At 34.1% G+C, this 62,318-nt stretch overlaps 2 protein-coding genes and 4 pseudogenes across 2 annotated transcripts; 5 read left to right on the top strand and 1 right to left on the bottom strand.

Annotated features, from left to right (window-relative positions):
• Positions 1 to 2,366: 2,366 nt before the first annotated feature.
• Positions 2,367 to 3,517, bottom strand: LOC116144036. Its single transcript, XM_031429524.1, has one exon. It carries the CDS (start codon positions 3,468 to 3,470, stop codon positions 2,481 to 2,483), a length of 990 nt encoding a protein of 329 aa, XP_031285384.1. The 5' UTR covers positions 3,471 to 3,517; the 3' UTR covers positions 2,367 to 2,480.
• A 5,410-nt stretch (positions 3,518 to 8,927) lies between these two features.
• Positions 8,928 to 46,690, top strand: LOC116143953 (SNF1-related protein kinase catalytic subunit alpha KIN10-like). Its single transcript, XM_031429435.1, is given in 12 exon segments — positions 8,928 to 8,989; positions 38,888 to 39,228; positions 42,971 to 43,161; positions 43,518 to 43,702; positions 43,796 to 43,978; positions 44,106 to 44,237; positions 44,369 to 44,554; positions 44,811 to 44,900; positions 44,970 to 45,053; positions 45,567 to 45,704; positions 45,804 to 46,043; positions 46,290 to 46,690. Coding segments are annotated over 11 exon segments (1,692 nt in total). The 5' UTR covers positions 8,928 to 8,989; positions 38,888 to 39,079; the 3' UTR covers positions 46,404 to 46,690.
• LOC116143225 lies at positions 13,018 to 31,508 on the top strand (annotated as a pseudogene).
• Positions 14,029 to 17,296, top strand: LOC116143317 (annotated as a pseudogene).
• Positions 46,691 to 51,087: 4,397 nt separating the features above from the next.
• LOC116142594 lies at positions 51,088 to 52,949 on the top strand (annotated as a pseudogene).
• Positions 52,950 to 54,886: 1,937 nt separating this feature from the next.
• LOC116143581 lies at positions 54,887 to 59,541 on the top strand (annotated as a pseudogene).
• Positions 59,542 to 62,318: the final 2,777 nt, after the last annotated feature.

The raw sequence follows: 62,318 nt of genomic DNA, 5'->3' as shown, positions 1-62,318 counted from the left end.
AGTTTTTTTCAATCTGTTCGACCTCCTTCACAACCACCCATATGGTCAAAATCCGTTTAGATTTCAGGAGGCAACAGTTTGAAGTTTGAACTCTAAGGTGTTTGAATTATCCATTATTAAACTCCAGTATCTGTCTAGAATTTTGCCACTATAAAGTAAGAGATGAATATAAAATTGCAAGACAGAATCATTAGAATCACCTGCACATGATAACTCATATTATATTGACTAGTGTCAAAACTACAAAAACAGCATTAAACCCAGATGCCCATTGAGGAGAAGATTAATTTAATAAACTGGAAAGCTTGGGTTCCAGGTTCAATGTGATTGCATTGATTTTATATATCAAACTTTGGTGTTTGAGAAAGGCAAGGCATTTGCACATGGGAGATTAAACTTTTTAGTTCACTGATTCTAAGTTGATTTTATATAGAATTAAAAAATGGTTCTCACTTTGCTTAAGTGATCACTAAGAACCTTCAATGGTGGATTAAAATACTGATTCATAATTTTTCTTGTAAAGGTTGTTGAGGTCTCCAAATGATTTGTTTACTTTTTTATAAGTGTTGGGTTATTTCAGTTCTAAGAACTTGACCACCAACATAGAAACAAAAAAGCTCAACCCAACATGATCGTGAATCCTGACAGAAATAAAGTAATTGTTTCCAGTATTATCAAATTCATTCATGTACCTTGTTGATGCTTTATTTTGATACCAACGACTCACACGTGCAAAATGCTAAGTGAGTTTAAAAGTTACACGTGATATGGAAATGTGTAGCAAGAGAGTAAATAAAAGACGGTTTTTAAAGTGGTTCGGATGCTCAAAAGCGATTCCTACGTCCACTATTGTTTTATTAATAGATAGTTACAATCAGGTCATAGATAGCGAGTTGAGTTACAATCTAGAGATAATAGAGAGAGAGAGAGAGAGAGAGAGAGAGAGAGAGAGTATGTTGTTTAGACTAAGATAAGCCAATCCTATAAATGAGAGAGGAGCCCTCTATTTATAGTGGGAGGATTCAATGAAATAATCATGAGTCTGCAGTCCGGTAGGTGGGGAACAATTCCTAAGCCACCTCTCATTGGTTGTCTACACGAGAGATATCCTTAAATTGTGTAGGGCTTGGGCTGGTGGATGACTCCTAGCTACTAGCAAACCTGACATTCACCTACTACACTGACGAGAACCATACCTCTTCTGTCATTGCACGACGTGGCACCGTTTGGACGGCACAAATCCTCCTTAAATTCTGATTGACTCTTGCTGACAATAGTCCACATCAGCCCTGACTTTTTAGGTATAACATACCTTATCTTGAGTTTCTTGAAAATCGAAAGATATAACTGATAATATGACGTAATAAATTTAGAAAAACAGATAATTATATTTTGTTTCGATATTGAGATTGACTAAATTTTTAGGCATTGCAAAACAGAAGGATCACTGACTCACTTAATGAAAATTGATCTATTGTGCTGAGAATTGTTAGGTGCATTTGTTCTTGTTTCTGTTGATTGGAAGTAAAGAATATTTATTTCTTGTGAAACAAAAGAAACTTGATAAAAGGACTAGAGATGAAGGACCGAAGTTGGGCCTAGACTAGAGGCAATAAGGGCTTTCAAGTGACCCCAAAGAACCCACTGCTAGTCATTTTTTCTTCAACAAGAAAGCCTAGCACAGCAGATGGCTGCAGGTGATTGCAGAGGAACATCAGACGGCATGCTCTGATTGGTTTGGCCTGCTCTGAATATGAGCTTTCATTCAGATCAAACTTTGATGAAGTAGGCAGTGATACATTTAAACATTCTATTATCCTAGGAATTTTGAGTTGGTAGGAAGTAACAAATGTCATTCTACTCACAAGCGGTTAGTTGAACGATAAAAACCTGTAATTTATTCCAAATTCTGGGGTTAAAGTTTCCTTGCGAGTATTTATATGGCCATAAGGTCATTGTTTTCTGATTTTCAAAGATTGTAGGCTTCGACTGAGACTTTAGTTTTGAATTCAATAAAGTTTGAGATTCGAGTTTTCTCGTGGGTACCTACATGACCAAAGATCATTGTTTCTTGTTTCTTAAAGATTGTATGATTCGACGGAAACTTTATTTTCAAACTTGGGTTCGCAAACTGTTAACCTTAATAAAATTTCTATTGAGATAACAAAATCCAATCTTTAAAAAGTAGTATTAAATCGTTTGGGTCATTGGCTCGTGCCACATGACCTTATTGTTGGAGTTGCTCTAGGGGGATCACAATCACATCATGTTGAACCTAAAGGACTGTAGAGGTTGTTTCTCCTTCCCATTTTATCACAAGAGAAATAATTCTGAACTCATTAGAAATAAAAAAGAACCATCAAAGCATTTCCAAATTCCATTTTGTTTGATACAAATTATGTAAAATTGGGAATCTATACCAGTTTTGTATTACAAATTTAGTTGCTTTTACACCAAAAATATAAGTTCTCTAATACAATTTATAAAAGCTCAACTATACCCAAATCATACAGGCAATCTTCATTTACAGTAAAAGCGCTTTCTTCATTTCTATGTACACCTCCAAGATTGATCTCCAACTGTAGGTTCTCCAAAAAGCCATTCATGGAAGCACTTCTAGAGTACTCTTTCTTTTGAACAAACACAACATCATCATCACTTTGATCATCATCCTCCGAACAACTCTTGTAAAAGAGGCAACAAGCAATTGTGTCAAGAACAAGAAGAAGAGAATACAAATAAGCAATCAAAATCACCTCAAAAGCAATAAAAGCACTTATTTTTCCTAGAGAATTATGGTAAACCCTTATCACCCTGTATTCAAACAAGGCCTCCATGGCTCCAAGCCCTAAATTTGCAGGCAGAGCAAGCACTAAAACCATTAATTTTTTCCCCTTTCTGAGCAGCATACAATAAGCCTTGTAAATTGCTAAATACCCCTTTGAATTATTCTCCATCGCTGCCACCACTAAAGCTAAATTTCCAATCACCACCATGTTTGTTAGTAAGCCACTGAAAAAAACGCTTCCCAGCGACAAAAAGATAATGCTATCATATGACAAAGCAAGGGAAAATATCAAGAAAGCCACCATTTTTATGGTGGAGATGAGCGCTAAATTGCAAAGTTCAGTTAAGATTAGAGGCCAACAAAGAGATGTGAATGGTTTGTGGGGATTACTTAGAGCTTGAATTGTTGAGGCTTTGGAGATTAGAAGTGAAGCGATTGTGAAAGGGAGAGTGAAAAGGTGGATTAAAATGGTTTGATGAGAAAGATTTTGAAAGCATGAGGCATGGATATTGATGAAGAGAGAAGTGCTTATGGGAGAAGGAGATTTGAGAAGGGATTGTGAGAGAAGGGCTGAGGCTGAGAAAGGAAGCAAAACAAGAAGTGGGGTTGTGGTGAAGAATTGGAAGTGTTTGAGGAAGGTGAAGATTGAGGCTCTGATGATTTTACTTGCAATATTATCCATAACACAAAATGGAATGCAGTTTCATCAAATTTTGGTGGAGGTCACAATATATTGTATGTGAATGGTTAAATCATCATGATTAATTAATTAATTAATTTTGAAGTTATTATAGTCTAAAAAGAATAGTACGGTGCATGTACAACCGTCCAATAAGAGAGTATGTGTCACGCATCCACACTGATATAACACATCCTTATTGAATAGTTGTATGTGTATCGAATGCACGAAATAACTATTAGAAAAAAAACTACCTTTGGGCGGTCGAGTGGTTGGACAAAGATTTTTGGATGTATTATTTAAGAGAGGTTCTAAGTTTGAGTTACATCGACTGCTAATAGGGATGATCACTGAAGAGTTTATTCAATCATTACATTTAAGACCCCAAAAGATTAGTCGAGTTGCATACAAACTGGTTCGGACATCCGTGATCACAACAGGAAAACAAAAAAAAAAAAAAAAAAAGGTAACTATTAGATTTATGACACAATAAGTTAAAAGTTGAGCATAAGAGATAAGGAGAGAGAGGTTGATATTTTCTTGAAGATTATTTTAATGAGATGGGTTTACTTTTTTTCTTTCATCAACCACCAAGAACTAACATTTAACTACCAAGATAAGGGACCAGTCTATTTTCTTACTTGGAATATTGATTATTTCTTCAAATGGTCTCCTCCAAGATGATGCTACTTGGAAAGGTCTAAACATCAAATTTGGAAGTATTTTAAGCCCCTTGAAATTTATTCATTAAGAAATAAGATTGTGATTGAAAATTCATAATTATTTGAACAATATAAAACGCTTACTATTATTTATGCACTGGTTTTGACTGGTTTAAAAACCCTCTCAAAACCAATATAGTGTATTTTTTAGAGGTTTATAAAACACTCCAAATCAAGGTGTTTTGGCTGGTTTAAAAATTTTATCGAAAAAAAATCATTTTCCACTATTATTCCGTGATATACAATAATCCCGTTGTTGTTAAAAAAAAAGTCACAAAATAGAGGACCAAAGGAAAAGACTAACCTCTCTTCATTTTATTCTTCCTTTGCCAGCTTCTTCAATTCTCTCAACAAGGTTTGTTTCTCTCTTTCTCTCTCATTTTTTGTTTGGGTTTACCATGCCATGCTTAAATGAGAGAAAGATCCTTTGTTCTTCTTAATTAATTTGTCCTAGATTTACAAAAGGTTAATCACGTTTGAGATATTGTGACTTTTTTAAGATTGATCTGCCCTAAAATTTGACGTACAATTATTCATAATGTACATAGTAATTTTACAACAGGATTAGAAGGAATACATTGAATAAAAAGGAAAGGAAGAATATGTATGTCACGAAACCACTTGTTTGAAAAGAAATGAATTGATAGCGGTGAACATTGTGAGAATAGAGTCAATGAATTTGAAGAAATATGGTTTACAATATAGATGTACCCAATTACTTTGTTTCATTGCTAGAAATGAATTTGAAGAAAACAAGCCACTGCCGTAGCAGACAAGAGAACTTGCTTGACTTCATAACATACAAATAAATTAAATAATATACAATGAAAGAACTTAGAAATAAATTAAACTTTGAAGGAACTTTGATACTAAATACTAGTAATTGAAAAAAAAAAAAAAAACTTCAAAGTACTGGTTGAAGTTGAGGTATTTTTATGGGTATATATGTAAATTTATCATTTTAAAAAACTGTCAGAACCACTGGAAAATAAACTCTCAAACACAGGTTAGGTATTTTAAAAACTGCTACTAAAAACCCCTCAAAACCGCTACGGTGGTTTACCCTCAAAACCGCTACGATGGTTTACTCTCATAACCGTTATCATAAAACTTTCAAACAGACCCTTAGTAAAAAATATCTTATCACTGTTGGATCTATACAAATTAACAGTTCACAAAAAGTATTAAAAGAATTAAAAATTTAAGTCACAAGATCTTAACCTCCATATGATATAGATATATAATATATAATATATAACCTCTCATTGGTGATGCCAAGCCAAGAGCTTAATTTGGATCATCAATGATCTAATCCCACCAGCTTGTGTTGTGCAAATCTTGTTGTGGACATCACGTAGCATGCACGATGATGATTAAATCATCTAATTAATTAATTAATTTTCAATTGATTAGGGCGAGATATTATAAACTAACCTAAGGTTTTCGTATTTATCGGTCGGATAATAATTTTCACACTTTTAAATTTTTATCACATGTACCCCTTACGTTAACACTTTTTTACAAGACTAAAGTTACTATTTTACCCTAACAATTTCTAAAAGACTAAAGTTATATTTCATCCATCTATAACAAACGACAATATAATGGAGTTAAGGCAAAGGGGTATATATGATATAGTTTCAAACTTTGAGGGTAGAAAAGTGTACAAATTGTCATCCAATTGATAAATTTGGAAAACCGTAAGGGTCTCTTGTTCATCCGAAATTTTGAATGCTAATGACTTGGAATGAGAATGATTTTACAAACGTGACGTACAGTACCAAATTTGTCCGAAACGGAAACATGTCATTCCGTTATTTGTCTGTCCATTGACAAGTCGTTTCTTTTCTAACCAATAACTGACATGTCATTTGTAGAATTTTCTACAAAACAACATTTGCTTTTAACAACCAAACCGGCAAACCCTCCGCCACCGTTGATTTTCTAGCAGACAAACAACCATAGCCGTTGAAAAGCCAAACTCCCTGTGATCAATAATTGCCAACAAGGGACGCATTTGACAGTAACCTCAAAGAAGGCATGACGATGATCACAGAATTCAATTTCGTAGAATCAGCCAAAATGACCCACCCCCTCTTAAAGGACGTCAACTTTGACAGTTTCCAAGTCAGTCAACTTCATCGACGGTGAGAGCCTGAGACACGCCTTTGAAGAGAAAACTCTACGGCCTATAATGCCGCCACTTCACCGTCAAGTACAACTCAAACTTTTAAAAACAGCCCAGGCTAATTCTACCGTTAAAAACGACGGAGAATTTTAGAATCTAGGGAAAAAAAAAAAAAAAAAAATTTGCCACTGCGATTTGTTTCATTTTTTTTCAAAATACTCTTCCTATCCTGAAAAAACATGCATGTTTGTTTTCCCATTCAGAAAATCATATCTTTAATATTCAACTGTTTTAAACTCCATAGATTTGTTAATTTAACTAAACACCCCTAACAAAAAGTTTTATAAACTAACAAAAACACTTCCATCTACCCACATTCATCAGATTCTAGAAACCACCGTCGGAAGATGGCCAGAATCTGGCGTAATGGCGCACTACCACCTGGATCTACCTGATAGTGCGCCGATATGACTTTTTCTGGTAGATCTGGCCAAAAAATGCCAAATTTGGTTGTCAATGACGGCTAATATATGGTCATCATTGACTGTCAACGATTATCATATCTTTGATCGCCATTAATGGGTAAATGTGGCCAGATCTGACCATCAACGGCCAGATATGTGATGGATCTGACTGAAAAAGGTCATAGCGACGCATAACCGACCAGATTTGGCCAATCATGTGCAATAAAACAAGATTCTGGCCAGATTCCGATGGTGGTGGCCGAAATCTAGCAATTGTGGATGGGTGGAAGTGTTTTTATCAATTTATACATTTTTTATTATTAGGGGTGTTTAGCTAAATTTAAAAACCCAGGGTTTTTTTTGTTAATTTTCAAATCCTACCTCGTAATAATAATTCAACTCAGCTTAATAATAATATTTCAAAATACTACTAAAAACAATAAAACAAACACACAAAATATTCTAATTCTACTATTAAAAGGAAAATTGATAAAATGGTTTATACTTTTTTTTTTTTTTTAATAATTATATTGGATGTTTTGAAAATAGAACTTATAAAAATATCATATTTATATTTATGTTTGATTAATACGATAATTCTTAATTTAAATTAGAGAAATATGTTATGTTAATATATCTTGTTGAGAGTCAATCACAGTGTAGATATAATGATGGGTTATTAAATATATCTCTTCTTATCGTCTATAAAACAAATGAATGAATTTCGATTACGATTGTATTATGTGGTTATGATTCTCCATAAATATTTTTTTATTCTGTCGAAAACCAATTTTACGATAGAGACACTTATAACCAATGTTTTAATAACCAATTTGGGGTGAAACATGACAAAGTGGCCAGATCCCGGGTCGAATCGATGACATCAGCATATCTTGAGATTTGAAATCCAACAAACACACCCCTATGATCTGGCCAAATGCAAATCGATGGTAGACTAGTTGGCAGTGGCAACACACTAAATGCAAATCTCACTCATCATTGGAGCCATTCTCTAGCAAATATGCCTAAGATCTGGCTGAAATTGAACAATTTTTCGCAAGAAAAAAAACACCACCATGCATGATTGCCAACCTAGGCCAAATAGGCCTGTTTTCGACATCGACAACCGCTCCCATCACCACTAAAATACTCTCCCTCAACCTCCTGACCAAAACCCATCTTACCCCCTCCCCCCTATTTGCCCTACTAATCACTAGCAACAACCTACTGTTATGGCTACTTAACTTTTGCCTTATTCTATGTTTCACTCACCGAAAATCACCTCCGTCGTCACCTTTCAACTCACTGACACTTCCTCTCTACAAGCCCCCAACTCACTGACACTTGCTCGCGAATTATGGTCGTCTTCTTTAGGGTTTGCTTCTTCGTGAATATTGGGGTTTTAAAATAGTGGACAAGGGTGACTTGGCTCGGAGAAGGCCCCAAGTCTCGATTTGACTAGGTCGAGTAGGGTCAAGTTTTAAAATAGTGCTTATAATCTCCCCCTCTATGCCTTGCGTAATAATTCATTTTAGCATTACCACCTTTACCACAACAATATTGTCCATTGCGATTTAATTAACTATATATAAGAGATTTATGAATATTACTAAGTGAAAAATTATTTATATTATTTAAAACACCAGTTACATTATTTACCCAATAACTCACGGAATCATTTGTTTGAAGCCAACTGTTAGAACATCTCCAATGGTGTTCTTTATTTCAAAGAGTATACTTCACATAAATAAAGAACACATTTATTAATTTCTAAATTAAATAACAAAATTTGTATTTAAATCCAATGAACTTTTTAAATTAGACTTAATAAATAAGAGATGCTTATTAAAAGAGAGAATTAATAATAAATGTATAAAAACTTAAATTTATTAAATACAATAGGGATAGAGAGTGAAATTTGACTTTCAGATGTAGAGAGTCAAACTCTTTTAATTTATATTAAAGAATAAAGAGTCTATTGAACTTTAGTGAGTATATAAAAAGTCATTTGGAGATGTTTTAGGTTATTTTATTCTTTTATAATGAAGGGCATTATAGTCATTCAAAATATGGGTTATTTTTTTAAAATCATCCTACAAACAGCCCGCCTTTGACTCATAAAATTCTTACTTCAAACTTCGGCTATCTCTCCGTCCGTCGTCGTCTCCGCAAGCCAAAGCCACACCCTCCACCGACCACGACGTTCCGGTGAGTCTCGCCATTCCTCGATTAATCTTTCATTATACTTTTTCATCCTAATTTTATTTTTAATCTGTTTCTTCGTGTTATGGCTATATGTTCTTCATTTATAATTTTCATCAAATCTTAGCTTATGGCGTGTTTGACAACTATAGAAAAGCAGTTTTCTGTAAAATTATAAAATTTTACTTACTTATAAGCTGAGTGCCACTGTGCCAGCAACTCCTATTGGCAAAATTTATAATTTAATATATTAATTTGTTTTTAATTGCATAATTGATTGTTCATAGCAAAAAAAAATTCTTGTTTAGTGGAAACTCAAACTGGTAAATATATTTGAATACTCTCATTGTAGATTACGTTAAAAAGAGGATGAGAATATGGAAATGCTTTGATTTGAAATACTTTGAAATGGATGCCAAGCAACTTGAATTATTGTAATATAAAGCGAATGAATTTATTTGAAGAATAACTAATCAGTCTATGATCTTAACATCTTTCATACCTTACGCGTATAGATATACTTTGACACCATTACGCCTGAGATGAATCTTTTTCTCCCCCAAATTCTGGTCGTTACATTGTGGCCGCTTCTCTTCTTGAGAGCAAAGGCAGATAGACAGACATAGATATTCAAATATAGATATTCGAATTGATATCTTCCATTGCTCACTAACTCTTATCTACTCTCATCTCGATTCCTTCTGTGGGGATGTTCAATCATAAGTAAAAAAGGATCCTATTTTCCGTGATGCTAGTCCACTTGTATAACATATAAAGTGAAAGAAAAAGATCTAGATCAAGCTATTAACTAGTCTTAAGAGATTGTATCCCATTGATTGAAGTCAGTCAGTAACAAGAATACCCTGTTGTTTAGATTTCAGAAACAATAGGAGATAATTGGGGTTCCCTTCTTCCTTCTTAGGTCTTTCTTTGTTGTTTGCTTTATATGTTTATATTTTTATTTGACTTACTATGTTTGTTTGTATTTTGCTTTTGTGAATTTTCGAATTTGATTTGAGTTCTGAACAATTTGTTTGTTTGTTTGATTTGGATTGAAGGCTTCAGGATTTGGTGTGTGATTCCCTGGGGATAATTATTAAGAGTTGGTTTTAGGTTGATGTGGCATCTAAGCGCAATGGTCGTTTGAAAACTTGCTACCGATGATTATGATGATGTTTATGATGGTGATAGGAGGCAGTGATATGATCCTAGATTTGATTATTCGCCAAAAGCCTTTGAAGGATCCTATGGAAGCAATTGCACTCGCATTTTTCTTGCTTTGTCTAGGATCAGTGTTCTTTTTTCTTCTGTGTTCATTTTCACTGGTCACCATGGGGGGGAGACGGCCCAAGCTTATGGCCTTTTAGTCCTTGGAATTCTTACATTCCTCCCAGGTAAATGTGCCTAATTTTTAATTTTTGCTATATTTGCCTCTGGACTTGATGTCTAATTTTCTTTTTGTGTATGTCGAACATGTTTAGCTGCGAATGGAATCAGACATATGATTAAAGAAGCAAAGAATCTTAAAGGGCCTGAATATATAGATAGTTTTATTATTATATTAGTTGTAAACCTGTAGGCTGAAGATCAATTGGCCTGTCTTCAGTTGCAGCTCATGGATGTCAGACCATTTATATGAAATTGTATTTAATGCTCTCTTGATATGTGTCTGTTAATTGATGTGGAAGGCTAGATAGCTTTTATGCATCTATATGATTGATTTGTGCCCATTTGGAATAGTTTGGTTTCTGGTATAGGCCCTCATTCGGCATTCTTGTAATGTTTAGCAAAAACAGTTTAGTGAAACAATAATGCTTACTACTCACGAGTTTACTAACTGTTTACTATCTTTGTTAAAATTACATATAGTATCCGTACTATGCGTTATATTTACAAAGAATAGTAAGATGGTTAGTAAGAGAGTGAGTAAGCATAGCATTACTCTTACTGAAAGGGTGTGTATAGATGTAGAGAGGTGTATAGTGAAAAAGGTTTACATTTTTTTTTCAACCATCTAGTGTTCTGGTGAAATAGGAAACTCTAAAAATTTGCCCAAAAAAAAAAAGTCAGAGGCTATTTATGGATAGAGTATAGTTCTTTGAAGAATTAAACCAACAAAATTGCCAGTTCTGGATTCCTAATTATGTTTCAGTGTCTTTTCCAACATGCACTGTTGTATGATGCACTTGTCTTTTTGGAAGAAAAGCGCTTTGCGAGAAATTACTTCCCAATCCAATACACTTATTCAAGGTTACCGAGCCATAAAAGCATTATAATTGAAGCGTTGGAACTCTTCAAATTGTACTCTGACTTTTCTTAGTTACAACTCTTTTTGCGTGCTTTGCCTCGATTATGTCTTGAACGAGAATGTTAAGTCTACAAATGTAATAAATAGGAATGACAACACATTTCTGACCTCAAACATCATCGCATCACGCCGATTCAAAATAAAAAACACTACAATCACTAACGAATTTTACTAACCAGCATACTAACCTAAAGTATGTGCGGGTATATACGCATAGTACGGGTACCATATGAATTTTAACAAGGTTAATAAGATGGTTAGTGAGAAGTGTTAGTGAGTGTAGTGTTACTCATTCAAAATTGTCCTATTATTCTTTGTTCATCCATCCATTCTCTGATTTTCTATTCATCCATCCATTCTCTGATTTTTCTCATTCATCAACATTTAACTATCATACTTGTACTCTAGGGCGAAAGTGTAGTCTAGTTCGAGCTTTAATATTAATTATGTCATAATTGTTGGATTGATTTGATCATACATATAATCATCATATTAGGAATAATATTAAGTCCACAATCCTCGACGTGACAATTTGTTATGATTAATTTATAAATGAGTTTCGCTTGCTTGTATGGTTCTTGTTTGTCTATATGCGAGCTAATGAATGACGAGTTACCATGTGGAGGTTGTGAAATTGAGTTAGGATCTAACAAAACTCAATACTAGTCTTTTGGTTGAAAGTCTAGTCTAGTATGTCACAACATCTTAATATTATTATGTCATAATTATATTTAAATATTATCGGATGATCTAATCATACATAAACCATTATATTAAGAGTAATGTTAGGTCTACGATCCAAGCTTACTACCCTCAACGTGTCAGTTTCTCATTGGTCAACTCATAAAATGGGTCTTGCTGCTTATATAGGTTCTACCTGTCCATTTGGAACTAATCAATGACGAGTTGCTATGTCGGAAGTTATGAGAGAAGGTTGTGAAATTAGGTTGTGATCTAGCATTACTTATCATTTAGTCATTCAGGTCGAAAGTCTAGACTGTGTGATCACAACGTCTTAATGTTAATTATGTCATAATTATATTAAATAGTGATCTCATCATACTATAACAATCGTACTAGTCCTTAGGTTAGAAGTCTAGTTAGTCACAACATCCTAATATTAATTATGTCATAATTATACTTAAATATTATCTTATTGATTGGAATATAGTATTTCAGTATAATTCCATCCGAGTAATACTTTTAAAAAATGGATTTTATTAATGCAAATCTTATACCCAGTATTTGACAACCAATTTTGTATCTACTAATCTTGTAAAAAATCTCAAGTCTCAGCGAACATAAATTAAAGCACTTTTATCATTACAAATTTGAGCTCTCACAAATCCGAATCCTGATAATCAAACAAAACTGGAAATCCAAGCAGGATGGTTGTCAATACATCAAAATGAAAGGGCAAAAAAGTTATTTTGTCATATGTTTTAAACACATAAATAAAAACGATAAATTTTCGTTCGTTTTAAGCGTCCTCTCTCTCTCTCTCTCTGTAACTCCCACAGACAAAAAGGAGGATATATTTTTATGTATTCAGTTGAAAACTAAACAAAAATATTTTTTTCCCTTAAATCTTGTTGCGATTATATTGCTATTATCTCATGGCAGTAATTAACAATTGCATAATTTAATTCACTCTAAAATCCCCAAAAGAAAAAAAAAAAAAAATCTTCGACTGCAGTGTTTTGTAATTGAATCGTTTTAATTATTTTCTATTTTTCAAGCTTTAATTTGAAGTTTAGAAGCTCGATTTCGCTCGGATTCCCGCTCTGTAAGTTCTTCTCTGTTGATTTGATGTGAATGTGAAGTTTGTGTGTTTGTCATTTTGTAGGTTTGATTCGATGTCGCTTGGGTTGGCTTGAGATCTGTTGTTTAAGCTAGGGTTTTGTTGAATTTTTTTTTGTGGGGGGGGTTTGATGAAATTGAGTTGGTATGCTGTAATTGAAGCTCGTTGACTAGATTGTGGCGAAAGATGTTTACTTTTGTGGTCTTTGTGGGATTGATGAATCTGGGGTTAGTTGTTTATTAGGGTTTATTATAGTTGTACGGGAAATTTTATGGTTTAAAATTTCGTTTTCTGAAAAAGCACTGTGGTACTGACCTGGTAATGTTATCAAACTAGTTACAGAGCAAAAAGGAGTTTATGTTTTGGTTAGTGAATTTGTTGATATTGTTCATGTTTTTATACTGAGGCGTTGACCGATGTAATGGGTTAAAGAAATGTGTTGATCCGATGTAATGGGTTAGTGATCTGATAGTTCAGTTTAGTGGACTTTGTTGATTCTTAATGGTATTGGGGTTTTACTTAATAAGTTTAGCTTTTGGTGGTAGAACACGTGGTTGAAATTTAGCTGCACCCATCTGGTTATAAGAGGTGAATTGGGTGTTTTCTGGGGAAATATGAAGTTTTTCTACCGAAGATTGGAGTACATCAGCTTAGAAATAATATTTCTGTGACTGAAAATTGAATCAGGTTTTGAAAAATGTGTTGGTTTCTTGGGTTGCTCAACATGAATGTTTGTGAGGAACTTTATTATTGGATGTGTACAATGGAAGATTGGGAGTAGATCAGGTCAGATGTATTAAGTTCAGTGTGACTGAAATGAATGGGTTTTGAAAGATGTGTTTGATTCTTTGCTTTTGTTAACATGAATGTTGTGAGGAACTCTAATGATTTCATGTTGTGTATCTCATCTCTCAATCTTGTTTTCTGAGTAGGAACATGGATGGATCTAGTCGGGTGGCAGTGGTGTGGATATGTTTTTACCAAATTATAAGCTTGGTAGAACTCTAGGAATTGGATCCTTTGGTAAGGTGAAAATTGCGGAGCATGCGTTGACGGCATAAGTTGCTATCAAGATACTTAACGTTGCAAGATCAAAAATATGGAAATGGAAGAGAAAGGTATGGTTTGTCCTTGGATTATGATCTTGTCTGGTATAAAAAGATACTTCTATACTTCTATACTTTGTTAATTGTTTATTTTCCATGATCAGAATTATTTCTTTTTTCTTTTTTGTGATGTATGCAGCTTAATTTGAATCATGTAATAAGGCTTAGAGGAATTATAAGCTCTTGTAATATGTACTTTTCGGGTTATTTTCCATACTAAATAAGAGGAGAAAGTTCTATTGTTTTCTTCATGGGTAATAATTCTTGTAATTTGCATGAACGGCATAGTTGGATATGGTGTTATATAGAAGTGTGTACACATTGTCTCTTACCTTTTTTTTTTTCTTTTGGTAGTGAGAGAGAAATAAAATTTGAGGTGTTTATGCATCCTCACATCAGTCGACTTTATGAAGTCATAGAGACCCAAGTCATATTTACGTCGTGAGGAGTATGCGGAGTCTGAGGAGTTATTTGATTATCTTGTTGAGAAGCGCAGGCTACAGGAGGATGAAGCCCGAGTTTTTTTCAGCAGGTGGGGATTGGCAACTATTGTATATTGGATTCTACTGTTTATTATTATCCTCCAATTGGGTTACATTTAATCAAATCTTTGTCTGTGAGTAAGTAATTTCTGGGTGGAGTACTGCCACCAAAACATGGTGGTTCATAGAGATCTTAAGCCGAAATTTGCTTTGGATTCCAAGTGGAATGTAAAAATTGCTGATTTTGGCTTGAGCAATATAATGCGAGATGGTCATTTTCTGAAGACAAGTGTGTGAAGCCCAAATTATGCTGCCCGAGGATGAAAGTCCAATTTAGCGTTTATTGCTAAAAGTCTTGAGATCATTTGTTCTCTTTTGTGGAATAACAATCTCAAGCTAACATTATGAGTCCCATTACATTAATAGGTTATTTCTGGAAACCTGTATGCTGGTCCTGAAGTAGATGTGTGGAGCTGCGGTGTTATATTGTACGCTCTCTCTGTGGGGCCCTTCCTTTTGATGATGAAAATATTCCCATTCTTTTTAAGAAAATAAAGGTATTACTGGATTTATGAAATCAAGTTTGTCATTTTTGAAGTCAGCTAAACCTGCACAGTAGATAGGGCGTGGATTGCCAATCATTCATTTATATTTTTGAAATCACTGATGGTTTCATGGAACCATAGGGTGGGATATACACACTTCCTAGTCATTTGTCTCTGGGGCAAGAGATTGATCCCAAGGATGCTTATAGTTGATCCAATGAAGCGAATTTCCATTCCAGATATTCGTCAACATCCATGGTTTCAAGCCCATCTTCCACGTTATTTAGCGTTCCCCACCTGACACAATGCAACAAGCCAAAAAGGTGGTTGACTTTTTCAGTGCATTTATCAATTTGGTCGTAAATATAAAATGAGTATAGTGCTTTCATTATTAAGCAAATTTTCCTGTGTCAGCTTTATAATTATGGTATTGGTGTAATTTTTAATTAATTAAATAGGAAGGACGTATCTATCTGGAACAATACTTCTTGAATGCTTAAATTGTATTTATTGGTAATTGTACTTATATTTATTGTGATGGTTAAATGAAATATAATTGTGGTTCTAGCAGATGATGAGGAGTCTTAAGGAAGTGGTTAAGATGGGATTTGATCAAACTCAAGTGGTTGAGGCTCTTCGCAACAGAATACAAAAGAGGTTGGTAACTTTCCAATTCTCCTGCGTTAGGTTTTTTAATTTGGTCTAATTAGTTGCTGCATATTTCAGGTACGGTTGCGTACTATCTGTGCGGAACCGGTTCCGTGTTTCCAGTGGTTATCTTGGGCTGAGTTTCAAGAAACTATGGTGCGGGTGTTTCCCTAAGCCATTTTGTGTTGGTTATCATTTTGCATGCCAATTTTTTTGATCTAATGTGCCATTTCTACTCTTTACTTTTCAATATAAAATTTTTTATCATAGTTGCTTATAACAGAAATTATAGTCGTTTGTAGTCTACCAGGTTCTGAGAAGGCATGATGCTAAACTACCTAATTTGTTCTTCCCTTGTGGAGTTGTTCCTGTGTAAAAGATTCCTATTTAAATTTGCTGGAGCACTATAATCAATTTTTTGCATGTGAAAGAGATGATATTTTGTCCTGGACCCACGTTATTTACTATTGTCGTTTTATGTAGAATTATTTCGTAATCTGGTTAGTTAGTAGTTATATTCTGTGGACTATACATATTTCATCTAGGTTCTGAATTTTACAACCTCTTTGGTTACTTTTCTTTTTTCATATATTTTCCAGGATTCTGGTTTCACCATATGCATCCCGGTGAAGTTGCTTATCTGTTGGGAATCGCCTTCCAGCATTCATGGATTATCAAGGAATGGGATTAAGAGCCAAGATGCCATTTGAAAGAAAATGGTCTCTTGGACTGACGGTGGTGTGGTTGTGAACTATTTAGAAGGCTGAGTAGACTTTACAAATTGACATGTTATGACTTTAAATGATTTTGTTGCCTTTATTTGACAGTCCATGCCCAGCCACGTGAAATAATGACGGAAGTGCTCAAAGCTTTTCAAGAACTGCATGTATGCTGGAAGAAGATGGGCACTACAACATGAAGTGAGGTGGATTCCTGCGTCCTGGTCATCATGAAGGCATGATTAATATCATGTACACAATAAACACTACTTTGGGGAGGAATCTACCATTATTGAGAACGAGTTATCAAGTCACCAAATGAATCAAGGTCGAAGTGCAGGAACTCAAATATGGTCAATTTTATTATTCAATATAATGGTGTGTACAACTTTTTTAATACTGAGATGGAGTGTCAACATCGATCACTCCCCAAGCACAGTGAAAGACCTAGTTGGGCCTCCTTTTGCAGTGATAATTTAAGTGTCAACCATTTTGCTATTTGAAGACAAAAATAGATCTGATATGAAAATGTCTTAAATGTTTTCTGCTGATAATGCCTTTCCTACCAATGGGCTTGAACAGCTTTACAAAACTCGCGAGGAGAAATACATGCTTGATCTTCAGAGGTGCAAGGTCCGCAGTGCTCTTCCTGGATCTTTGTGCGCCTTCTTGCACAACTTCGGGCTTTAAATCAAGAACGTTAGGGTATTATATTGAATCTATTGATGCATGTGAAAAAACATAAGATGTACATAAACTAGTTTTGGTTGGGATCTTGTTAACTTTCCCCTGCAGTTTTTATGGGGGATTGTTGTTTGAAGCTAGTCATTAACAGTGAAACTAGGCACTGCTGGCTTAGTCACTGACTCACTGGTATTGCTAGTCCCAGTCGAGTCGGTGTTATGTATGAACCCTAACGCTTAATATAAATGAATTCGATTAAAGAATTATGCTCTTTCATCATCATATTATTCTCTGGTGATGTTCGATTTTTTTGTTTTAGGGAAGTATGAAGCAACGGAAGTTTATAATAGAATGAATGTTGGGAGGATGGATTATTTGTATTGTGTTCTCTTGCAAACTCTCATTTTATTCTAAACAATGGTTTATTTTTCTAATAAATTTTAAGTTTGTGAGATCACAGGAAAATGGAGTTCCTATGCGCTTATTTTAAGCTAGAAATATGAGCGTTCCGAAAACATATTTAAAAAGGTGAAAATCAATTCACAAATTAAACGGAGCAATATTCCAAAACTTCTATGAAAACATTGACTATTTAAAGTTGAATCGAAGGTGATAAAAAGAAATGAACTAAATCCATATCCTTTACTATATAATGTATATTCGTTAGTATTCATCTAAGTTTCAGCATCACAAATTGGATAATAAAGTATTATTATTTCCAGCAAGGGTGTCGTACAGGACCACCGCAAAGCTAGACAGCCGTTTTCAATTTCTCTTCGAATATTAAGGATTGACGTTTTAAAACTAGACAGCAAGGGTTTTTTTTGTGGTATTAACAAATTGATCAATCTCAAGCATTTTAGAAATTAATATCAAAAGTCATGAGAAAACATATCCATTCAAAACTAAAAATGACTGAGAGTCGCCTGGGAGGCTTCGAGAGCTTTGATATGGCCATTTCTAATCATATTGATGGCTGAAAACAGCCAATTGGAGCCGCGCGGTCATGGTGGGTTACTCACAATGACCTTTGGTAACTTCGACGGTGGTTTGTATGCGGTAGGGGTGGAGGTGATTTTGTCATAAATTAGAGTTTAATAAGCGGGGGTGTTTTAGCTAAATTTGAATATTTGGAGTTAAAAAATTATAAAAATTAATATTATATAATATTTAAAAAGAGGGTATTTAGTAATTTAAATAAAATACCACCAATTTATTCCCCTTAACCAAACAATAATATAATATACCCACCCACAGCTAACTACATTTTTTAAAGATTCCAGTAATCTTTAAGGTAATATGAGATTTAGTAATCTAACATTTTAATAATCCAATATTCTTTGAACAATCGCCTTTAAGGTTTTCATATTTATCAGTCAAACAATAATTTTCACACTGTTAAATTTTTATCACATGTATCCCTTTACGTTAACACTTTCTTATAGACCAAAGTTATATTCCCATCTATGGAAACGACAATATAAAGGAGTTAAGGCAAAGGGGTATATATGATCTAGTTTAAACTTTGAGGGTAGAGAAGTGCAAAAATTGTCATCCAAATGATAAATTTGGAAACCTTAAGGGTTCTCCGTTAATACGAAATTTGAATGCGATATGAATTGGATGAGAAAATGATTTTACAAACGTGACGCCACAGTACAAATTTGTCCGAAACGGAAACATGTCATTCGTATTCGTCTATCCATTGACAAGTCGTTTTTCTTTCTAACCAATAACTGACATGTCATTATAGATTTCTACAAAACAACATTTGCTTTATACAAACCAAACCGGCAAACCTCCACCACCGTTGATTTTCAGTAAACAAACAACCATAGCCGTTGAAAAGCCAAACTCCCTGGGATCAATAATAGCCAACAAGAGAAACATTGACAGTAACCTCAAAGAAGGCCATGAAGATGATCACAGAATTTCAGTTTCGTAGAATCAGCCAAAAGACCCACCCCCTTTTAAGGCACGTCAACTTTGACAGTTTCCAAGTCAGTCAACTTCATCGACGGCTGAGACACGCCTTTGAAGAGAAAAATCGACGGCCATATTAATGCCCGTCCCCTTCACGTCAAGTACAACCACAAATTTAAAAAAACTGGCCCAGGTTAACTCTACCGTTAAAAACTACGGAGAATTTTGAAAATTGATAAAATGGTTTACTTTTTTTTTTTTTTTTTATAATTATATTCGTTGCTTTGAAAATAGAAATTATAAAATATCATATTATATTATGTTTGATTAATCCATATTTCTAATTTAAATTAGAGAAATTGTTGTTAATATACTGTTGAAAGTCAATCACAATATAAATATAACGTTGGATATTAAATAATCTCTCTTATCGTATATAAAACAAATGAATGTATTTCAATTAGTGTATTTATGTGGTTATGATTCTTCATCATATATTTTTTTATTTGTCAAAATTAATTTTAGGATATAGACACTTATAACCAATGTTTTAATAACAACTCGAGATGAAACTCGACAAAGTGGTGGGTCTCGAGTCGGACCGGTGATATCAGCATATCTCGAGGTTTGAAAATCTTACAAACACACCCTATGATCTAGCCAAATGCAAATCGACGATAACTGGTTGGTAGCGACAATACAAATAATTACAAATTCACTCATCATTAGAACTATTCTCTAGCAAATATGCCTAACATGGCTGAAATTGAACAATTTTTGCAAAAAACACCACCATCATCATCGCCAACCAGGCCAAATAGGCCTGTTTGACATCGACAACCGCTCATCACAACTAAAAACTCTTCCTCAATCTCCTGACCAAAACCCATATCAACCCCCCCCCCCTATTTGCCCGACCAATCGCTGGCAACAACCCACTGTTATGGCTACTCTTTTGCCTTTTTCGATGTTTCACTCACCAGAAATCACTTCATCACCACTTTCAACTCACTAACATTTCTTTGTAAAACCTCCCAACAGCCTCGTATCGTTACTCACGAATTATGTGTCTTCTCTAGGGTTGCTTCTTCATGAATATTGGGATTTTAAAATAGTGAACAAGGGTGACTTGTGGGAGAAGGCCCGAGTCTTGGTTTAAAGAAGTCAAATAGTGAGTTTTAAAACAGTGCTTATAAACTCCCCTTTATGCCTTGCGTAATAATTCATTTTAGCATTACCACCTTTACCACAACAATATTGTCCATTGCGATTTAATTAATATATATAAGGATTTATGAAATACTAAGTGAAAAATTATTTATATTATTTAAAACACCAGTACAGTACTTACCCAATAACCACGGAATCGTTTGTTTGAAGCCAAACGGTTAGGTCATTTATTCTTTTTATAAGGAAGGGCATATAGTCATTCAAAATATGGGTTATTTTTCAAAATCATCCTACAAATAGCCCGTCTTTGACTCATAAAATTCTTACTTCAAACTTCGGCTGTCTCTCCGTCCGCGCAAGCCAAAGCCACACCCTCCCGACCACGACGTTCCGGTGAGTCTGGCATGCTTCGATTAATCTTCATTACTTTTCTCATCCCTAATTTATCTTTTAATCTGTTCTCTTTCGTGTATTGCTATTATTGTTCTTCATTTATAGTTTCATCAAATCTTGGCTTATGGCGTGTTGACAACTGTAGAAAAGCAGTTTTCTGTAAAAATTATAAAATTTTACTTACTTATAAGCTAGATTGCCACTGTGCCAGCAACTCCTATTGGCTAAATCTTATATTTAATGTATAATTTTGTTTTTAATTGCATAATTGATTGTTCATAGCAAAAAAATTCTTTGTTTAGTGGAAACTCAAACTGTAATATAATTGAATATCTCATTGGGATTACTTTAAAATGGAGGGTGAGAATATGGAAATGCTTTTATTGAAATATTGAAATTGGATGCCAAGCAACTTGAATTATTGTAATATAAAGCGAATGAATTATTTGAAGAATGACTATCAATCTATGATCTTAAATCGTTCTATACCAATACCGTATAGATTTACACTTTGAACACAATTACGCCTGAGATGAACTCTTTTTCTCCCCAAATTCTGGGTACTATTGTGGCCGCTCTCTCTTTGAGAGCAAAGGCAGAAGACAGAAATAGAGATTCCAATATGATATTCGAATGATATCTTTCTTGCTCACGAACTCTTATCTACTACTCACTCTTGATTTCTTCGTGTGGGGATGTTCAATCATAAGTAAAAAGGGATCCATTTTCCGTGATGCTAGTCACTTTGTATAACATATAAAGCTGAAAAGAAAAAGATCTAGATCAAGTTATTAATAGTTAAGAGATTGTATCCCATTGATTGAAGTCAGTCAGTAACAAGAATACCCTGTTGTGTAGATTCAGAAACATAGGAGAATAATATGGGTTCCCTTCTTCTTTCTAGGTCTTTCTTTGTTGTGCTTTATTATGTTTAATTTTATGTGACTATTATGTTTGTTTGTATTTGCTTTTGTGAATTTTCGAATTTGATTTGAGTTCTGAAGAAATTTGTTTGTTTGGTTGATTTTGGATGAAGGCTTCAGGTATTTGGTGTGATTCCTGGGGATAATTATTAAGAGGTGGGTTTAGTTGATATGGCATCTAGCGCAATGTTTGTTATGAAAAACTTGCTTACGATGTTATGATGATGTTTATGATGGTGATAGGAAGCAGCGTTATGATCCTAGATTTGATATTCGCCAAAAGCCTTGATAGGATCCCATGGAAGTCAATTGCACTCGATTATTCTTGCTTTGCTAGGATCACTGCTTCTTTTTCTCTTGTGTTTATTTTCACTGGTCACATGGGGGGGAGAAGGCCCAAGTTATGGCCTTTTAGTCCTTGGAATTCTTACATTCTCAGGTAAATGTGCCTAATTTTTTAATTTTGCTATATTTGCCTCTTGGACTTGATGTCTAATTTCTTTTTGTGCAACATACTATATACATTATGTTGAACATGTTAGCTGCGAATGGAATCAGGCATTGATAAAGAAGCAAAGAATCTTAAAGGGCTCTGAATGTATATGATAATTTTATTATTTATTAGTTGTAAACGTGTAGGTGAAGATCATTGCCTGTCTTCAGTTGCAGCCCATGGATGTCAGACCATTTAATGAAAATTTTTATTTAATACTTCTTGATATGTGTTGTTAATTGATGTGGAAGGCTAGATAGTTTTTATGCGTTATATTGATTGATTTGTGCCCCATTGGAATAGTTTGTTTTCGGTGTAGGCGTCATTTGGCATTCTTGTAACGTTTAGCAAAAACAGTTTAGTGAAAAGGTTGTGTATAGATGTAGAGAGGTATATATTGAAAAAGGTTTACATTTTTTTTTTCAACCATCTAGTGTTCTGGTTAGAATAGGGAACTCTAAAAATTTGCCAAAAAAAAAAAAAAAATTGGCAGTTCTGGATCCCTATTATGTTTCAGTATCTTTTCCAACACGCACTGTTGTATGCTGCACTCATCTTTTGGGAAGAAAAGCGGTTTACAGAAATTAACTTCCTCATCCAATACACTTATTCAAGGTTACCGAATGCATATAAAGCATTATAATTCTAGATTTGGGACTCTTCAAATTGTACGAGACTTTTCTTAGTTACAACTCTTTTGGCGTGCTTGCCTCGATTAGTCTTGAAAGCAGAATTTCAATTATAGAGATTCTTCGGTAAAAGTGCATGTTTACTCTTTTTTTGGAGATTAAGTTACAGGACTGCATTGAAGCAAAATAGCTGTTTATTTTATACATTAAGTGAGTACCTTTCATTGGTTTCAGTTATTTCAACTGCACACCATTGGGCACAGTCTTGAAGCCATGAAGTTCTATCATTTTGTCTGACAGAAGTTTTTCTCGAACTTTTGCTTTAAAAGCTGTAACAAAGAAATTTGAACCATCAATCTCCTGTGTTAATAAAAATATGCTCACTCTGCTTTGATTGTCAAAACTTCTTACCAAAGTGAAACTAGGTTCTAGGGGGTTGAATTATATTTGGTCCTTTCTTGTTCTGGAATCTGAAAATCTTGTACTGCATAGAATAATAGCTCGGAATATGGTTCTGCATGAGCTTGTATTACCTTTGGACTAATACGGTTCATGCCATAGTCAAACAAACCGTTACAGGAGCCCTCATTTTTATAGCCTTTTTTTGTGGAATTCCTATAAAGATGTCTGACCTGAGGTTTAATTTCTACAGTTTATGAAGCTATGTTCAGTAGTAAATCAGAAATGCTGTTTTATTCTATGCCAATATTGATTTCATTACTTTTCTAAATGCTATGAACCTGATAAACTGATCGGTGGGATCAACTTCTTCTGCTAGGCTTTTATGAGACCCGGATAGCTATTACTCATGGAGGGCATTCAAGGATTTCGCTCTCCGCCATCCCTGATTACGAAGCACACGCTGCCTTTGTATCGTGTTAAAATTTTCACGAGCTATACTTTTGGGTTGTATATTATTTCACAAGATGAATAATGTAGCATTTTTTTCACTCCATGGCTTAAAAAACCTCGTAAGTGATAGTGGAAACATCAAGCATCTGTAATTTGTTATGTACTGCAATTCTACTCTTTAACAGGGTCAACCAACCCGACACGGTTTTTCAATATGGGCCCCAGTATGAAAAACATAGGGACCCAGATATGTAATTTTCCTTTAAGTCTACACTTACTCAGTACTATTACAGAATACGGTCAAAATGTGCGAAACTGTAGTAAGAGAGGATAAGTCCTGAGGTACAATTTGCTATGAAACAACAGGCAGAGACGTGCTAAAAAGCTGCGGTATCTTGATGTTGTCAGCTTGAGCGAGTAACATGTGAACCCACTTGGCCTCTTCTATTGCCAAATATATAATATTCATATTAATTGGAATAATATAAATAGGAATGACAACACATTTCTGACTCATCAATATCATCTCATCACCCGCCATTCGAAATTGTCCTATTATTCTTTGTTCATCCATCCATTCTCTGATTTTTCTTATTCATCATACATTTAACTATCATACTAGTACTTTAGGCCGAAAATCTAGTCTAATCACTACATTTTAATGTTAATTATGTCATAATTATATTTAAATATTATTGATTTGATCAGATCATATATATAATCATCATATTAAGAATAATTTTAAGTTCACAATCCTTGACGTGACAACTTATTATTGATTAACTCATAAAATGAGTTTCTCTTGCTTGTATGGGTTTTGTTTGTTCATTTGTGAACTAACCAATGATGAGTTATTATGTCGGATGTTGTGAAAGAAGGTTATAAAATTGAGTTATAGATATAACATTACTTATCATATTAGTCCTTTAGGTTGAAAGTCTAGCTAGTCTAGTTACGACGTCTTAATATTAATTATGTCATAATTGTATTTAAATATTATCGGATTGATTTGATCATACATATAACCATCATATTAGGAGTAATGTTAGGTCTATAATCTAATCTCACTACCTTCAACGTGGTAGCTCTTTATTGGCCAACTCATAAAATGGGTCTTGCTTGTTTTATGGGTTCTACTTATCCATTCAGAGCTAATCAATGACGAGTTGTCACATAAGAAGTTATGAGAGAATGTTGTGAAATTGGGTTGTAAATCTAACATTACTTATCATACTAGTCATTCAGGTCGAAAGTCTAGTTACAACGTCCTAATGTTAATTATGTCATAATTATATTATGATATTATCGAATTGATCTGATCATACATATAACTATCATACTAGTCCTTCAAGTCAAAAGTCTAGTTTAGTCACAAACGTCATAATATTAATTATGTCATAATTATACTTAAATGTTATCGGATTGATCTATATAATAGTATTTCTAACTCCCATTCAAGATTAATACATTTAAAAAATGGATTTTATTAATTACAAATCTTATACCTAGTATTTGACAACCAATTTTGTATCAACTAAATCTTGTAATAAAATCTTAAGCCTCAACTAACATAAATCAAAGTACTTTTATCATTACAATTTTTTTGAACTCTCACCATCCGAATCCTGATAATCAAACAAAATTGGAAATCCAAGCAGGATAGTCCTGTCAATACATCAAAATCAAAGGGCAAAAAAGTCATTTTTTATAATGTTTTAAACACTTAAAACCAAAAACGACAATTTTTCGTTCGTTTTAAGCTTCCCCTATCTCTCTCTCTCTCTGTGTAACCCCCACAGACAAAAAAGAGAATATTTTTTTATGTGTTCAGTTGAAAACCAAACGAAAATATTTTTTCCCCTTAAATCTCTTTTGCGATTATTATTGCTATTACTATCATGACAATAATTAATAATCGCATAATTTAATTCACTCTAAATCCCCAAAAGAAAAAAAAAAAAATCTTCGACTGCAGTGTTTTGTAATTGAATCGTTTTAATTTTATTTTCCTATTTTTCAAGCTTTAATTTGAAGTTTAGGAGCTCGATTTCGCTCGGATTCCCGTTCTGTAAGTTCTTCTCTGTTTGATTTGATGTGAATGTTGTTGTGTTTGTCATTTTTTAGGTTTGATTCGATGTCGTTTGGTTGGGTTTGAGATCTGTTGTTTAAGCTGGCGTTTGTTGAATATTTTCTTTTTGGGGGGTTTTTGATGAAATTGAGTTGGTGTTGCTGTAATTGAAGCTTCGTTTGACTAGATTTGTGGCGAAAGATGTTTACTTTTGTCGTCTTTGTGGGCTTGATGAGTCTGGGGCTAGTTGTTTATTAGGGTTTATTATAGTTGTACGGGAAATTTTATGGTTTAAAATATTCGTTTTCTGAAAAAGCACTGTGGTACTGATCTGGTAACGTTATCAAACTAGTTACAGAGCGAAACAGGAGTTTTTGTTTTGCGTTAGTGAATTTTGTTAGATATTGTTCATGTTTTTATACTGAGGCGTTAATTGGAGTTATGGGTTAAAGAAATGTGTTGATCCGACGTAATGGGTTAGTGATCTGATATTTCAGTTTAGTGGAATTTGTTGATTCTTGTAATTAATGTTAGGTCTACGATCCAAGCTTACTACCCTCAACGTGTCAGTTTCTCATTGGTCAACTCATAAAATGGGTCTTGCTGCTTATATAGGTTCTACCTGTCCATTTGGAACTAATCAATGACGAGTTGCATGTCGGAAGTTATGAAGAGGTTGTGAAATTAGGTTGTAGATCTAGCATTACTTATCATATTAGTCATTCGTCGAAAGTCTAGACTAGTGTGATCACAACGTCTTAATGTTAATATGTCATAATTATATTTAAATAGTGATCTCATCATCTATAACAATCGTACTAGTCCTTAGTTAGAAGTCTAGTTTAGTCACAAACATCCTAATATTATTATGTCATAATTATACTTAAATATTATCTTATTGATCTGGAATATAGTATTTCATATAATTCCCATCCGAGATTAATACTTAAAAAATGGATTTTATTAATTGCAAATCTTATACCCAGTATTTGACAACCAATTTTGATCTACTAATCTTGTAATAAAATCTCAAGTCTCGCGAACATATAAATTAAAGCACTTTTATCATTACAATTTTTTTGAGCTCTCACAATCCGAATCCTGATAATCAAACAAAACTGGAAATCCAAGCAGGATGGTCCTGTCATACATCAAAATGAAAGGGCAAAAAGTTATTTTGTCATCATGTTAAACACAAAATAAAAAACGATAAATTTTCGTGTTCGTTTTAAGCGTCCTCTCTCTCTCTCTCTCTGTAACTCCCACAGACAAAAAGGAGGATATATTTTATGTATTCAGTTGAAAACTAAACAAAATATTTTTTTCCCTTAAATCTCTGTTGCGATTATTATTGCATTACTATCATGGCAGTAATTAACAATTGCATAATTTAATTCACTCTAAATCCCCAAAAGAAAAAAAAAAAAAATCTTCGACTGCAGTGTTTTGAATTGAATCGTTTTAATTTATTTTCCTATTTTTCAAGCTTTAATTGAAGTTTAGAAGCTCTTTCGCTCGGATTCCCGCTCTGTAGTTCTTCTCTGTTTGATTTGATGTGAATGTGAATGTTGTTGTGTTTGTCATTTTTAGGTTTGATTCGATGTCGCTTGGGTTGGGCTTGAGATCTGTTGTTTAAGCTAGGGTTTTGTTGAATTTTTTTTTTGTGGGGGGGTTTTGATGAAATTGAGTTGGTATGCTGTAATTGAAGCTTCTTTGACTAGATTTGGCGAAAGATGTTTACTTTTGGTCTTTGTGGGATTGATGATCTGGGGTTAGTTGTTTATTAGGGTTTATTATAGTTGTACGGGAAATTTTATGGTTTAAAATATTCGTTTTCTGAAAAAGACCTGTGGTACGGACCTGGTAATGTTATCAACAGTTACAGAGCAAAAACAGGAGTTTATGTTTGTGTTAGTGAATTTTGTTAGATATTGTTCATGTTTTTATACTGAGGCGTTGATCCGATGTAATGGGTTAAAGAATGTGTTATCCGTGTAATGGGTTAGTGATCTGATAGTTCAGTTTAGTGGACTTTGTTGATTCTTGTAATGGTATTGGGGTTTTACTTAATAAGTTTAGCTTTTGTGTGTAGAACAACGTGGTTGAAATTTAGCTGCACCCATCTGGTTATAAGAGGGTAAATTGGTTGTTTTCTGGGGAAATATGAAGTTTTTCTACCGAAGATTGTGAGTACATCAGCTTAGAAGTTAATTATTTCTGTGACTGAAAATTGAATCAGGTTTTGAAAAATGTGTTTGTTTCTTGGGTTTGCTCAACATGAATGTTTGTGAGGAACTTTATTATTGCGATGTGTACAATTGGAAGATTGGGAGTAGATCAGTCAGATGTTATTAGTTCAGTTGTGACTGAAAATTGAATGGGTTTTGAAAGATGTGTTTGATTTCTTTGCTTTTGTTAACAGGATGTTTGTGAGGAACTCTAATGATTTCCATGTTTGTATTCTCATCTCTCAATCTTGTTTTCTGAGTAGGAACATGGATGGATCTAGTCGAGGTGGCAGTGGTGTGGATATGTTTTTACCAAATTATAAGCTTGGTAAACTCTAGAATTGGATCCTTTGGTAAGGTGAAAATTGCGGAGCATGCGTTGACTGGCCATAAAGTTGCTATCAAGATACTAACGTGCAAGATCAAAAATATGGAAATGGAAGAGAAAGGTATGGTTTGTCCTTGGATTATGATCTTGTCTGGTATAAAGAATACTTCTATACTCTAACTTGTTAATTTGTTTATTTTCATATCAGAATTATTTCTCTGTTTTCCTTTTTGTGATGTATGCAGCTTAATTTGATATCATGTAATTAGCTTAGAGATTGAATTATAAGCTCTTGTAATATGTACTTTTCGTGTTTATTTTCATACTAAATAAGAGGAGAAAGTTCTATTGTTTTTCTTCATGGGTAATAATTCTTGTAATTTGCATGACGGCATAGTTGGATATGGTGTTATATAGAAGTGTGTACACATTGTCTCTTACCTTTTTTTTTTCTTTTGTAGTGAGAAGAGAAATTAAAATTTTGAGGTTGTTTATGCATCCTCACATCAGTCGACTTTATGAAGTCATAGAGACCCCAAGTCTATTTACGTCGTGATGGAGATGCGGAGTCTGGAGAGTTTATTGATTATCTTGTTAGAAGCGCAGGCTACAGGAGGATGAAGCCCGAGTTTTTTTCAGCGGTGGGGATTGGCAACTATTGTATTGGATTCTACGTTTATTATTTCTCTCCAATTGGGTTACATTAATCAAATCTTTGTCTGTGAGTAGATAATTTCTGGTGTGGAGTACTGCCACCAAAACATGGTGGTTCATAGAGATCTTAAGCCCGAAAATTTGCTTTTGGTTCCAAGTGAATGTAAAATTGGATTTTGGCTTGGCAATATAATGCGAGATGGTCATTTTCTGAAGACAAGTTGTGGAAGCCCAAATTATGCTGCCCCTGAGGTATGAACGTCCATTTAGCGTTTATGCTAAAAGTCTTGAGCTCATTTGTTTCTCTTTTGTGGAATAACATCTCAAGCTAAACTTATGAGTCCCATTACATATATAGGTTATTTCTGGAAACCTGTATGCTGGTCCTAAGTAGATGTGTGGAGCTGCGGGGTTATATTGTACGCTCTTCTCTGTGGGGCCTTCCTTTTGATGATGAAAATATTCCCATTCTTTTTAAGAAAATAAAGGTATTACTGAATTTATGAAATCAAGTTTGTCTTTTTGAAGTCAGCTAACCTGCCACAGTAGATAGGGCGTGGATTGCCAATCATTCATTTAATTTTTGAACTCACTGATGGTTTCATGGAACCATAGGGTGGGATATCCACACTTCCTAGTCATTTGTCTCTGGGCGCAAGAGATTTGATCCCAAGGTGCTTATAGTGGATCCAATGAAGCGAATTTCCATTCCAGATATGTCAACCATCCATGGTTTCAAGCCATCTTCCACGTATTTAGCTGTTCCCCCACCTGACACAATGCAACACCAAAAAGGTTGGTTGACTTTTTCAGTGCATTTATCAATTTCGGTCGAAATATAATGAGTATAGTGCTTTCATTATTAAGCAAATTTTCCTTGTGGTCAGCTTATAATTATGGTATTGGTGTAATTTTTAATTAATTAAATAGGAAGGAACGTATCTATCTGGAACAATACTTCTTGAATGCTTAATTGTATTTATTGGTAATTGTACTATTATTTATTGTGATGGTTAATTGAAATATAATTGTGGTTCTAGCAGATTGAGGGAGATCTTAAGGAGTGGTTAAGATGGGATTTGATCAAACTCAAGTGGTTAGTCTCTTCGCACAGAATACAAAATAGGTTGGTAACTTTCCAATTCTCCTGCGTTAGGTTTTTTAATTGTGTCTAATTAGTTGCTGCATATTTCAGGCTACGGTTGCGTACTATCTGTGCTGGACAACCGGTTCCGTGTTTCCAGTTATCTGGAGCTGAGTTTCAAGAAACTATGGTGCGTAGTTTTCCCTAAGTCCATTTTGTGTTGTTATCATTTTGCATGCCAATTATTTTTTGATCTAATGAATGCCATTTCTACTTCTTACTTTTTCAATATTAAATTTTTTATCATAGTTGCTTATAACAGAAATTTATAGTCGTTTAGTCTACCAGGTTCTGAGAAGGCATGATGCTAAACTACCTATTTTGTCTCTTCCCTTGTGGAGCTTGTCCTGTTGTAAAAGATTCCTATTTAAATTTGCTGAGCACTATAATCAATTTTTTGCATGTGAAAGAGATGATATTTTTGTCCTGGACCCACGTTATTTACTATTGTCGTTTTATGTAGAATTATTTCGTATCTGGTTAGTTAGTAGTTATATTCTGTGGAATCTATACATATTTCATCTAGTTCTGAATTTTACAACCTCTTTGGTTACTTTTTCTTTTTTTCATATAATTTTTCCAGGATTCTGGTTTCAACCATATGCATCCAGGTGAAGTTGCTTCTCTGTTGGGAATCGCCTTCCAGCATTCATGGATTTCAAGGAATGGGATTAAGAGCACAGATGCCATTTGAAGAAAATGGTCTCTTGGACTGCAGGTGGTTGTGGTTGTGAACATTTAGAAGGCTGAGTAGACCTTACAATTGACATGTTATTGACTTTAAATGTTTATTTTGTGCCTTTATTTTGACAGTCCCATGCCCAGCCACGTGAATAATGACGGAAGTGCTCAAAGCTTTTCAAGAACTGCATGTATGCTGGAAGAAGATCGGGCACTACAACATGAAGTGCAGGTGGATTCCTGGCGTCCCTGGTCATCATGAAGGCATGATTAATAATCATGTACCCAATAATCACTACTTTGGGGAGAAATCTACCATTATTGAGAACGACGTATCAAGTCACCAAATGTAATCAAGGTCGAAGTGCAGGTAACTCAAATATGCTCAATTTATTATTCAATATATGGTGTACAAACTTTTTTAATACTGAAGAGGAGTGTCAACATCGATCACTCCCCAAGCAAGTGAAAGACCTAGTTGGGCCTCCTTTTGCAGTGATAATTTAAGTGTCAACCATTTTGCTATTTGAAGACAAAAATAATCTGATATGGAAATGTCTCTAAATGTTTTCTGCTAGATATGCCTTTCCTACCAATGGCTTGACAGCTTTACAAAACTCGCGAGGAGAAATACATGCTTGATCTTCAGAGGTTCAAGTCCGCAGTTGCTCTTCCTGGATCTTTGTGCGGCCTTTCTTCACAACTTCGGGTCCTTTAAATCAAGAACGTTAGGGTATTATACGTGATCTATTGATGCATGTGAATAAACATAAATGTACATAACTAGTTTTCGGTTGGATCTTTGTTAACTTTCCCCTGCAGTTTTATATGGGGATTGTTGTTTGAAGCTAGTCATTAACAGTGAAACTAGCACTGCTCTGGCTTAGTCACTGACTCACTGGTATTGCTAGTCCCAGTCGAGTCTCGGTGTTATGCTATGAACCCTAACGCTTAACTTAAATGAATTCGATTAAAGATTATGCTTCTTTCATCATCATATTATTCTCTGGTTGATGTTCGATTTTTTTGTTTTAGGGAAGTATGAAGCTCCGGAAGTTTATATATAGAATGAATTTGGGAGGATGGATATTTGTATTGTGTTTTCTCTTGCAAATTCTCTCATTTTAATTCTAACAATGGTTTTTTTCTAATAAATTTTAAGTTGTGATCACAGAAAATGGAGTTCCTACGCTTATTTCTTAAGCTAGAAATATGAGCGTTCCGAAAACATATTTAAAAAGGTAAAATCAATTCACAAAAAAAACGGAGCAATATTCCAAAACTTCTATGAAAACATGACTATTTAAAGTTGACGAAGGGGATAAAAAGAAATGAACTAAATCCATATCTCTTTACTATATAATGTATATTCGTTAGTATTCATCTAAGTTTCAGCATCAACAATTGGATAATAAAGTATTATTTTTCCAGCAAGGTTGTGTCACAGGACCACCGCAAAGCTAGACAGCCGTCTTTCAATTCTCTTTCGAATTTAAGGATTGACGTTTAAAACTAGACAGCAGGTTTTTTTGTGGTATTAACAAATTGATCAATCTCAAGCATTTTAGAAATTATATCCAAAAGTCATAGAAAACATATCCTTCAAAACTAAAAATGACTGAGACGCCTGGGAGGCTTCGAGAGCTTTGATATGGCCATTTCTAATCATATTGATGGCTGAAAACAGCCATATTGGAGCCCGCGGTCATGGTGAGTTACTCACAATGACCTTTGGTAACTTTCGACGGTGGTTTGTATCGGTAGGGGTGGAGGTGATTTTGTCATAATTAGAGTTTTATATAAGCGGGGGTGTTTTAGCTAAATTTGAAATATTTGGAGTTAAAAAATTATTCAAAATTAATATTATATTAATATTTAAAGAGGGTAATTTAGTAATTTAAATAACATACCCACCATTTATTCCCCTTAACCAAACATATTAATATAATATACCCACCAACTAGCTAACTACATTTTTTAAAGATTCCCAGTAATCTTTAAGAATATGAGATTCTAGTAATCTAACTTCTAATAATCCAATATTCTTTGAACCAATCGCACCTTTAAGGTTTTCATATTTATCAGTCAAACAATAATTTTCACACTGTTAAATTTTTATCACAGTATCCCTTTACGTTAACCTTTCTTATGACACAAGTTATCATTTCCCATCTATGATAAACGACAATATAAAGGAGTTAAGGCAAAGGGGTATATTGATCTAGTTTCAAACTTTGAGGTAGAAGTGCAAAAATTGTCATCCAAATGATAAATTTGGAACCTTAGGGTCTCTCGTTAATACGAAATTTTGAATGCGATATGACTTGGAATAGATGATTTTACAAACGTGACGCACAGTACCAATTTGTCCGAAACGGAAACATGTCATTCCTTTATCGTCTATCCATTACAAGTCGTTTTCTTTTCTAACCAATAACTGACATGTCATTTTAGAATTTTCTACAAACAACATTTGCTTTATACAAACCAAACCGGCAAACCCTCCACCACCGTTGATTTTTCTAGTAAACAAACAACCATAGCCGTTGAAAAGCCAAACTCCCTGTGATCAATAATAGCCAACAAGAGAAACATTTGACAGTACCTCAAAGAGGCATGAGATGATCACGAATTTCAGTTTCGTAGAATCAGCCAAAATGACCCACCCCCTTTTAAGGCACGTCAACTTTGCAGTTTCCAAGTCAGTCAACTTCATCGACGGCTGAGACACGCCTTGAAGAAAAAATCGACGGCCCATATTAATGCCCGTCACCTTCACAGTCAAGTACAACCACAAATTTTAAAAACTGGCCCAGTTAACTCTACCGTTAAAAACTACGGAGAATTTAGAAATTGATAAATGGTTTACTTTTTTTTTTTTTTTTTTTATAATTATTTCGTTGCTTTGAAAATGAACTTATAAAATATCATATTTATATTTATGTTTGATTATACGATAATCCTAATTTAAATTAGAGAAATTAGTCATGTTAATATATCTTGTTGAAAGTCAATCACAATATAATATAACGTTGGATTATTAAATATATCTCTTCTTATCGTATATAAAACAAATGAGTATTTCAATTGGATTGGATTTATGTGGTTATGATTCTTCATCAATATTTTTTTATTTTGTCAAAATTAATTTAGGATATAGACACTTATAACCAATGTTTTAATAACCAACTCGAGATGAACTCGACAAAGTGGCTGGTCTCGAGTCACCGTTGATATCAGCATATCTCGAGGTTTGAAATCTTACAAACACCCCCTATGATCTAGCCAAATGCAAATCGACGATCAACTGGTGGGTACGACAATACACTAATTACAAATCTCACTCATCATTAGAAACTATTCTCTAGCAAATATGCCTAACATTGGCTGAAATTGAACATTTTTTGCAAAAAAAACCACCATCATCATCGCCAACCCAGGCCAAAGTCCTGTTTTTGACATCGACAACCGCTCTCATCACAACTAAAATACTCTTCCTCAATCTCCTGACCAAACACCCATATCAACCCCTCCCCCCCTATTTGCCCGACCAATCGCTGGCAACAACCCACGTTATGGCTACTCTTTTGCCTTTTCGATGTTTCACTCACCAGAAATCACCTTCATCACCACCTTTCAACTCACTAACATTTTCTTTCTTGTAAAACCTCCCAACAGCCTCGCTATCGTCTACTCACGAATTATTGTTGTCTTCTCTAGGGTTTGCTTCTCATGAATATTGGATTTTAAAATAGTGAACAAGGGTGACTTGCTGGGAGAAGGCCCCGAGTCTTGGTTAAAGAGTCAAACTGTCGAGTTTTAAAACATGCTTATAACCTCCCCCTTTATGCCTTGCGTAAAATTCATTTAGCATTACCACCTTTACCCAACACAATATTGTCCATTGCGATTTAATTTATATATATAAGAGATTTATGAATATATAAGTGAAAAATTATTTATATTATTTAAAACACCAGTAACAGTACTTACCCAATAACCCACGGAATCGTTTGTTGAAGCCAACGGTTAGGTCATTTTTATTCTTTATAAGGAAGGGCATTAGTCATTCAAAATATGGTTTTTTTCAAAATCATCCTACAAATAGCCCGTCTTTGACTCATAAAATTCTTACTTCAAACTTCGGCTGTCTCTCCTCTGTCCGCGCAAGCCAAAGCCACACCTCCACCGACACCACGACGTTCCGGTGAGTCTGGCCATGCTTCGATTATCTTTCATTATACTTTTCTCATCCATATTTTATCTTTTAATCTGTTCTCTTTCGTGCTATTGCTATTATTGTTCTTCATTTATAGTTTCATCAAATTCTGGCTTATGGCGTGTTTGACAACTGTAGAAAAGCAGTTTTCTGTAAAATATAAATTTTACTTACTTATAAGCTAGAGTGCCACTGTGCCAGCAACTCCTATTGGCATAAATCTATATTTTATGTTTAATTTTGTTTTTAATTGCATTTGATTGTTCATAGCAAAAAATTTCTTTGTTTAGTGGAAACTCAAACTGTAAATATATTTGAATATTCTCATTGTAGATTACTTAAAATAAGGGTGAGAATATGGAAAATGCTTTTATTGAAATACTTTGAAATGGATGCCAAGCAACTGAATTATTGTAATATAAGCGAATAATTTATTTGAAGAATGACTAATCTCTATGATCTTACACTCGTTCTATACCATACCGTATAGATTTACACTTTGACACCATTACGCCTGAGATGAACTCTTTTCTCCCCCAAATTCTGGTATTTACATTGTGGCCGCTCTCTCTTCTTGAGAGCAAAGGCAGATAGACAGACATAGATTTCCAATATAGATATTCGAATTGATATCTTCCATTGCTCACTAACTCTTATCTACTCTCACTCTTGATTTCTTCTGTGGGATGTTCATCATAAGTAAAAAGGGATCCTATTTTCCGTGATGCTAGTCCCTTTGTATAACATATAAAGCTGAAAAGAAAAAGATCTGATCAAGTTTTAACTAGTCTTAAGAGTTGTATCCCATTGATTGAAGTCAGTCAGTAACAAGAATACCCTGTGTGTAGATTTCAGAAACAATAGGAGAATAATTGGGTTCCCTTCTTCTTCTTAGGTCTTTCTTGTTGTTGCTTTATTATGTTTTATATTTTATTTGACTTATTATGTTTGTTTGTATTTTGCTTTTGTGAATTTTCGAATTTGATTTGAGTTCTGAAGAAATTTGTTTGTTTGTTTGATTTTGGATTGAAGGCTTCAGGTATTTGGTGTGTGATTCCCTGGGATAATTATTAAGAGTTGGGTTTAGTTGATATGGCATCTAAGCGCAATGTTTGTTATGAAAAACTTGCTACCGATGATTATGATGATTTTTATGATGGTGATAGGAGGCAGCGTTATGATCCTATTTGATTATTCGCCAAAAGCCTTTGATAGGATCCATGGAAGTCAATTGCACTCGCATTTTCTTGCTTTGTCGAGATCACTGCTTCTTTTTCTCCTGTGTTTATTTTCACTGGTCACATGGGGGGAAGAAGGCCCAAGCTTATGGCCTTTTAGTCCTGGAATTCTTACATTCCTCCCAGGTAATGTGCCTAATTTTTAATTTTTGCTATATTGCCTCTTGGACTTGATGTCTAATTTTCTTTTGCAACATACTATCTAACTTATGTTGACATGTTTACTGCAATGGAATCGGCATATGATTAAAGAAGCAAAGAATCTTAGGGCTCTGAATGTATATGATAATTTTATTATTTATATTTAGTTGTAAACGTGTAGGCTGAAGATCATTTGCCTGTCTTCAGTTGCAGCCCATGGATGTCAGACCATTATAGAAATTTTTATTTAATACTCTCTTGATATGTGTCTGTTAATTGATGTGGGGCTAGATAGTTTTTATGCGTCTATATTGATTGATTTGTGCCCCATTTGAATAGTTTGTTTTCTGTGTAGGCGTCATTTCATTCTTGTAACGTTTACAAACAGTTTAGTGAAAAGGGTTGTGTATAGATGTAGAGAGGTATATATTGAAAAAGGTTACATTTTTTTTTTTCAACCATCTAGTGTTCTGTAGAATAGGAACTCTAAAATTTGCCATAAAAAAAAAAAAAAATGGCCAGTTCTGGATCCCTAATTATGTTTCAGTATCTTTTCCAACACGCACTGTTGTATGCTGCACTCTCTTTTGTGGAAGAAAAGCGGTTTACAGAAATTAACTTCCTCAATCCAATACACTTATTCAAGGTTACCGAATGCCATATAAAGCATATAATTTAGATTTGGGACTCTTCAATTGTACGAGACTTTTCTTAGTTACAACTCTTTTGCGTGCTTTGCCTCGATTATGTCTTGAACCAGAATTTGTCAATTATAGAGATTACTTTCGGTAAAAGTGCATGTTTTACTCTTTTTTTGGAGATTAATTTACAGGACTTGCATTGAAGCAAAATAGCTGTTTTTATTTATACATTGTGAGTACCTTTCATTTGGTTTCAGTTATTTCAACTGCACACCATTGGGCACAGTCTGAAGCCATGAAGTTCTATCATTTTTGTCTGACAGAAGTTTTCCTCGAACTTTTGCTTTAAAATGCTGTAACAAAGAAATTTGAACCATCAATCTTCCTGGTTAAATAAAATATGCTCACTCTGCTTTGATTGTCAATTACTTCTTACCAAAGTGAACCCTAGGTTCTGAGGGTTGAATTAATTTGTCCTTTCTTGTTCTGGAATCGTAAATCTTGTACTGCATAGAATAATAGCTCGGAATATGTTCTGCATGAGCTTGTATTACCTTTGGACTAATTACGGTTCCATGCCATAGTCCCAAACAAACCTGTACAGGAGCCCTCTTTTAATAGCCTTTTTTTGTGAGAATTCCATATAAAGATGTCTTGACCTTAGGTTAATTTCTACAGTTTGAGCTATGTTCAGTAGTAAATCAGAATGTCTTTTTATTCATCTGCCAATTACTTTGTTCTATCATTACTTTTCTAAATGCTATGAACCTGATAAACTGATCGGTGTGAGATCATCTTCTTCTGCCTGTAGGCTTTTATGAGACCCGGATAGCATATTACTCATGGAGGGCATTCAAGGATTTCGCTTCTCCGCCATCCCTGATTACTGAGCACACGCCTGCCTTTGTATCGTTGTTAAATTTTCACGAGCTACTACTTTTGGGTTTGAGTATATTATTTCACAAGATAAATGTATGCATTTTTCACTCCAGGCTTAAAAACCTCGTTAAGTATAGTGGAACATCAGACTCTGTAATTTGTTCATGTACTGCAATTCTACTCTTTTAACATGGGTCCAACCAACCCGACCCGTTTTCATATATGGGCCCCAGTATGAAAACCTAGGGACCCAGATATGTAATTTTCTTAAGTCTAACACTCTACTAGTACTATTACAGATACGGTCCAAAATGTGCGAAACTTGTAGAAGAGAGTATCTGTGAGTCAATTTGCTATGCAGACAACAGGCAGAGACGTGCTAAAAGCTCGGTATCTTGATGTTGTCAGCCTTGAGACTGAGCTTAACATTTGAACCCACTTGGCCTCTTCTATTGCCAAATATAAATATTCTATTAATTTAATATAATAATAGAATGACAACACTTTCTGACTCATCATATCATCTCATCACCGCCATTCGAAATTGTCCTATTATTCTTTGTTTCATCCTCCCAATATAGATATTCGAATTGATATCTTCCATTGCTCACTAACTCTTATCTACTCTCACTCTTGATTCCTTCTGTGGGGATGTTCAATCATAAGTAAAAAGGGATCCTATTTTCCGTGATGCTAGTCCACTTTGTATAACATATAAAGCTGAAAAGAAAAAGATCTAGATCAAGTTATTAACTAGTCTTAAGAGATTGTATCCCATTGATTGAAGTCAGTCAGTAACAAGAATACCCTGTTGTGTAGATTTCAGAAACAATAGGAGAATAATTGGGTTCCCTTCTTCCTTCTTAGGTCTTTCTTTGTTGTTTGCTTTATTATGTTTTATATTTTTATTTGACTTACTATGTTTGTTTGTATTTTGCTTTTGTGAATTTTCGAATTTGATTTGAGTTCTGAACAAATTTGTTTGTTTGTTTGATTTTGGATTGAAGGCTTCAGCTATTTGGTGTGTGATTCCCTGGGGATAATTATTAAGAGTTGGTTTTAGTTGATGTGGCATCTAAGCGCAATGGTCGTTATGAAAAACTTGCTACCGATGATTATGATGATGTTTATGATGGTGATAGGAGGCAGTGATATGATCCTAGATTTGATTATTCGCCAAAAGCCTTTGATAGGATCCTATGGAAGTCAATTGCACTCGCATTTTTCTTGCTTTGTCTAGGATCAGTGCTTCTTTTTCTTTCTGTGTTCATTTTCACTGGTCACATGGGGGGAGAGACGGCCCAAGCTTATGGCCTTTTAGTCCTTGGAATTCTTACATTCCTCCCAGGTAAATGTGCCTAATTTTTTAATTTTTGCTATATTTGCCTCTTGGACTTGATGTCTAATTTTCTTTTTGTGTATGTCGAACATGTTTAGCTGCGAATGGAATCAGACATATGATTAAAGAAGCAAAGAATCTTAAAGGGCTCTGAATATATATGATAGTTTTATTATTTATATTTAGTTGTAAACCTGTAGGCTGAAGATCAATTGGCCTGTCTTCAGTTGCAGCTCATGGATGTCAGACCATTTATATGAAATTGTTATTTAATGCTCTCTTGATATGTGTCTGTTAATTGATGTGGAAGGCTAGATAGCTTTTATGCATCTATATTGATTGATTTGTGCCCCATTTGGAATAGTTTGGTTTCTGGTATAGGCCTCATTCGGCATTCTTGTAATGTTTAGCAAAACAGTTTAGTGAAACAATAATGCTATACTTACTCACGAGTTTACTAACTGCTTTACTATCTTTGTTAAAATTACATATAGTATCCGTACTATGCGTTATATTTACAAAGAATAGTAAGATGGTTAGTAAGATCGTGAGTAAGCATAGCATTACTCTTACTGAAAAGGGTGTGTATAGATGTAGAGAGGTGTATAGTGAAAAAGGTTTACATTTTTTTTTCAACCATCTAGTGTTCTGGTAGAATAGGAAACTCTAAAAATTTGCCCAAAAAAAAAAAGATCAGAGGCTTATTATGGATAGTATAGTTCTTTGAAGAATTAAACCAACAAAATTGCCCAGTTCTGGATCCCTAATTATGTTTCAGTGTCTTTTCCAACATGCACTGTTGTATGATGCACTTGTCTTTTTGGAAGAAAAGCGCTTTGCAGAAATTAACTTCCTCAATCCAATACACTTATTCAAGGTTACCGAATGCCATATAAAGCATTATAATTGAAGCGTTGGAACTCTTCAAATTGTACTAGACTTTTCTTAGTTACAACTCTTTTGCGTGCTTTGCCTCGATTATGTCTTGAACGCAGAATGTTAAGTCTACAAATGTAATAAATAGGAATGACAACACATTTCTGACTCATCAACATCATCGCATCACCGCGATTCAAAATAAAAAACACTACAATCACTAACGAATTTTACTAACCAGCATACTAACCTAAAGTATAGTGCGGGTATCATACGCATAGTACGGGTACCATATGTAATTTTAACAAAGGTTAATAAGATGGTTAGTGAGAAGTGTTAGTGAGTGTAGTGTTACTCATTCAAAATTGTCCTATTATTCTTTGTTCATCCATCCATTCTCTGATTTTTCTTATTCATCCATCCATTCTCTGATTTTTCTCATTCATCATACATTTAACTATCATACTTGTACTCTAGGTCGAAAGTGTAGTCTAGTTCGACGCTTTAATATTAATTATGTCATAATTGTTGGATTGATTTGATCATACATATAATCATCATATTAGGAATAATATTAAGTCCACAATCCTCGACGTGACAATTTGTTATTGATTAATTTATAAAATGAGTTTCGCTTGCTTGTATGGTTCTTGTTTGTCTATATGCGAGCTAATGAATGACGAGTTACCATGTCGGAGGTTGTGAAATTGAGTTATGGATCTAACAAAACTCATCATACTAGTCTTTTGGTTGAAAGTCTAGTCTAGTCTAGTCACAACATCTTAATATTAATTATGTCATAATTATATTTAAATATTATCGGATTGATCTAATCATACATATAACCATTATATTAAGAGTAATGTTAGGTCTACGATCCAAGCTTACTACCCTCAACGTGTCAGTTTCTCATTGGTCAACTCATAAAATGGGTCTTGCTTGCTTATATAGGTTCTACCTGTCCATTTGGAACTAATCAATGACGAGTTGCTATGTCGGAAGTTATGAGAGAAGGTTGTGAAATTAGGTTGTAGATCTAGCATTACTTATCATATTAGTCATTCAGGTCGAAAGTCTAGACTAGTGTGATCACAACGTCTTAATGTTAATTATGTCATAATTATATTTAAATAGTGATCTCATCATACATATAACAATCGTACTAGTCCTTAGGTTAGAAGTCTAGTTTAGTCACAAACATCCTAATATTAATTATGTCATAATTATACTTAAATATTATCTTATTGATCTGGAATATAGTATTTCAGTATAATTCCCATCCGAGATTAATACTTTTAAAAAATGGATTTTATTAATTGCAAATCTTATACCCAGTATTTGACAACCAATTTTGTATCTACTAAATCTTGTAATAAAATCTCAAGTCTCAGCGAACATAAATTAAAGCACTTTTATCATTACAAATTTTTTTGAGCTCTCACAATCCGAATCCTGATAATCAAACAAAACTGGAAATCCAAGCAGGATGGTCCTGTCAATACATCAAAATGAAAGGGCAAAAAAGTTATTTTGTCATCATGTTTTAAACACATAAATAAAAAACGATAAATTTTCGTTCGTTTTAAGCGTCCTCTCTCTCTCTCTCTCTGTAACTCCCACAGACAAAAAGGAGGATATATTTTTATGTATTCAGTTGAAAACTAAACAAAAATATTTTTTTCCCTTAAATCTCTGTTGCGATTATTATTGCTATTACTATCATGGCAGTAATTAACAATTGCATAATTTAATTCACTCTAAATCCCCAAAAGAAAAAAAAAAAAAAATCTTCGACTGCAGTGTTTTGTAATTGAATCGTTTTAATTTTATTTTCCTATTTTTCAAGCTTTAATTTGAAGTTTAGAAGCTCGATTTCGCTCGGATTCCCGCTCTGTAAGTTCTTCTCTGTTTGATTTGATGTGAATGTGAATGTTGTTGTGTTTGTCATTTTGTAGGTTTGATTCGATGTCGCTTGGGTTGGGCTTGAGATCTGTTGTTTAAGCTAGGGTTTTGTTGAATTTTTTTTTTGTGGGGGGGTTTTGATGAAATTGAGTTGGTATGCTGTAATTGAAGCTTCGTTTGACTAGATTTGTGGCGAAAGATGTTTACTTTTGTGGTCTTTGTGGGATTGATGAATCTGGGGTTAGTTGTTTATTAGGGTTTATTATAGTTGTACGGGAAATTTTATGGTTTAAAATATTCGTTTTCTGAAAAAGCACTGTGGTACTGACCTGGTAATGTTATCAAACTAGTTACAGAGCAAAAACAGGAGTTTATGTTTTGTGTTAGTGAATTTTGTTAGATATTGTTCATGTTTTTATACTGAGGCGTTGATCCGATGTAATGGGTTAAAGAAATGTGTTGATCCGATGTAATGGGTTAGTGATCTGATAGTTCAGTTTAGTGGACTTTGTTGATTCTTGTAATGGTATTGGGGTTTTACTTAATAAGTTTAGCTTTTGGTGGTAGAACAACGTGGTTGAATATTTAGCTGCACCCATCTGGTTATAAGAGGTGAAATTGGGTTGTTTTCTGGGGAAATATGAAGTTTTTCTACCGAAGATTGTGAGCACATCAGCTTAGAAGTTAATTATTTCTGTGACTGAAAATTGAATCAGGTTTTGAAAAATGTGTTTGGCTTCTTGGGTTTTGCTCAACACGAATGTTTGTGAGGAACTCTATCATTGCCATGTGTACAATTGGAAGATTGGGAGTAGATCAGCGCAGATGTTATTAAGTTCAGTTGTGACTGAAAATTGAATGGGTTTTGAGAGATGTGTTTGATTTCTTTGCTTTTGTTAGCACGAATGTTTGTGAGGAACTCTAATTATTGCCATGTTTGTATTCTCATCTCTCAATCTTGTTTTCTGAGTAGGAACATGGATGGATCTAGTCGAGGTGGCAGTGGTGTGGATATGTTTTTACCAAATTATAAGCTTGGTAAAACTCTAGGAATTGGATCCTTTGGTAAGGTGAAAATTGCGGAGCATGCATTGACTGGCCATAAAGTTGCTATCAAGATACTTAATCGTTGCAAGATCAAAAATATGGAAATGGAAGAGAAAGGTATGGTTTATGTCCTTGGATTATGATCTTGTCTGGTATAAAAAGATACTTCTATACTTCTATACTTTGTTAATTTGGTTTATTTTCCATGATCAGAATTATTTCTCTGTTTTCCTTTTTTGTGATGTATGCAGCTTAATTTGATATCATGTAATTAAGGCTTAGAGATTGAATTATAAGCTCTTGTAATATGTAATTTTCATGATTATTTTCTCATACTAAATAAGAGGAGAAAGTTCTATTGTTTTTCTTCATGGGTAATAATTCTTGTAATTTGCATGAACGGCATAGTTGGATATGGTGTTATATAGAAGTGTGTACACATTGTCTCTTACCTTTTTTTTTTTCTTTTGTAGTGAGAAGAGAAATTAAAATTTTGAGGTTGTTTATGCATCCTCACATCAGTCGACTTTATGAAGTCATAGAGACCCCAAGTCATATTTAAGTAGTGATGGAGTATGAGAAGTCTGGAGAGTTATTTGATTATCTTGTTGAGAAGAGCAGGCTACAGGAGGATGAAGCCCGAGTTTTTTTTCAGCAGGTGGGGATTGGCAACTATTGTATATTGGATTCTACTGTTTATTATTATCTCTCCAATTGGGTTACATTTAATCAAATCTTTGTCTGTGAGTAGATAATTTCTGGTGTGGAGTACTGCCACCAAAACATGGTGGTTCATAGAGATCTTAAGCCCGAAAATTTGCTTTTGGATTCCAAGTGGAATGTAAAAATTGCTGATTTTGGCTTGAGCAATATAATGCGAGATGGTCATTTTCTGAAGACAAGTTGCGGAAGCCCAAATTATGCTGCCCCTGAGGTATGAACGTCCAATTTAGCGTTTATTGCTAAAAGTCTTGAGCTCATTTGTTTCTCTTTTATGAGTGAAGTTATTTTGTGGAATAACAATCTCAAGCTAACATTATGAGTCCCATTACATTATATAGGTTATTTCTGGAAAACTGTATGCTGGGCCTGAAGTAGATGTGTGGAGCTGCGGTGTTATATTGTACGCTCTTCTCTGTGGGACCCTTCCTTTTGATGATGAAAATATTCCCAATCTTTTTAAGAAAATAAAGGTATTACTGAATTTATGCAATCAAGTTTGTTATTTTTGAAGTCAGCTAAATCTGCAACAGTTGATACGGGCGTGGATTGCCAATCCTTCATTTATATTTTTGACCTCACTGATGGTTTCATGGAACCATAGGGTGGGATATACACACTTCCTAGTCATTTGTCTCCGGGTGCAAGAGATTTGATCCCAAGGATGCTTATAGTTGATCCAATGAAGCGAATTTCCATTCCAGATATTCGTCAACATCCATGGTTTCAAGCCCATCTTCCACGTTATTTAGCTGTTCCCCCACCTGACACAATGCAACAAGCCAAAAAGGTTGGTTGACTTTTTCAGTGCATTTATCAATTTCGGTCGTAAATATAAAATGAGTATAGTGCTTTCATTATTAAGCAAATTTTCCTTGTGGTCAGCTTTATAATTATGGTATTGGTGTAATTTTTAATTAAATTAAATAGGAAGGAACGTATCTATCTGGAACAATACTTCTTGAATGCTTAAATTGTATTTATTGGTAATTGTACTATTATATTTATTGTGATGGTTAATTGAAATATAATTGTGGTTCTAGCAGATTGATGAGGAGATTCTTAAGGAAGTGGTTAAGATGGGATTTGATCAAACTCAAGTGGTTGAGTCTCTTCGCAACAGAATACAAAATGAGGTTGGTAACTTTCCAATTCTCTTGCGTTAGGTTTTTTAATTGTGTCTAATTAGTTGCTGCATATTTCAGGCTACTGTTGCGTACTATCTGTTGCTGGACAACCGGTTCCGTGTTTCCAGTGGTTATCTTGGAGCTGAGTTTCAAGAAACTATGGTGCGGTAGTTTTCCCCAAGTCTACTTTGTGTTGGTTATCATTTTGCATGCCAATTATTTTTTGATCTAATGAATGCCATTTCTACTTCTTTACATTTTCAATATTAAATTTTTTTATCATAGTTGCTTATAACAGAAATTTATAGTCGTTTGTAGTATTTTTTTATCATAGTTGCTTATAACAGAAATTTATAGTCGTTTGTAGTCTACCAGGGTTCTGAGAAGGCATGATGCTAAACTACCTAATTTTGTCTCTTCCCTTGTGGAGCTTGTCCTGTTGTAAAAGATTCCTATTTAAATTTGCTGGAGCACTATAATCAATTTTTTGCATGTGAAAGAGATGATATTTTTGTCCTGGACCCACGTTATTTACTATTGTCGTTTTATGTAGAATTATTTCGTAATCTGGTTAGTTAGTAGTTATATTCTGTGGAATCTATACATATTTCATCTAGGTTCTGAATTTTACAACCTCTTTGGTTACTTTTTCTTTTTTTCATATAATTTTTCCAGGATTCTGGTTTCAACCATATGCATCCAGGTGAAGTTGCTTCATCTGTTGGGAATCGCCTTCCAGCATTCATGGATTATCAAGGAATGGGATTAAGAGCACAGATGCCATTTGAAAGAAAATGGTCTCTTGGACTGCAGGTGGTTGTGGTTGTGAACTATTTAGAAGGCTGAGTAGACCTTTACAAATTGACATGTTATTGACTTTAAATGTTTATTTTGTTGCCTTTATTTTGACAGTCCCATGCCCAGCCACGTGAAATAATGACGGAAGTGCTCAAAGCTTTTCAAGAACTGCATGTATGCTGGAAGAAGATCGGGCACTACAACATGAAGTGCAGGTGGATTCCTGGCGTCCCTGGTCATCATGAAGGCATGATTAATAATCATGTACACAATAATCACTACTTTGGGGAGGAATCTACCATTATTGAGAACGACGTTATCAAGTCACCAAATGTAATCAAGGTCGAAGTGCAGGTAACTCAAATATGCTCAATTTTATTATTCAATATAATGGTGGTGTACAAACTTTTTTAATACTGAGATAGGAGTGTCAACATCGATCACTCCCCAAGCAAGTGAAAGACCTAGTTGGGCCTCCTTTTGCAGTGATAATTTAAGTGTCAACCATTTTGCTATTTGAAGACAAAAATAGATCTGATATGGAAAATGTCTCTAAATGTTTTCTGCTGATAATGCCTTTCCTACCAATGGGCTTGACAGCTTTACAAAACTCGCGAGGAGAAATACATGCTTGATCTTCAGAGGGTTCAAGGTCCGCAGTTGCTCTTCCTGGATCTTTGTGCGGCCTTTCTTGCACAACTTCGGGTCCTTTAAATCAAGAACGTTAGGGTATTATACGTGAATCTATTGATGCATGTGAATAAAAACATAAGATGTACATAACTAGTTTTCGGTTGGGATCTTTGTTAACTTTCCCCTGCAGTTTTATATGGGGGATTGTTGTTTGAAGCTAGTCATTAACAGTGAAACTAGGCACTGCTCTGGCTTAGTCACTGACTCACTGGTATTGCTAGTCCCAGTCGAGTCTCGGTGTTATGCTATGAACCCTAACGCTTAACTTAAATGAATTCGATTAAAGAATTATGCTTCTTTCATCATCATATTATTCTCTGGTTGATGTTCGATTTTTTTGTTTTAGGGAAGTATGAAGCATACGGAAGTTTATATATAGAATGAATGTTGGGAGGATGGATTATTTGTATTGTGTTTTCTCTTGCAAATTCTCTCATTTTAATTCTAAACAATGGTTTATTTTTCTAATAAATTTTAAGTTTGTGAGATCACAGGAAAATGGAGTTCCTATCGCTTATTTCTTAAGCTAGAAATATGAGCGTTCCGAAAACATATTTAAAAAGGTGAAAATCAATTCACAAATTAAACGGAGCAAATATTCCAAAACTTCTATGAAAACATTGACTATTTAAAGTTGAATCGAAGGTGATAAAAAGAAATGAACTAAATCCATATCTCTTTTACTATATAATGTATATTCGTTAGTATTCATCTAAGTTTCAGCATCACAAATTGGATAATAAAGTATTATTATTTCCAGCAAGGTTGTGTCACAGGACCACCGCAAAGCTAGACAGCCGTCTTTCAATTTCTCTTTCGAATATTAAGGATTGACGTTTAAAACTAGACAGCAAGGGTTTTTTTTTGTGGTATTAACAAATTGATCAATCTCAAGCATTTTAGAAATTAATATCCAAAAGTCATGAGAAAACATATCCATTCAAAACTAAAAATGACTGAGAGTCGCCTGGGAGGCTTCGAGAGCTTTGATATGGCCATTTCTAATCATATTGATGGCTGAAAACAGCCATATTGGAGCCGCGCGGTCATGGTGAGTTACTCACAATGACCTTTGGTAACTTTCGACGGTGGTTTGTATGCGGTAGGGGTGGAGGTGATTTTGTCATAAATTAGAGTTTTATATAAGCGGGGGTGTTTTAGCTAAATTTGAAATATTTGGAGTTAAAAAATTATTCAAAAATTAATATTATATTAATATTTAAAAAGAGGGTAATTTAGTAATTTAAATAACATACCCACCAATTTATTCCCCTTAACCAAACATATTAATATAATATACCCACCAACTAGCTAACTACATTTTTTTAAAGATTCCCAGTAATCTTTAAGGTAATATGAGATTCTAGTAATCTAACATTTCTAATAATCCAATATTCTTTGAACCAATCGCACCTTTAAGGTTTTCATATTTATCAGTCAAACAATAATTTTCACACTGTTAAATTTTTTATCACATGTATCCCTTTACGTTAACACTTTCTTATAAGACCAAAGTTATCATTTCCCATCTATGATAAACGACAATATAAAGGAGTTAAGGCAAAGGGGTATATATGATCTAGTTTCAAACTTTGAGGGTAGAGAAGTGCAAAAATTGTCATCCAAATGATAAATTTGGAAACCTTAAGGGTCTCTCGTTAATACGAAATTTTGAATGCGATATGACTTGGAATGAGAAATGATTTTACAAACGTGACGCACAGTACCAAATTTGTCCGAAACGGAAACATGTCATTCCGTTATTCGTCTATCCATTGACAAGTCGTTTTCTTTTCTAACCAATAACTGACATGTCATTTATAGAATTTTCTACAAAACAACATTTGCTTTATACAAACCAAACCGGCAAACCCTCCGCCACCGTTGATTTTTCTAGCAGACAAACAACCATAGCCGTTGAAAAGCCAAACTCCCTGTGATCAATAATAGCCAACAAGAGAAACATTTGACAGTAACCTCAAAGAAGGCCATGAAGATGATCACAGAATTTCAGTTTCGTAGAATCAGCCAAAATGACCCACCCCCTCTTAAAGGACGTCAACTTTGACAGTTTCCAAGTCAGTCAACTTCATCGACGGCTGAGACACGCCTTTGAAGAGAAAAATCGACGGCCCATATTAATGCCCGTCACCTTCACAGTCAAGTACAACCACAAATTTTAAAAAACTGGCCCAGGTTAACTCTACCATTAAAACTAAATAAATATTGGAAATTGATAAAATGGTTTATCTTTTTTTTTTTTTTTTTTTTTATAATTATATTCGTTGCTTTGAAAATAGAACTTATAAAAATATCATATTTATATTTATGTTTGATTAATACGATAATTCCTAATTTAAATTAGAGAAATATGTCATGTTAATATATCTTGTTGAAAGTCAATCACAATATAAATATAACGTTGGATTATTAAATATATCTCTTCTTATCGTATATAAAACAAATGAATGTATTTCAATTAGGATTGTATTTATGTGGTTATGATTCTTCATCAATATTTTTTTATTTTGTCAAAAATTAATTTTAGGATATAGACACTTATAACCAATGTTTTAATAACCAACTCGAGATGAAACTCGACAAAGTGGCTGGGTCTCGAGTCGGACCGGTGATATCAGCATATCTCGAGGTTTGAAATCTTACAAACACACCCCTATGATCTAGCCAAATGCAAATCGACGATCAACTGGTTGGTAGCGACAATACACTAATTACAAATCTCACTCATCATTAGAACTATTCTCTAGCAAATATGCCTAACAATTGGCTGAAATTGAACAATTTTTTGCAAAAAAACACCACCATCATCATCGCCAACCCAGGCCAAATAGGCCTGTTTTTGACATCGACAACCGCTCTCATCACAACTAAAATACTCTTCCTCAATCTCCTGACCAAAACCCATATCAACCCCTCCCCCCCTATTTGCCCGACCAATCGCTGGCAACAACCCACTGTTATGGCTACTCTTTTGCCTTTTTCGATGTTTCACTCACCAGAAATCACCTTCATCACCACCTTTCAACTCACTAACATTTTCTTTGTAAAACCTCCCAACAGCCTCGCTATCGTCTACTCACGAATTATTGTTGTCTTCTCTAGGGTTTGCTTCTTCATGAATATTGGGATTTTAAAATAGTGAACAAGGGTGACTTGCTGGGAGAAGGCCCCGAGTCTTGGTTTAAAGAGTCAAACTAGTCGAGTTTTAAAACAGTGCTTATAACCTCCCCCTTTATGCCTTGCGTAATAATTCATTTTAGCATTACCACCTTTACCACAACAATATTGTCCATTGCGATTTAATTTAATATATATAAGAGATTTATGAATATTACTAAGTGAAAAATTATTTATATTATTTAAAACACGCAGTTAACAGTACTTACCCAATAACCCACGGAATCGTTTGTTGAAGCCAACGGTTAGGTCATTTTATTCTTTATAAGGAAGGCATTAGATCATTCAAAATATGGTTTTTTTCAAAATCATCCTACAAATAGCCCGTCTTTGACTCATAAAATTCTTACTTCAAACTTCGGCTGTCTCTCCTCTCGTCCGCGCAAGCCAAAGCCACACCTCTCACCGACCACGACGTTCCGGTGAGTCTGGCCATGCTTCGATTATCTTTCATTATACTTTTCTCATCCATATTTTATCTTTAATCTGTTCTCTTTCGTGCTATTGCTATTATGTTCTTCATTTATAGTTTCATCAAATCTTGGCTTATGGCGTGTTTGACAACTGTAGAAAAGCAGTTTTCTGTAAAATATAAATTTTACTTACTTATAAGCTAGATGCCACTGTGCCAGCAACTCCTATTGGCATAAATCTTATATTTTATGTTTAATTTTGTTTTTTAATTGCATATTGATTGTTCATAGCAAAAAATTTCTTTGTTTAGTGGAAACTCAAACTGATAAATATATTTGAATATTCTCATTGTAGATTACTTTAAAATAGAGGGTGAGAATATGGAAAATGCTTTTATTTGAAATACTTTGAAATGGATGCCAAGCAACTGAATTATTGTAATATAAGCGAATAATTTATTTGAAGAATGACTAATCTCTATGATCTTAACTCGTTCTATACCATACCGTATAGATTTACACTTTGACACCAATTACGCCTGAGATGAACTCTTTTCTCCCCAAATTCTGGTATCTTACATTGTGGCCGCTCTCTCTTCTTGAGAGCAAAGGCAGATAGACAGACATAGATTTCCAATATAGATATTCGAATTGATATCTTCCATTGCTCACTAACTCTTATCTACTCTCACTCTTGATTTCTTCTGTGGGATGTTCAATCAATAAGTAAAAAGGGATCCTATTTTCCGTGATGCTAGTCCCTTTGTATAAACATATAAAGCTGAAAAGAAAAAGATCTGATCATTTTTAACTAGTCTTAAGAGATTGTATCCCATTGATTGAAGTCAGTCAGTAACAAGATACCCTGTGTGTAGATTTCAGAAACAATAGGAGAATAATTGGGTTCCCTTCTTCTTCTTAGGTCTTTCTTGTTGGTTGCTTTATTATGTTTTATATTTTTATTTGACTTATTATGTTTGTTTGTATTTTGCTTTTGTGAATTTTCGAATTTGATTTGAGTTCTGAAGAAATTTGTTTGTTTGTTTGATTTTGGATTGAAGGCTTCAGGTATTTGTGTGTGATTCCCTGGGATAATTATTAAGAGTTGGGTTTAGTTGATATGGCATCTAAGCGCAATGTTTGTTATGAAAAACTTGCTACCGATGATTATGATGATTTTTATGATGGTGATAGGAGGCAGCGTTATGATCCTAGTTTTGATTATTCGCCAAAGCCTTTGATAGGATCCCATGGAAGTCAATTGCACTCGCATTATTCTTGCTTTGTCGAGGATCACTGCTTCTTTTTCTCCTGTGTTTATTTTCACTGGTCACATGGGGGGAAGAAGGCCCAAGCTTATGGCCTTTTAGTCCTGGAATTCTTACATTCCTCCCAGGTAATGTGCCTAATTTTTTAATTTTTGCTATATTGCCTCTTGGACTTGATGTCTAATTTTCTTTTGCAACATACTATTAACTTATGTTGAACATGTTTACTGGCAATGGAATCGGCATATGATTAAAGAAGCAAAGAATCTTAGGGCTCTGAATGTATATGATAATTTTATTATTTATATTTAGTTGTAAACGTGTAGGCTGAAGATCATTTGCCTGTCTTCAGTTGCAGCCCATGGATGTCAGACCATTTATATGAAATTTTTATTTAATACTCTCTTGATATGTGTCTGTTAATTGATGTGGGGCTAGATAGTTTTTATGCGTCTATATTGATTGATTTGTGCCCCATTTGAATAGTTTGTTTTCTGGTGTAGGCGTCATTTGCATTCTTGTAACGTTTACAAACAGTTTAGTGAAAAGGTTGTGTATAGATGTAGAGAGGTATATATTGAAAAAGGTTTACATTTTTTTTTTCAACCATCTAGTGTTCTTGTAGAATAGGAACTCTAAAATTTGCCATAAAAAAAAAAAAAAATTGGCCAGTTCTGGATCCCTAATTATGTTTCAGTATCTTTTCCAACACGCACTGTTGTATGCTGCACTCTCTTTTGTGGAAGAAAAGCGGTTTACAGAAATTAACTTCCTCAATCCAATACACTTATTCAAGGTTACCGAATGCCATATAAAGCATATAATTCTAGATTTGGGACTCTTCAATTGTACGAGACTTTTCTTAGTTACACTCTTTTGCGTGCTTTGCCTCGATTATGTCTTGAACGCAGAATTTGTCAATTATAGAGATTACTTTCGGTAAAAGTGCATGTTTTACTCTTTTTTTGGAGATTAATTTACAGGACTTGCATTGAAGCAAAATAGCTGTTTTTATTTATACATTAGTGAGTACCTTTCATTTGGTTTCAGTTATTTCAACTGCACACCATTGGGCACAGTCTGAAGCCATGAAGTTCTATCATTTTTGTCTGACAGAAGTTTTTCCTCGAACTTTTGCTTTAAAATGCTGTAACAAAGAAATTTGAACCATCAATCTTCCTGTGTTAAATAAAATATGCTCACTCTGCTTTGATTGTCAATTACTTCTTACCAAAGTGAACCCTAAGGTTCTGAGGGTTGAATTAATTTGTCCTTTCTTGTTCTGGAATCGAGAAATCTTGTACTGCATAGAATAATACTCGAATATGTTCTGCATGAGCTTGTATTACCTTTTGGACTAATTACGGTTCCATGCCATAGTCCCAAACAAACCTGTACCAGGAGCCCTCATTTTATAGCCTTTTTTTGTGAGAATTCCATATAAAGATGTCTTGACCTTAGGTTTAATTTCCTACAGTTTGATGGCTATGTTCAGTAGTAAATCAAATTGCTGTTTTATTCATCTGCCAATTACTTGTTCTATCATTACTTTTCTAAATGCTATGAACCGATAAACTGATCGGTGTGAGATCATCTTCTTCTGCCTGTAGGCTTTTATGAGACCCGGATAGCTATTACTCATGGAGGGCATTCAAGGATTTCGCTTCTCCGCCATCCCTGATTACTGAGCACACGCCTGCCTTGTATCGTTGTTAAATTTTCACGAGCTACTACTTTTGGGTTTGAGTATATTATTTCACAATGATAAATGTATGCATTTTTCACTCCAGGCTTAAAAACCTCGTTAAGTATAGTGGAACATCAGACTCTGTAATTTGTTCATGTACTCATTCTACTCTTTTAACATGGGTCCAACCAACCCGACCCGTTTTCATATATGGGCCCCAGGTATGAAAACCTAGGGACCCAGATATGTAATTTTCCTTAAGTCTAACACTCTACTAGTACTATTACAGATACGTTCCAAAATGTGCGAAACTTGTAGAAGAGAGTATCTTGAGGTCAATTTGCTATGCAGACAACAGGCAGAGACGTGCTAAAAGCTCGGTATCTTGATGTTGTCAGCCTGAGACTGAGCTTAACATTGAACCCACTTGGCCTCTTCTATTGCCAAATATAAATATTCTATTAATTTTAATATATATAATAGATGACAACACTTTCTGACTCATCAATATCATCTCATCACCGCCATTCGAAATTGTCCTATTATTCTTTGTTCATCCATCCTTCTCTGTTTTTCTTATTCATCATACATTTACTTCATACTAGTACTTTAGGCCGAAAATCTAGTCTAATCACTACATTTTAATGTTAATTATGTCATAATTATATTTAAATATTATTGATTTGATCAGATCATATATATATCATCATATTAAGAATAATTTAAGTTCACAATCCTTGACGTGACAACTTATTATTGTTAACTCATAAAATGAGTTTCTCTTGCTTGTATGGTTTTGTTTGTTCATTTGTGTGAACTAACCAAGGATGAGTTATTATGTCGGATGTTGTGAAGAGGTTTAAAATTGAGTTATAGAATAACATTACTTATCATATTATCCTTTAGGTTGAAAGTCTAGTCTAGTCTAGTTACGACGTCTTAATATTATTATGTCAAATTGTATTTAATATTATCGGATTGATTTGACATACATATAACCATCTATTATGAGTAATGTTAGGTCTATAATCTAATCTCACTACCTTCAACGTGGTAGCTCTTTATTGGCCAACTCATAAAATGGTTCTTGCTTGTTTTATGGGTTCTACTTTCCATTCAGAGCTAATCAATGACGAGTTGTCACATAAGAAGTTATGAGGAATGTTGTGAAATTGGGTTGTAAATCTAACATTACTTATCATACTATCATTCAGGTCGAAAGTCTAGTTACAACGTCCTAATGTTAATTATGTCATAATTATATTATGATATTATCGATTGATCTGATCATACATATAACTATCATACTGTCCTTCAAGTCAAAAGTCTAGTTTAGTCACAAACGTCATAATATTAATTATGTCATAATTATACTTAAATGTTATCGGATTGATCTATATAATAGTATTTCTAACTCCCATTCAGATTACTACATTTAAAAAATGGATTTTATTAATTACAAATCTTATACCTAGTATTTGACAACCAATTTTGTATCAACTAAATCTTGTAATAAAATCTTAAGCCTCAACTAACATAAATCAAGTACTTTTATCATTACAATTTTTTGAACTCTACCATCCGAATCCTGATAATCAAACAAAATTGGAAATCCAGCAGGATAGTCCTGTCAATACATCAAAATCAAAGGGCAAAAAAGTCATTTTTTATAATGTTTTAAACACTTAAAACCAAAAACGACATTTTTTCGTTCGTTTTAAGCTTCCCCTATCTCTCTCTCTCTCTGTGTAACCCCCACAGACAAAAAAGAGAATATTTTTTATGTGTTCAGTTGAAAACCAAAAAAATATTTTTTCCCCTTAAATCCTTTTGCGATTATTATTGCTTTACTATCATACAATAATTAATAATCGCATAATTAATTCACTCTAAATCCCAAAAAGAAAAAAAAAAAAATCTTCGACTGCAGTGTTTTGTATTGAATCGTTTTAATTTTATTTTCCTATTTTTCAAGCTTTAATTTGAAGTTTAGGAGCTCGATTTCGCTCGGATTCCCGTTCTGTAAGTTCTTCTCTGTTTTGATTTGATGTGAAGGTGAATGTTGTTGGTTTGTCATTTTTAGGTTTGATTCGATGTCGTTTGGTTGGGTTTGAGATCTGTTGTTTAAGCTGGCGTTTGTTGAATATTTTCTTTTTGGGGGTTTTTGATGAAATGAGTTGGTGTTGCGTATTGAAGCTTCGTTTGACTAGATTTGTGGCGAAAATGTTTACTTTTGTCGTCTTTGTGGGCTTGATGAGTCTGGGCTAGTTGTTTATTAGGGTTTATTATAGTTGTACGGGAAATTTTATGGTTTAAAATATTCGTTTTCTGAAAAACACTGTGGTACTGATCTGGTAACGTTATCAAACTAGTTACAGAGCGAAACAGGAGTTTTTGTTTTGCGTTAGTGAATTTTTGTAATATTGTTCATGTTTTTATACTGAGGCGTTAATTGGAGTTATGGGTTAAAGAAATGTTTGATCCGACGTAATGGGTAGTGATCTGATATTTCAGTTTAGTGGAATTTGTTGATTTTGTAATGGTATTGGGGTTTTACTTAATAAGTTAGCTTTTGGTGGTAGAACAACGTGGTTGAATATTTAGCCGCACCCATCTGGTTATAAGAGGTGAAATTGGTTGTTTTCTGGGAAATATGAAGTTTTTCTACCGAATTGTGAGCACATCAGCTAGAAGTTAATTATTCTGTGACTGAAAATTGAATCAGGTTTTGAAAATGTGTTTGGCTTCTTGGGTTTTGCTCAACACGAATGTTGTGAGGAACTCTATCATTGCCATGTGTACAATTGGAAGATTGGGAGTAGATCAGCGCAAATGTTATTAAGTTCAGTTGTGACTGAAAATGGAATGGGTTTTTGAGAGATTGTTTGATTCTTTTCTTTGTTAGCACGAATGTTTTGTGAGAACTCTAATTATGCCATGTTTGTATTCTCATCTCTCAATCTTGTTTTCTGAGTAGGAACATGGATGGATCTAGTCGAGGTGGCAGTGGTGTGGATATGTTTTTACCAAATTATAAGCTTGGTAAAACTCTAGGAATTGGATCCTTGGTAAGGTGAAATTGCGGAGCATCTTGACTGGCCATAAAGTTGCTATCAAGATACTTATCGTCGCAAGATCAAAAATATGGAAATGGAGAGAAAGGTATGTTTATGTCCTTGGATTATGATCTTGTCTGGTATAAAGATACTTCTATACTTTGTTAATTTGGTTTATTTTCCATGATCGAATTATTTCTCTGTTTTCCTTTTTTGTGATGTATGCAGCTTACTTTTATATCAGTAATAAGGCTTAGAGATTGAATTATAAGCTCTTGTAATATGTAGTTTTCATGATTATTTTCTCATACTAAATAAGAGGAGAAAGGTCATTGTTTTTCTTCATGGGTAATAATTCTTGTAATTTGCATGAATGGCATAGTCGGATATGGTGTATATAGAAGTGTGTACATTGTCTCTTACCTTTTTTCTTTGGCAGTGAGAAGAGAATTAAATTGAGGTTGTTTATGATGCCACTCACATCATTCGACTTTATGAAGTCATAGAGACCCCAAGTGTATTTATGTTGTGATGGAGTTATGTGAAGTCTGGAGAGTTATTTGATTATATTGTTGAGAAGGGCAGGCTACAGGGATGACCCGAGTTTTTTTTCAGCAGGTGGGGATGGCAACTATTGTATATTAGATTCTACTGTTTATTATTACTCTCCAATTGGGTTACATTTAATCAAATCTTTCTGTGAGTAGATAATTTCTGGTGTGGAGTACTGCCACCGAAACATGGTGGTTCATAGAGATCTTAAGCCCGAAAATTTGCTTTTGGATTCCAAGTGGAATGTAAAAATTGCTGATTTTGGCTTGAGCAATATAATGCGAGATGGTCATTTCTGAAGACAAGTTGCGGAAGCCCAAATTATGCTGCCCTGAGGTATGAACATTTCAATTTAGAGTTTATTGCTAAAAGTCTTGAGCTCATTTTTTCTCTTTTATGAGTGAAGTTATTTTGTGAAATAACATCTCAAGCTAACATTACGAGTCCCATTACATTATATAGGTTATTTCTGGAAAACTGTATGCTGGGCTGAAGTAGATGTTGGAGCTGCGGTGTTATATGTTACGCTCTTTCTCTGTGGGACCCTTCCTTTTGATGATGAAAACATCCCATCTTTTTAGAAAATAAGGTATTACTGAATTTATGCAATCAAGTTTGTTATTTTTGAAGTCAGCTAAATCTGCAACAGTGATACGGGCGTGGATTGCCATCCTTCATTATATTTTTGACCTCACTGAGGTTTCATGGAACCATAGGGTGGGATATACACCTTCCTAGTCATTTGTCTCCGGGTGCAAAGATTTGATCCCAAGGATGCTTATAGTTGATCCATGAAGCGAATTTCCATTCCAGATTTCGTCAACATCCATGGTTCCAAGCCCATCTCCACGTTATTTAGCGTTCCCCCACCATGACACAATGCAACAACCAAAAAGGTGGTTGACTTTTTCAGTGCGTATCAATTTCTTCGTAAATTAAAATGAGTATAGTGCTCATTATTAAGCAAATCTCCTCGCAGCCAGCTTTATAATTATGATATTGTTGTAATTTGTAATTAAATTATGTAGAGGAACGGATCTATCTGGAACAATACTTCTTGAATGCTTAAATTGTATTTATTGGTAATTGCACTATTATATTTTTTGTGATGATTAATTGAATTATAATTGTGGGTTCTGGCACAGATTGATGAGGAGATTCTTAAGGAAGTGGTTAAGATGGATTTGATCAAACTCAAGTGGTTGAGTCTCTTCGCAACAGAATACAAAATGAGGTTGGTAACTTTCCATTCTCTTGCGTTAGGTTTTTAATTGGTCTAATTAGTTGCTGCAATATTCAGGCTACTGTTGCGTACTACGTTGCTGGACAACCGGTTCCGTGTTTCCAGTGGTTATCTTGGAGCTGAGTTTCAGAAACTATGGTGCGGTAGTTTCCCCAGTCTACTTGTGTTGGTTATCATTTTGCATGCCAATTATCTTTTGATCTAATGAATCCATTTCTACTTCTTTACATTTCAATATTAATTTTTTATCATAGTTGCTTATACAGAAATTTATAGCGTTTGAGTATTTTTTATCATAGTTGCTTATAACGAAATTTATAGTCGTTTGTTATTCTACCAGGGTTCTGAGAAGGCATGATGCTAACTACCTAATTTTGTCTCTTCCCTTGGAGCTTGTACTGTTGTAAAAGATTCCTAATTAAATTGCTGGAGCACTATAATCAATTTTTTGCATGTGAAAGAGATGATATTTTTCCTGGACCAAGTTATTTACTATTGTCATTTTATATATAATTATTTCGTAATCTGGTTAGTTGTAGTTGATATTCTGTGGAATCTATACATATTTCATGTAGGTTCTGAATTTTACATTCTCTTTGGGTACTTTTTCTTTTTTCATAAATTTTTCCAGGTCTGGTTCAACCGTATGCATCCTGGTGAAGTTGCTTCACCCGTTGGGAATCGCCTTCCACGTTCATGGATTACAAGGAATGGGATTAAAAGCACAGATGCCATTTGAAAGAAAATGGTCTCTTGGACTGCAGGTGGTTTGTGTTGTGAACTTTAGAAGGCTGAGTAGACCTTTACTAATTACATGTTATTGACTTTAAATGTTTTTTGTTGCCTTTATTTGACAGTCCCGTGCCCATCCCGTGAAATAATGACGGAAGTTCCAAGCTTGCAAGAACTGAATGTATGCTGGAAAAGATTGGGCACTACAACATGAAGTGCAGGTGGATTCCTGGCGTCCCGGTCTCATGAAGGCATGATTAATAATCATGTACACAATAATCACTACTTTGGGGAGGAATCTACCATTATTGAGAACGACGTTATCAAGTCACCAAATGTAATCAAGTTTGAAGTGCAGGTAACTCAAATATGCTCAATTTTATTATTCAATATAATGGTGGTGTACAAATTTTTTTTATACCGAGATAGGAACGTCAACTTTGATCACTCTCCCAAGCAAGTGAAAGACCTAGTTGGGCCCCCTTTTACAGTGATAATTTAAGTGTCAACCATTTTGCTATTTGAAGACAAAAATAAATCTGATACGTACAATGTCTCTAAATATTTTCTGCTGATAATGCCTTTCCTACCAATGGGCTTGACAGCTTTACAAAACTCGCGAGGAGAAATACCTGCTTGATCTTCAGAGGGTTCAAGGTCCGCAGTTGCTCTTCCTGGATCTTTGCGCAGCCTTTCTTGCACAACTTCGGGTCCTTTAAATCAAGAAGGTTAGGGTATTGACGAAGGAATTATTCGTGAATCTATTGATGCATGTGAATAAAAAACATAAGATGTACATAACTAGTTGTTGGTGGGGATCTTTGTTAACTTTCCCCCGCAGTTTTATACGGGTGATTGTTGTTTGAAGCTAGTCATTAACAGTGAAACTAGGCACTGCTATGGCTTAGTCACTAACAGTGGAGTCTCGGTCTTATGCTATGAACCCTAACAGGTAACTTAAATGAATTCGATGAAAGAATTGTGCTTCTTTCATCATCGTATTATTCTCTGGTTAATGTTCTATTTTGTTTTTTGTTTTAGGGAAGTATGAAGCATACCGTAAGGTTATATATAGAATGAATGTTGGGAGGATGGATTATTTGTATTGTGTTTTCTCTTGCAAATTCTCTCATTTCAATTCTAAACAATGGTTTACTTTTCTAATAAATCTTAAGCTTGTGATAGCACAGGAAAATGTAGTTCCTATCGCTTATTTCTTAAGCTAGTAACCTATAAGCATTCGATAAACATATTTCAAAAACTAATTATGTGTCAAATAAATTTTTGGGCAATTAATTATATTAAATGTTTTCCAAAGTAGGTTTGTGCAACTTTCAGAATTTAAAATATTATTTTTTTAGAAATAATTTTTACTCAAATAATTTAATAAAAAATTTTAAAAAATATATATGAAAAGCTAGTTGGTAAGTTATCATGACACTGTTGGCATTGAGATTGCTGGTTGGTGATCTATACAATGAATGGAGAGTATAATTCATATATTCACTAATTTTAAAGTATGATATATGAAAATTACTAAATACTAAATCAACAAAAACATATAATATATGAACATACTAAATTTTAAATCAACAAAAACGTATATATGAAATATGAAGGTCGCACACATCCTCATTCTATGTTGGAAAGGACAAAAAAAAAAAAAAATCATTAAGCTATTATAATAATATTACTAATTTATTATAGAGTAAAGAAGGGGTCCCTTAAAGGCTTAAACCCTTTTGCTTCTTTACTCTCCTATATTACTATTATAATTTTTCATGAATCCATCCATCCAACGATAGATGTATAATCCTCCTGTTACGCGTTTTATATCCCACATCCCCGTTTATCCATCCATTGGTGTATATATAACCCATATTGACTCATAGGCAGTTTTCAGAACATAATCTCATAGCCGGTTTTTCGGAACATAATGTCAAGCAGCAAGCAATTAGAAAATTCTTTCACAATTAATTTCTGCCATCTTTGCATTTAACGAATTACAAGTTTCTGAAAAAAATAATAATGAAGAAAGCAACCAAAACAGGCTTCAAACACAAATGCATTTCAACGTGACGCCAAATAAAGCTTCTGGTAACCATAAACTTGGATCTGTCTCTGCATATATAGGCACTAAATACCTATTTTTGAATCGCAACTTGCTCCATATCATGCTCGATCAGATTACTTCCTACTTCAAGTCCTTCAAACTCTTCAACAGGAGCTGGTTCTACATTTTCTTGATTTTGGTTGACCATAAAGATAAGAGGCACTGATGATAGGGTGCAAATAAGGAAGTTGAAGAAACACTTACGCAACAAACAACAAGGGTACAAAAGCAAAACAGTTACAAATAAAAGTGGTAAAAGTCTCTATATTCCATTCCTGTACACATTTTTGAAGGATTTATCTCCTCTCCTGTACATGATCATGATATCAAATCCAAGAGTGGCTCTCAATTTCGAACTCATTTCAAAGGTAACGCCGCAAAGTAGACAAGATATGCTAACCAATCCAAGGCTAGTTGCTGGCTCCATTTTCCATTTCTGTACAAAAATTTATGCCACGAGGCATCAAAATATTAAATGGTCTACTAATAGTTTAGTCAAAGGTGGGTCAAAATATTATAGCAAATATGCCACTTTGTTAGAAGGAATAGTGTTCATAATCAACAACTTCAATTAGAAAGCACAAAATGCTCGAAAAGAAACCTTTTTTTTTTTTTTTCTTTTCACCGTTGGAGATCATCCATCCAAGATCCAACGGTGGATTCAGTGGCTGGGGATAAATGGCTTTATCTTAATCAAATTAGAAGCTATGAAACGTTTGATTAAGATTTGTCATAATCAAAATGTTTGAAAAGAAAAGTTCTTTTCAAACATTTTGTGCTTTCTATTTGTATGTAGCTGATACATTTATAATGTATTAGGAAAAATTAAAATTACCAATAAGTTTCTACTGAAATGTTGTCACATGATTTTGGGATGAAAATTATATTGAAATTATTTTCATGAAGATTTAGTTCAACGTGGTGTTGTTTTTTATTGTACTAAATTGAGTGATCTTAGGTGGTATAATATTGTTTTTTATTGTACTAAATTGAGTGATCTTAGGTGGTGTAATATTGAGAGTCATTTTAGAGATGTCATTTGTTTAGGTGATGGTAAATAAATGTCAAAAGATCATTTTACCCAAAGTATGGATAGGCCTATATCCAAATACCAAAATATAAATTGGTTGGCATTTCTGGGATCACAAGAACAGATAAAAGAGGATTGTGCTTGTTTTGTTAACTGCATGTCAAGGCCCACACTATCAAGATAATCTTATATTGGTGGGATTTTGTTGTCCGTCCATAAAAGGAGCTACTCATCTCAGCCCTCTTTATTTTGCCCGTTTCCTTGAGTCCCTCTTAGTTTATTTTATTGCAATTACACTATTAAAATTATAACAATTTCTAAATTTTAAAAGAGGTTATTGATGAAGTATTAAAGTCACTGATAAGTAATCAATTCTTAAATTGCACTTAAACAATAAGAACTTTTAGTATAATAAATGAGAAAGTTTTTTTTCTCCCTCTAACTTAGGGACATTAACTTCAAAACCCCAAATACAGGCTCTATGAGGCAAAATTTAGTAGTTTTAGTCTAACAACGGACCATTTTTACATTCTAGGATGATAACAATACCCAAACGGTCACCCTACTCTTCCCAAAACTTATTATTGATCAGCAACAAATGCTGTTAATGCTTGATTTTGACACCAACTAATCACACGTGTGAA

The sequence above is a fragment of the Pistacia vera genome, unplaced genomic scaffold, assembly GCF_008641045.1.
Source record: "Pistacia vera cultivar Batoury unplaced genomic scaffold, PisVer_v2 Contig1006, whole genome shotgun sequence".
NCBI classification, from domain to species: domain Eukaryota; kingdom Viridiplantae; phylum Streptophyta; class Magnoliopsida; order Sapindales; family Anacardiaceae; genus Pistacia; species Pistacia vera.
The sequence above is the reverse complement of the archived record's forward strand: the minus strand, read 5'-3'. Positions and strand labels throughout refer to the sequence as shown.

Excerpts from the sequence above, each read along its gene's own strand:
- LOC116144036 (XM_031429524.1), bottom strand. The coding sequence starts at position 3,470 with ATGGATAATATTGCAAGTAAAATCATCAGAGCCTCAATCTTCACCTTC.